The sequence below is a fragment of the Nuphar pumila genome, chromosome 12 (assembly GCF_984573655.1).
Source record: "Nuphar pumila chromosome 12, dmNupPumi1.hap1.1, whole genome shotgun sequence".
In the NCBI taxonomy this organism is placed as follows: Eukaryota; Viridiplantae; Streptophyta; class Magnoliopsida; order Nymphaeales; family Nymphaeaceae; genus Nuphar; species Nuphar pumila.
In genome coordinates, this window is record NC_143260.1 from 84840583 (window position 1) to 84912671 (window position 72089).

Consider the following 72089-nt stretch of genomic DNA (forward strand, 5'->3'; position numbering starts at 1 on the left):
GCACGATTGTCTGTCTTTAATCGATTGCATTCCACAAAGAACATAGTCAGGTGAACCTTGAGATCACCTGGTCCATCACAATTGACAAATTTATGGGGTAGATCCTCTAGGCTGTCATCCCTTTCTAAATCATCGTAGAAATCCTCACTCGTGAAGACCTTCTTGCCTTTATCACGAACCTGCAGATCTTTTGTGGAAAAAATGCAGGTCCAAATTAGAGATATTTGAAGACCCAATCCATTTGCTGAAGATTTTGCCTATTCCGTTAAACTATCATTTCCTCTGAAAAAGATTAACTATAAAATTTATTTTTTTCTAAATTTTACAAATTAAAAATGTTAGGGCGTTAAGTGTTAGGCTGCAACTTTGTTGAGAAGTTTCCCTTATGTTGCCTCATGTCACATGTACCATGGTGGGAAAGTGACATAGGAAAGAATCACAAGAACCAAGATGGTTCAAGAAATGCAAAATGATAACCGATTATGAGGGATCAATTTTTATTCAAAAAGAAAACCTACATGATTGTTCTTTGTACAATATGGAATGATCTAAAGAAAACCAAAGCATCCATCAATAACCCCTTTATATGTGCATTCAATGCTACTTTCTGCCTCGGCATTTGGTTCCAAAGCATTGTAGCCTCACTCACTCCCTGTATCCTGCAAAGCCAGTTGTGTAAGTGAAGACACCAGGACTGTAGCTCCATTCAACAGGCTCATGAAGTACACGAACTCCTTCAGCAACCTTGTGCATCTTACAATGCCAATACGTTATCTGGTGGTTGATAGGTTGGGCATACAATTCTCTGCTATCATAAAACACTTCAAGCCTATATATATATATATATATATATATATATATATATATATATATATATATATATATATATATATATATATATATATATATATATATATATATGAAGAGATATGAACATTGATAAGCTGGGAAAAACTGGTAACTTTATAACCATTGATTTTGATCACCGAAAAAACCTGTATACATGTCAGATTCAGGCGATCCAAAAACCGGTTTCACTAAACAAAACCTATAGATCATATCTACAGTATTAGACGTGAGAAAAATACTTAAAACTATGATTTTTGAAGGGGCCTAAAGAGACCTAATGAAAAGGGGGCGTAAGGAACGCATTACTCTTATATGTATAGGTCGAGTATAGGCTTTCATTTTCTGGACCCGGAAAAAACCAAAATCCGACTTTTTTTTGTCATTTGGTCGGGTTAATGGGTTGAATACCCGACCCGTCACCGCTACAGGAGAGAGAGAGAGAGAGAGAGAGAGAGAGAGAGAGAGAGCAATGCTGCGCAGGGCAAGCATTTCGTTGTGGAGAGCGCTCCGGCCGTCGCCGGCTCCGCCCCTTCCGGCGGCCTCTCCGGCCGTCCTGACCGCCCGCGCCGGCGTGAGCGGCACGTCCAAGGGCAAGGCCAAGCTGAAGTCGGGGCAGCCGCTGAAGCGGTCCAAGATCACCAAGAAGAAGGCCCCCGCCGCCGCCCCCACCGAGGGCCGCGGCCGCTCCGGCGAGGCGGAGCGCCTCCGCCGCATGGCTGAGTCCTGCCTCAACGCGGCCACCCCGCTCCGCCACCTCACCGAGAAGCAGCAGCGGCGCGAGGCCGAGCGCGAGAAGCTCGGCCTCATCAGCAAGGACCGCCAGCGCGAGCTCGACATGGCCAAGGCCAAGAAGAAGGACGCCGCCGCCGGCGGATCGCCACCACATCCGCCGGGAACTCGCGTCTCCTGGATCGGCACCCCCGGTTTGGACCCCGTCTCTTTGGGGCTGATCGACGAGAAGGTCCTTATCAAGTACGAGCTCACCGTCGAGGACGGGCGGAGGCTCGCCAAGGAGTACAGCAGGGTCCTCATGAGGAAGACGAGGGCGCGGCAGGCCGCAGAGTCGACGCTGCTCAAGCTCAAGAAGGAGGCCATCGCCGCTCTTCCCGACCACCTCCGCGAGGCCGCGCTCGTCCCCGACCTCACGCCTTTCCCCGCCAACCGGTACATGGCAACTCTGACGCCTCCGATCGAAGGGTACGTAGACAAGATCAGGGAGGCCGCGCAGAAGCACGTTGTGAAGGAGAAGCTCCGGTGACATTGGTGAGAGACATTCCTTTTTCTTGGGTCTTCTCTCGCTCTTGTTTCACTTTTTTTCTTGCTCTTCTTGTACTGGATTCCCTTGTTTTTGTGGGTTTCTTTCATGTGAGGTGGTTGGTTTTAGCTGGAAATGACGTAAAGACTTGATTTTTTGGTGCTGGGGTTCGTGTGGATTGATCTCAAGATGATAATTTTCAATGTGCTACTAATTGATAATGGTGTTTGCTTGCAAGAAATGTGAAAATTTGGGCTTGGTTGAATGGTTTTTCCGTTGATTGTTTCTAGTTTTACGTGGTTATGTTTGTTTATGTTGCATCTATTGATGCTCCCTTTGTGCGGCTGAAATGTGCTTGAGAATCCATAATTTCATGCCATTTTCTGCTGTACTTTTGTATGTGGCAATACATTTTGGATCAGCTGCTCTTTCATGTATCAGTATTTAGTTTTTGCGTGAAAAGTACATCATGATTAAGCTCCTGTAAAGTAATTTCAAACGGACTTGAAATCCTGAGAAAGAAGTCTGTTGAAGGCAGTTAAAAGCATTTGATATGGCAGGGTATTGGCTGTAGATCTATTTTCAGGTGCAAACTTGATGTCCTGACACCTGTACTTGAGAAGGATTATTATTCACAGGGGATCAAAGAACCATGATTTCGAGAGGCTTAAGCTTCGGCAAGGGAACATCGTTCTTGCACTAACCGGAATAAGTTTGGATCAGCAGTTATTTACGTTGGTTGGACCAATGCTAAACCTAATTATCATTTATTGCATCATCATTGTAAAACAAATAACTAGAATGGTTGTAAGGAAGAAGGAACTGAATCTGGATGGGCATCTGTAGATTCTCAATTGGCTCATGGTTAATGCTAACTTTAGTCAAAGAATGTATTGGCACGTAGTTTATATCCTGAATATGCTGGATGTAATCAGCAGCTTATTAACTTTCAAAACTGAATGCCCATCTTGGAATTATGCTGTCTCTAATTCCAAAGACATATTTGCATTCCATGGGAAGTGGTGTACTTTCTCCCAGAGGCTCTACTTTTTGTGGCCCCATTTCATCTTATATGAAGTCGAGCAAAGCTGCATCCATTAGGAAATTTGTCTGTCTTGCTTTCCACAAAAGTTTTTTTGAGCATTTCACATCTGGTTTGCTGTTGAATTAAAGAGTGTGTCTGTCTTGCTTCCCATTGTAACCTCCATAGAAATCTTATCTATGAGCAAATATTTGGCTTGGGAAAATGCATCGGAGGAAGTATTTATGATGACCAGAATCCCCATAACAAGAACAACTTAGTCACATATGCATTGTTTTCTTTGTCATAAGTAGACCATCAATATAATTGATGGAAGGACGAAACAAACAAACCCACTTGTCCTGATCGGAACAATGAAGGCTTTCAGCGAGAAAGAGAAAGATTGCCCATTTTGTTTCGTCAAGGGGACATTGTCTGAGGGGAGAGCTAGTAAATAGCCTTTCCATGGAAGGTAGCCTATATAAAAATAGTGAATTCTGTAATGAAATAGTGGTATTCCACAAAAGCACTTGAATCTACCAAAAGAATGTCTAAAAGACACTTCAAGCAAAACCCATGAAAGGGTATAAAGGGAAGAACACAATAATAAAATATTTTTTTTTTATTAATAAACAAAATGTTTAAGAAGCATTGAATACATTATTGAGGAGGAACACCCCTATTTATACAAAATGGAAGGAGAGGAGGAGAGCTCACTTTGAGCTCTCCTTAGAGTTGTTGGACCCTTGTCCAACGACTCTAAATATAGCCGTTGGACAAAGGTCCAACGACTATACTACAGTCAAGTTCTAACTAGGAACTTGACTAAACAATATATCTAGTTTAAGTTAAACTAGATATTTAAAAAATAGAAAATAAAGAAAAGAGAATAATAAAGAGGAATATATATATATATATAATATATATATATCTCCCTCAAACTTACGGTACAAGGAACAAAAGTTTGTCTAAGAAGAAGTGAAATCTAGGATCACCGAGAGGCTTGGTGAAGAAGTCTGCTAATTGATACTCCGATGTAACATATGGCAGATTAATGATCCCATGTAAGTACTTCTCTCTGACATAGTGACAATCCATCTCAATGTGTTTGGTGCACTCATGGAACGTCCGGTTGCTTGCAATGTAGATGACACTTTTGTTGTCACAACACATTTTTGACGCTTGCATTGCTTTAGCTCCCATATCTGCTAGCAATCGTCTGAGCTAAACAACTTTCATAGTGGTAGTTGCCATGACTCGGTATTCAGCTTCGGTGGAAGAAAGTGATACCTTTTGCTGCTTCTTGCACTTCCGCGAAATCAATGATTCACTTAAGAACACACAAAAACCAGTAGTTGAGTGCCTATTATTGGGGTCACCTCTCCAGTCAGCATCGGTATATGCAATTAAATTTAAAGACGATGAAGCAGACAAGAAGAGCCCTCATGAAAGATAGGACTTTAAGTATCTAATAATACACAAAACTGCTCCCATTTGCACAAAGGTGAGAGCATGTTGAAATTGACTAGCAGTGTGAACATGTGTTATATCTGGCCTAGTAATGAAAAGATAAGAAAGCGCTCCAATAAGCTGTCTGTAAGGAGTAAGATCGTCAAGAAGTTCTCCATTATCAATTTTCATTTTAACATTGACAACTTCTGGTGTGTCCACTTTCTTATCATCTGTAATTTTAGACTTGGAAACAATATTAAAAGCAAATTTAGATTGAGATATCAAATATCTCCGAGGGGAATAAGCAACTTCAATGCCTAAAAAGTATCTCAATAACCCTAAGTCAATCGTTTCAAAGTGAGCTTTAAGAAGAGTTTTGATATTTGCAACTCCCTGTTTGTCGCCTCCGGTGATGATCATTGTTAATATATATATATATATATATATCTTCAAATACGCCATAATACTTGATAGGGGTATTATGGTCATTTCACACAGTACCCGATAGGGGTACTTGTTTTTCTTCCTTTTTTATTTTTTGTAATTATTTTATTTTATTTTTTTAATTTCTTTAAGTCACTTAAGGGGCCCCACCATAGAGTCGTTGGGGCCCTAAATGACTCCATGGGAACCCCCTTTTGTGGCTCTCCTTTTGAGGCCATGTGGCCTCCCTTCCTTTCATTTCTTTTGTATAAATAGGGGTGAACCCCTTTGTATTTTCTTAATGCTTAAGAGCTCTCTCTCTTTCAATAAAGAGACTTTTATATTTTTGCCTATCTCAAGGCTAGTGTATGTATTGTCCCTTTGTGGACTTGGCTATTGTCTCTTTTGTTTGTCCATTGTAGGACATTGCAACTTTGCAAGTGCTTATAACACTCTTTATATTTTCGCACATCTCATTACATTATATCAGAGCCACTCGGTTCTTAGAGGAAGAAGCGTGGTACATATACTTCTCATTTATTGTCTCCATTTTTCTCACTTTTTGGTGGCATTATGGAAGCAAAAATCGACTTATCCTTCAAACTTAATGGAAAGAACTACGTGATATGGGCATCGATAATGGAGAACAACCTCAAAGGCAAGAAACTTTGGGGGTATGTTATGGGTTCCATTCCGGAACTTAGATTGGAACTCACAAAGATCGAAGGTGGACAAGAAAAGGCTCTTCAGGGAGATGCTCGCCTCAAAGCCATTGAAAATCATCAAAATGAAGTTGAAGATTGGGAAAACAATCACGCAAAAATCCTTGCTTGGTTCATGAACAACGTCGAACTCAAGGTATGTGCTAATATAGCTAAATTTCGTCGGGCCAATGAGGCTTGATTTTTTATGAAGGGTATGTATACCCAAAAGGATCTTGCAAGAGCATATTTTTTGCAAGAAAAAATTAGAACCACCAAACAAGGTGATTTAAGTATTCAAGACTACTATAATGCTTTAAACCCACTATGGGATGAGTTGGCTCTTTTAGAGCCAAAATGGGTTGCTACGGAAGATGTCGAATTAAGACAAAAGCAAATTGAGCAAGATCGATTGTTCCAATTCTTATTTGGGCTACATCCCGAATTTGAGCAAGTGAGGTCATCACTTCTCCATAGATCTATCTTTCCTCCAATAGAGGATGCTATAGCCGAAATCACTTAAGAAGAAACAAGACTCAGTGCTTGCCGTTTTCAAACCCGACAATAATGTAAAAACCTATAAACCCCTCCACTTTGGTAAACAAGGAAACTATAATGGAGGAAGAAAAATGATTGTATGTCATCATTGCTATGAGCCGGGCCATAGTAAACCCGCTTGTCCAAAGCTCAATGGAACTTTCAAGCCTAAGGTGGCCTCTCTTGAAGAATCTACCGCCAAAGAAGATGAAGGTAAGAATGGTGACCTCAAAGAGGCCCTTGGTCAAATATCCATGGCTCTTCAACAAATCCTTAAAGCTACTTCCTCCACATCGGGTGCGGCCATTACGTCTATATCATCACCCGGTACGTACTCTTGGATCTTAGAATCCGGAGCATCTTTTCATATGACTCCTCATGAAAATGCTTTAGTCGATGTTTGCACCAATTCAAAAGGCTCTTGTGTTTCTACGATCGATGGAACTTCTTTGAAAATTTCTAGTATTGGAACTCTAAACTCCTAAAATTCTCAAAATCTTTTTGTTCCAAAAGTTAGAGTTGTTCTAAAATTAAATTTAAACTTTTTTTCGGTCTCCCAAATTGCCGACCATGGATGTGAAATATCTTTCTCATCTAATGGTTGCTTTATGCAGGATCTCCGGTCCGGAAAGCGGATTGGACAAGGCTATAGGAAGGGGGACCTCCTCTACTATATGGATCATCTAAACCTTCCTACAAACTTTTTTTATTCTTATGTCCAAGAGAAAAGTATTGAAACTTAGCATAAAAGGCTTCGTCATCCAAGTTATTCAAAAATGTATCCTTTTCCATTTGAAAACAAATTTTGTAAGGAAAAAGACATTAATTGCAAAGATTGTATTTTTGGAAAAATGAAGTCTATTCCTTTTCCAGCTAGAACATTTCTTTCTTCAAGACCTTTTGAATTGGTGCACTCGGATGTTTGGGCTCCATCTCCGGTCATGTCTAAAGGGGGTTACTCTTACTATGTTACTTTCATCGATGACTTTACTCGATATGTTTGGATCTATTTCCTTAGTCATAAATTAAAAGTGTTTTCCTTCAAAGAATTTCATATAAAAATTCAAAACCAATTTCAAAGTAATATATCCACTTTGAGAACCGATTCCGGTGGTGAATACTTGTCTAATGAATTCCAATATTATTTAACACAAAATGAAATTTGTCACAAAAAATCATGCCCTAGAACTCCACAACAAAACGGGCTAGCGGAAAGAAAGCATAGGCATATTATAGAAACCGCTAGAACATTGCTGGTCTCTAGAAATATTTTGATTTTTTTTGGGCCGAAGCCGTCCTGACCTCAACATACCTAATCAATAGAATGCCTTCCTCAAAATTAAAGAATGCCTCTCCCTATGAAAAACTTTTTAAATTCTCACCCGATTTCAATCGCTTTCGCATCTTTGGTTGTAAATGCTTTGTTCTCTTACATAAGAGAGATAAGTTGTCTCCAAAGGCAATTGAATGTGTTTTTCTAGGTTATGGGAAAAATAAAAAAGACTATAGGTGTTTTGATTTAAAAAATGACAAGCTTTATGTTTCAAAAGATGTAACTTTCTTAGAAGATGAGAATAGTTTTGAAAAAATGAAAAAATCGCATGAAATTGATTATATGTTTTTACATGATCTTGTTGATGACATAAACGATGATTTTATGGATCATCTTGAAAATATAGAGGATACTTGTGAAGTGTCCAATTTTGATGTGTCACCACCAAGTAATGGTACTAGTAATGAAAATATTAATGTTTACACCCGAAGAGATCAAGAAAGGCCTATTAGTGCCTTAGAGAAATTCTCTCAAATTTCCGAATCTTTAGAAGAGCCCCCCATTAGGCGCTCTTCTGGAGAATCAATACCACCCAATAGATTTGTATCCTATGAGTCTTTAGCACCCAATTATCGGGCATGTTTAATAACTTTACATTCATATTATGAACCCGCTCATTATAATCGAGCTAAGATTCTACCGCATTGGGTTGAAACAGTGAAAATAAAATTAGATGCGCTAAAAAAGACTAATACTTGGAAAATAGTCAAACTTCTTTCGCATAAAAAAACCTATTGGATGTCGCTGGGTCTTTAAAGCTAAAACTAAAAGCGATGGATCACTAGAAAGATATAAAGCCAGGTTAGTAGCGAAGGGATATTCACAAGAATATGGAATTGACTATGAGGAAACATTCGCTCCTGTAGCCCGAATGACTAGTGTCAGAACTCTAATAGTTGTCGCATCAACCAAAAAATGGCCTATATATCAACTCGACGTGAAAAATGTATTTCTAAATGGGAATTTAAATAAAGAAGTATATATGGATCCACCACTCAGAATTAATATTGGACAAGGTCAAACCCTTAAACTTTTGAAAGCCTTATATGGTCTTAAACAAGCCCCCAAGGCTTGGTATGATCGTTTTAGTGATATCATGGTTAAATTAGGATTTCATTCCTGTTATACTGACACTGCTCTCTTTGTTAAAAGTGCAGGTACTAGTATTGTTATCTTATTACTTTATTTGATGACATGATTATCACTAGGAATGATCAAAATAGTATTGTTCATGTTAAAAATATGTTAAAAAATAATTTTGACATGTCTGATTTAGGCTTTCCTAAATATTTTCTTGGCATTGAAGTCACATATTCTCCTTGATGATATATTTTGTCATAGATGAAGCTTGCTGCAGATATATGTACTAAGTCTGGCATTTCAGATGATAAAAAGGTAGAGACTCCAGAGGTCATTAATGCCAAATTAAGGTTGGAGGACGGGGTGCTTCTGGAAGATCCCACACCCTACAGACAACTCATTGGATCTCTCACTTACTTGACCATCACCAGACCAGACATCGCTCATGCGGTTCACTCTATAAGCCAATTTCAGCATGCTCCTACAACTGTGCATATGAGCGCCGTGCTCCGGATCATTCGATACATCAAAAACACCATAAATAAATGACTATTTCTATTCTCATATTCTTTCTTAAATCTTCTTGCTTATACAGATGTAGATTGTGGAGGTAACCTTAATGATAGAATCTCAACTACCGATTTTTGTGTCTTTTTAGGAGATTCTTTAATCGCCTGGAGATACACGAAGCAACAAAAAGTCTCGCTATCTTCTACTGAAGTTGAATACCGGGCTATGACAACCACAACAATGAAACTAGTTTGGCTTTGCAGTCTTCTCAAAGACATGGGCGTTGATATTGATGGATCTTCGAAGTTATGCTGTGACAACAAGAGTGCCATCTATATTGCAAGCAATCACACCTTCCATGAGCGCACCAAACATATTGAGATGAACTGTCATTATGTTTGGGATGAATTTTTACGAGAAACAATTACTCTTCTATATGTCACTTCAGAATATCAGCTGGCGGACTTCTTTACTAAAGCTCTTCTCGCTCTCCGCTTCATGTTTCTTCTTGAAAAACTTTCTGTCATCTCCCTGTAAAGTTTGAGGGGGGGTGTTAAAATATATGTATCAATACATATATATATATATATATATATTTCTTCAAATACACCATAATACCTGATAGGGGTATTATGGTCATTTCACACAGTACCTGATAGGGGTACTTGTTTTTCTTTTTCTTTTTTATTTTCTGTAATTATTTTATTTTTTATTTTTTAATTTCTTTAAGCCACTTAAGGGGCCCCACCATAGAGTCATTGGCCCCCCCAACAGTCACAATTGTGACCGTTGGGGGCTCCTAACGACTCCATGGGAACCCCCTTTTGTGGCTCTCCTTTTGAGGCCATGTGGCCTCCCTTCCTCTTATTTCTTTTGTATAAATAGGGGTGAACCCCTTTGTATTTTTTTCATGCTTGAGAGCTCTCTCTCTCTCTCTTTCAATAAAGAGACTTATATTTTTGCCTATCTCAAGGTGGTTTGTGTATGTATTGTCCCTTTGTGGACTTGGCTATTGTCTCTTTTGTTTGTTCATTGTAGGACATTGCAAGTGCTTATAACACTCTTTATATTTTCGTATATCTCATTACAATCATATCATCCACATACAGAAGGAGAATAATGATACCTGTATTAGATTTCTTAATAAACAAAGCAGTGTCAGTTAAACAAGGTTGGAAATCAATATCAAGCATAACATGACTAAATCTGTTAAGACCATAAAGAGTTTTTTCTTGACAAAGAGCTTTATTCTTAGAGATACTAATACTAGGTGGGGCTTCCATGTATACTTTTTCAGTGAGATGCCCGTTTAGAAACACATTTTTGACATCCAATTAAAAGATAAATCATTTTCTAATGGAGGCGAAGGCTATTAAGGTTCTGACAGTGGTCATACGGGCGACAGGAGCAAATGTTTCTTCATAATCGATGCCATACTCTTAGGCATATCCTTTTGCCACTAGAGAGGCCTTATACCTTTTCAAGATTCCATCACTTTTGGTTTTGACTTTGCATACCCACCTACAACCTATAGGTTTCTTACCATGAGTAATATCTTGGATAGTCTAGGTGTTGGCCTTTTCTAATGCATCCAATTTTGTTTTCATGGCTTCTATCCATTCTATATGATTTTTGGCTTAAGTGTAGGATGACGGTTCAACATATGATTGTATTAATGTAATGGCTGCCCTACATATGGGTGAAAAGGATTCGTAAGACACAAAATTTTCAGGAGGTTTAGAAATTTTAGACATCCTTCTGGGTGAAACTTCTTAGTATTTTTCTAATGCACATGGAAGATTCTGCTCTCTACGTCTTGAATATTGTAGACTAACATCTCTGTGGATTTGTTCTCCATTATCATCATGTTCAACAACAATAAGACTTTGATCATTGTCAAAGTTACATTCAAGATCACATTCATTGGATTTTGAAGTTAGATCAATTAAAAATGAATATTCGGTGACATCCTTTGATTTTTCAAATTCAAAGAAGCTTTCCTTTCTAAAAAAAGAAACATTTCTTGACACATAATTTTTCATTTTGAAAGTCGAAACACCTGTAGCCTTTTTTATTATCAGCATATCTCAAAAAGGCACATGAGATTGCACGAGGAAAGAATTTGTCATTTCTGTTTGTAAAAACAAAACATTTGCATCCAAAGATTCTTAATCTAGAATAATTAGGAGATAAATTGACAAGTTTTTCTATTGGAGTTATATTCTTTAATGAAGAAGATGACATTTTATTAATAAGATAGGTGGCAGTTAGGGCAACTTCAGCCCAAAAACCTTTTGGAACTTGATTTGAAATTAGCAAGGTCCTAGTAGTTTCCATAATGTGCTGATGTTTACGTTTGGCTAAGTCATTCTGTTATGGAGTGTGGATATGATCTTTGATGCGTAATGCCATATAAATTGAGATAGTCATTGAATTCTTTGAACATAAACTCTCTCTTTGAATCAGTGCGAAAGATAAAAATATTATTTTGGAATTTATTTTTAACCATTCTATGAAAGATTTGAAAGTTAGTAAAAACTTCAGACTTATATTTAAGAAAATAAATCCAAGTATGTCTAGAAAAGTCATCAACAAAAATGACATAATATGCATAATCGCTTTTAGAAATAACTGTTGCGGGTCCCCAAACATTCGAATGTACTAACTCAAGTGGTCTTGAAGAAACAAAAGTTCTACTATGAAACCGTAATTTTTTTATTTTGTCAAGAATACAGTCTTTATAAGAGAAATTTTCAGAATTACAATTTTTTTCCAAACTTGGAAAATGTTGAATTTTAGATATGTGAGGATGGCTTAAGTCTTTTGTGTCATAAATCTATTTCTAATTTCTGAACATTATAACAAAACACATTCTTGGGCAATTTCAAAAAGTCCATGTAATATAGTCCTCTTTTTCTATGGCCTTTCCTAATCAGCTTCCCTGACTGACGATCCTGTACCCAACAACCATGAGAAGAGAATGAGATATTACATCCATAGTCAGCTATTTGTAAAGCAGATAAGAGATTCAAATTTAGTTTAGGGATGTATCTAACTTCTGGAACAAAATGATTTTTTTTACATTTTTGAAAAGTTTCAAAACATCTTACTCTTTTAATTTCAAGAGATGTACCATCAGTTGTAAAACCCTTTGACACACTTGAGTTGTTTTTAGGACATTCGGATAAGCTATCGATATTTGAGGTCACGTGAAAAGAAGTACCAGAATCTAAAAGCCAAGGAAAGTTATCTGGATCGGAGAGAAATGCAACAACCGCTCTAGTTGAGGTGGATACCCCTTAGACAAGAGGTTGAAGAATTTTCATCAATTGAGCCATAGAAACAGGTGCATCTTGATCTTTTGACTCAGATTCAATATATGTAACTCTTTTTTCGTCTCTTCTTTTTAACTTTGGACATTGAGGCCTATAGTGCCCCAATTCATGACAGTAATGACAAATGACTTTTCTTTTTTCAAAATCACTATTTTGTTTTTCAAAATGAGGCAGCCTATAAGTGCGTGTATGATTTTCGAGTCTAGACACTGCTAGAACAAAATCATCATCAAATTTAGAAGTATTTTTTCTTAGCCTATTCTCCTCCAGGGTAGGCTCTTCGATAGTATCGACAATAGAAAGAATTTTTCCACGATTTTAAAGGGCCGATTTGGTGGATTCAAACTCCAGCCTCAAACCATTTACAAACTGATAGAAATGTTCCATATCGAGTTGCTTTTGGCGAAGCTCGATATCTTCGGCACAATGCCATTTGAGCTCAAGAAGAGTCAACTCTTCCCAAAGTTTGGACAACTCATTGTAATATTCTCGAATGATTTTGTCTTTTTGAGTCATTGTCCGAACTTTGTCTTGTAAATTACACACATGTGCAATATCTTTAAGGGAATACATATTTTTGAGATATTCTCAAGTTTTATCGGCATGCTCGAATGTAGCAAGATTAGAGCATTTTTTAATGTCTACGCTATTTATTAGCCATGACATATTTTTTGCATACCCTATCTTCCATTCTTTCCGTTTCTTTTCATAAGTGGCTAACGCCTTGATCTTCTCCTCTTCCATTAGAGGAACCTCTTTATCACTCTCTTTCTTGATTAGAGATAGTTTAGGTTCCGAATCAGAACCATCTACTATACCCCATAATCGTTTTCCCTAAATGTGGTGTTTCATAATCGAAGCCCACATTACATAATTAGTATCGTTTAGCTTCATGGGTATGATGGTGATCTTATCATTGTCATCCATCTTTTACAAGGGTAAAAGAAATAGATGATAGAAGAGGGAGAGAAAAGAGTAGATAAGAGAGCAAGCGAGAGGAACCAAACAAAATTTTGTAGCGTAAGTCCTACTTTATTCAAACAAATCTTCTTGAGCCAAAAACAAGGTGATTAAACACCTTTTATAAATTAGGCACGAAAATCGAGGCAAAAGCACTTCAAGATCTATGGTCTCCGTTGCTCTGATACCATGTAATGAAATAGTGATCTTCCACAAAAGCACTTGAATCTAACAAAAGAATGTTTAAAAGACACTTCAAGCAAAACCCATGAAAGGGTATAAAGGGAAGAACACAATAATAAAATAAAAAATCTTTATTAATAAACAAAATGTGTAAAACCCACAGTTTAAAAAAAAAAATTAAATTGTAACAGACCCGGGCCGGGTCGGGTCCGGACCCGACCCGGGCCCGTCATCGGTAGGGTTTAATAACCCGACTCAGGAAGAGGATTTTAAATCCTCTTCCCGAGCGCCCCCCCCCCCCCCCCCCCCGAGGCCTTTAAAAGCACTGCAGAAGGGCAAGGGGAGGCACACAACTCTTCGCTCCCCTTGCGTCGGCCCTCTCCTCCTTCCCTGCGCACGTTGACGACCGACGATTCTCTTCCCAGGTACGCCGTCTCCTCTCTTTGCCCCTCTCTCTGTCGCCTCGCCGGAAGGCACGACGGGGGGGGGGGGGATGGCCCCTGCCGTACCCTCCCTCTTCACCCTCTTCTTGAGGGTTCACCGGGAGGCCGACAGGCGGTGCACGACCCCTGCCGCGCCTCCCACCTCTCCTGTGTTCATCGGAGGCCCGACAGGTGGCCTACGGGGCTCCTGTCGTCCCCTTTTTTCTTTGGGGGTTCGCCGGAGTGTCGGCAGGGGACCAATGGCCCCTGCGACACCCCCCTCTCCCCTGCGGGCGATCGGGCGACCGACAGGAGGTCGGTCGTCCCCCTGTCACCCCCCCGTCCCGATCTCTCCCTCCCTCTTGGGGCTGTCAAAGAGCCGGCAGGGGTCCAGTCACCCCTGTGGCACCCTTTTTCCCCCTTTTCGGTGTCATCGTGACTCTGTTAGGTAGGGGCTGAGACCCCTGCCATTCGTCGATTCTTCAGGCAAGGGGCCGAGGCCCTGCCATTTTCCTGTTCTGTCAGACTGGGGCAAGGGCCCCTACCATTATTCGTTCTTTTGGCAGGGGCAGACCCCTGCCAGTTCCTTGTTGGGTCAGGCAGGGGCCGCAATTCCTTCCGATTGCCGCTTTGACTGGCAGGGACTGAGCCCCCTGCCATTCATTGGGTTACAGGGGCCGAGGCCCCTGTCATCCAGCTTTGTCAAGCAGGGACCGAGGTCCCTGCCATTTTGTTACTCTTGTGAGGCAGGGGCCGAGGCCCCTGCCGTTGCCTGTTGTGTCTGACAAGGACCGAGGCCCCTGCCATTCACTGCTTGTCAGGCAGGGCCGAAGCCCCTGCCATTCGCTGCTCTGTCTGGCAGGGGCTGATGCTCCTGCCATCCGCTGTCTTGTCATTCGTGGCAAGGGCTGATGCCCCTGTGTTCGCCATTTGGTCAAGATCGTCGGCCTCTACCGTTCTATTTCTTTTTCTGTTATGCAGGAACCTTAACCCTGCCACTCATCAGTTTCCGCCGACAGGGCGGGTCTTACCATTGTCCTTTTGTTCTTTTGACAGCTATGTCATAATAATACTCACTTTTACAGACTTTGCATCGAACCCCGCTCTGGCTCCGCGGCCTGAGCCTCGTGTCATCTACACTCGTAGACGCACGCAGCTGCACGACATCTCGAGGTAGGGGAAAGTCGCACGAGGATTTTGGATGAATGAAATAAATAAGACTTTTGAGATAGAATAGTTATTTTACATATCGGTTTATCTGAAGAAGTATTTAACTTATGATTGTCTGGGCAGTGTTCTTCTCGTTCTTATCCTTTTGAAATTGCATGCTTAATGTAAACTCTATGGGTACACTCATTCTAGCGAGAATCAAATAGTTTAATTGGCATACATGCTTACCTGTTGGATTACTTAACTTGTGATTGTCTATTCTGCGTTTCTGCATGCTTATTCTTTTTAAACTGCATACTTAATGTAAACTTGTAAATAAACTCATTTCTAGGGAGAAACCCACCGCAATTGCTATTGTAACCAGACCCTAAGACAGGTACGGTATAAGTTTTACAAGAGGTAATGAAATACCTTGAAGTGGGAAATCAACACCTTATAGATATCAATGAGATAATGTCGACCTTCACAGGCCAATTGCTCAAAGAGCAATGCATGTCATGTACGAACCAAAAGAACCATAAAACATTAATTGTTACCCTCTCATCGTAGTCGTACCTCTAGGAAGGTACGATCCTACTTATTGGATAAGTACGTACCATGTGTGTTGCGATGGTTGGATGATGAGGTTGTAGTAACCTCGATGCGTGCATTTAACACAATGCTGAGATCACATAAATGGTGACAACTCGCCTTCACAGGCAAGATGCTCGAGTGGGTCTAATAGACCAGAGCATGTAGGATGGGGCGGCGGTTAAGAAACCCCCATCGTACCCATCAGGTTGTTAACAACCACCCACGGGCAAAAGACTCGGCTTCCCCAGTCATCGGAGTTAGGAGAATTGAGACTACCATAAATTATCCTATGTGGTAACTCTCAGGTACTTCTGCAGAAGTTGGATGCATCCATGGGCCACAAATGCATTTGGGGATTTACTCTCTTGGTTACTGACCATCTCCTTAGGAGTGGACTCAGTCAACCATCCGGGTTAATGAAAACACTTGACATAATATACCCCCGGATCGGTCTCGACTGTTTCTACGTTTCACGTCTGTGCGTACCCACAGGCCAGTTAATATCAGAACTTAAAGAATATCTTTTTGAATAGTTGTAGATGATTGAGTCTTACACTGCTTGAAATGCTTCAACAATAGCTCTTTACACATATTACACTTGTTAGAATAGATTACAATTGTATTGGTTGTTTTAATATAATGACTGCTTATCTCATGAATGTCTTACTTTATTTTATTCTACTTATTTATTCACGAACCTACTGGTTTGTTATGAAACTGACCCATTTCATGGGCAGGTGATGAGTAGGACTTCACAGGCGGCCGATGGCGTGGTGCAATATGGCTCAAGATTTTCCTTCTTTCTGCTGGCGTCTTGGCTCTGAGTTTTCTTTAGATTATGGAACTTTGGGAAATTGTTTATTTTGTAATAAACTGCAGATTTTATTAATAATCTATTGCATTATTTCCTCAATTCCTTTTTAGTAGTTGTTCATGTGAATGGTGATCTTTCAACTAACGTACCCAGGATTGTTGAATTGTGCTCCTTTCTAAATGTCTTTCGCTGTCGTTTTTAAAAGTGAAAACTTTAAATTTTTGAAAGGTTTTTCGATAATGTTTTCGAAATCACAAGTTGAAATTTTGGGGCGTTATAACTTGGTATCAAAGCCAGATCAGAAAGAGGTGAATCTTGACTATTGAGCATCCCATCGCGCTTTAAGTAAGTCTTTGATATTTTATAACATGTTTAAACTAAATTATATTCTTGTTTTTATTCGTAGTACTGTCGGATAGATGAATTCGTTTGCTGGTTCTAGTGGTAGTCGCGATAGGGGCACGCGTAGGGTGCGTGGCCGTTCCGTAAGGGTGAGGGGTGGACATGGGATGTTCGGGGCTGGTTACTGGGCTAACCGCCCTCCTCTACCCATTTTTACGGATGATCAGGATTTCCCACTACCGATCGCCTACCAAAATACCCTTGGCAGCAACGTGGGCTGAGGTGTATGCTCGAGAAGGTGGGTTCGCGCATTCACACGTTCGGGTGCACCATCAGACACCACAAGAGTCATCGGGAGATTTTTATCCCCCTGAGTTCGCAGAGGAGTGTGTATTCTGTGGAGAATCAGGGCACACCATTGATGCCTGCCTCTGCAAGGCCGAGCACGATGGCAAGATCGCAATTTCGACTATAGGCGAGCAACCACCACCTTGAGCAGACCCAGTGGGTGGTGTATCACCCACATACATGCCTGCGACGGATTCTTAAGTTATAGCCTTGGCTCACCGGAATATACTCCGGTGACGCCCCTCTACGGGCAGGAGACCTCCTATGGGGAGCCACTTCTCTTCACCCCTAAACGCAGATTCCGACGCACAGGTAATAGAAGGGAATATCTTAGGAAGTACTCTAGCCGTCCCTAAGGGGAGGTAGCACCTACCCAGTTTTGTTGGAGTCTGTAAACTCATTTATAATTACATAATAGAACTTTTGCTTGTGTACCAGCACTGCTGGATTCAAAATAAATGACTTTCGTAATAAAGATCTATATTTTTGCCTTTGCTCCTATACTTATGTCTTCTTGTGCTTCTTCAGTATTTTTTTTTTACTCTTAAACCTGATTGCTTTTTAAGGATGACGGGGAACTCAAGCAACAACATGGCTGATGAGTTGCGTGAGCAGAGGGGATTCATGATGAATACCCTCAACTCCTTGGCAGAGGTGATTCGTAGCCAGGGTCGCCCCCAGCAGGATCCGGGTTCTCTTGTTGGGAATACACCAACCGCCACGTATGAAAAATTTCTGAAGCTTGACCCTCCTACCTTCTCTGTCAAGGTTGACCCTGACTTGGCGGAGAGTTGGGTCAAAGAGGTGGAACGGGTGTTCCAAGTATTGTCCGTTCCTGACGATAAGAGGACGATGTTCGGGTCCTTTCGATTGAAGGACGACGCTCGCGAGTGGTGGGACACTACCCGGGAGGTGCAGTTCCCAGGTGCTAAGGTGATTCCTTGGGAGGCCTTCTGGAGAGCTTTTCTCGGAAACTATTTCCCTTCGCATGCGAGGGAAAAGAAGAAGGTGAAATTTTTGGAGCTGTGCCAAGGCAACTTAAGTTTGAATGAGTATATCGCCAAATTTCAGCGGTTGGAGCGCTACTGTCCTCATCTATTCGAGGATGATCACGAGCGGGCTGGAAAGTTCATTCGCGGACTGAAGGAAGGACTCAGGCATAGGGTTCTCACAAGCATGCCCGCGACTTTTTCTGCGGCGGTAGCAGCAGCGACCCTACTGAACGAGGATTGAGAGCGTTCAAAAAGTGTGCAAGCCAAAAAGTCACCCGCGTCAGGTGGTGATCAGAAGAAGACCTATCCCGGCGGCCCAGGGCAGCGACCACCATTACCAGTGAAGACTGAGGGAGGGAAGAAACAGTTCCTGTAAAGCCCGGAAAAAAAAAAAAATCGTGTCTGACTCGTGTCAGACACGTGCCCCGCACGTGTCGGACACGAGTCAGGGTCTGCCCCCTGTGTCGGACCCGGATCCGGGCTGGATCCGAGCTCGAGCAGACCCGCGCCCCGGCTTCTCGATTTCTCGAGAAGCCGTTGTCCTTAAAAGGACACAGTGTCTCGGGCGAGGGGCAAAACCCTCGCCCCTTCTCTCTCATCGGCTCCGCCCCTCCTCACGCCGCTGCCGCCGGCGATCGGAGACTCCGGCGAGCGATTCCGTCCGACCGGCCTCCCTGACGACCGACGATTCTCCCCCTTTGAGCTCCGGTGAGTCCCCGATTGCTGCCCCTTCTCTCTCCTCTGCTTCGATCTCTCTCCCCTCACGTTGCCGCCGGCGATCAGAGACGCCGGCGAGCGTTTTCGTCCGGCAGCCTCCCCGACGACTCCCCGTCAGCCACGACCACCGTCCTGGGTGCTGCAGTCGCCGGCGATCGTCGCCTCCCCCTCGCTGCTGCTGGAGATCGAAGTCCTCGACCACCTTTCGGCCTTCGTCAGTCTTCGGTTGCCGGCGATCGACGCAGGCGGCCACCTTTCCTCGGTCCGGCAGGTTTCCCGACGGCGCTGGCACCTGCGTCCCTCCCCTCAGTCGCCAGCAGCTTGCTGCCAGCTTCCTCAACCACCAGCGACCACGTTCTTCCCCCTCTTTGGGCTGTGAGGGCGGTGATCTCCGACGACCTGCCGATCAGCGCCAGCGACCTCGAGCAACCGGTGACAGCCTTCCAGCTTCGGCAACACCACCACCCTCCGTCCGATAGCCCTCGATCTTCCGGCCTGGCGACCTCCCTGATCTTGGAGGTATAACCCTCCTCTCTCTCTCTTCTGTGTGCAGGATGGATCTCCCCCTGTCATCATCGTCGGTTGGCAGGGGGCTAAACCCCCCTGCCTCCCTTTATTCTTGGTCGACAGGGGTCTGGGCCCCCTGTCGTTGGCTCTTCTTGACAGGGGGTTTCGCCCCCTGTCACTCTTTTTGCTGTTGGACGACAAGGGGGCTGAGCCCCCTGTCGCCTCTTGTTTTGGCAGGGGGTTTCCCCCCTGCCTTTTTGCTCTTGGTCGACAGGGGGAGGGGGGCTGAGCCCCTGTCACTCTCCCTGTTTGCTGTGGGTCGACAGGGGGGCTGAGCCCCCTGTCGCCTTTTGTTTTGGCAGGGGGGTTACCTCCCCTGCCTCTTCGCTGTTGGTCGACAGGGGGGCTGAGCCCCCTGTTGCTTCTTGCTGGCAGGGGGTTACCCCCCCTTTTGCCTTTTTGCCGTGGGTCGGTAGGGGGACTGAGCCCCCTGCCTTCCTTTTTGAGGATCTGTCGATAGGGGGCTCTGTCCCCCTGTCCTTGTGCTTTCCCGGCAGGGGGCTCTGTCCCCCTGTCTTTGCTTTTGTTTTTCGACAGGGGGCTTCGCCCCTTGCTCTTCTGTTGCTCCTCGGCAGGGGGCGGAGCCCCCCTGCTCTTCTGTTGCTCCTCGGCAGGGGGTTCTGTCCCCCTGTCTCTTGCATTGGGCCGGCAGGGGGCGGCTCCCCTGCCTCCTGCGTTGTGCCGGCAGGTGGCGAAGCCCCCCTGATTTCTTGTTTTCGAGCAGGGGCTTGCCCCCTGCATCTTTGCTGTTTTTCGGCAAGGGGCTTTGCCCCCTTGCCTTGTTCTTGCTGCCGGCAGGGGGCTGCGCCCCTGTCTCTTGTTCTGACAGGGGGTGTTACCCCCCTGCCTTGTTGTGGCAGGTGTGGCAGGGAGCCCCTGCTCCCTCCCCTGCCTTTCCTTGTGCTAGCGGACAGGGAGCTCCTGCTCCCTGCCTCTGCTACCGTTGCCAAGCAGGGCTGAGGCCCCTGCCTCTGGCACCCTTGTCTGCAGGATGCAGAGCTCCTGCCTCTGCCTTCTGCAGGCAGGAGACCTTGCTATGTTTGCTTTTCTTTTCTTATGTGGCATATACTAACGTTCTAAGATCTCCAGGTTGAACGGTGGATCCCGCTCGCCCTCTGTGGCTCGAGCTCTTGCTTGCCTACGCTACATGCGTACGAGGACCCGCAACCCCTTAAGGTAGGGGATTCTTGCGTGAAAGGACAATGAACTGATAAATGCTAAAATAAGAAAGATAATTAAAAGAGGACGATATATGTATACGTATAATATATATACGTATGTCTTTACCTTCAAGGACGCGGTTTCGCGATCCTTGTCCTCTTTACTTTTCTGCACTTTCCTTTCTGTCGCCGCCGCGCTATATGTGCCTAGGCTTTCTATTTCTGTCTTTACATGTCTTTTAACTCAAGGACGCGGTTTCGCGATCCTTGTCCTCTTTACTTTCTCGCGCTTTACTTTCCTGCTGCCCCGCGCTTTGCGCCTTGGCATTTACTTCCTTGTGGTTGCCTTTGTTTTCCAGGATGCCTGGTCCTTCTTTACGTTCTTGCACTTTACTTCTTGTTTTTACTTGTTGCCCTGCGCTTTATGCGCCATGGCTTTGCTTCTGCTTTACTCTTCGTATTTTACTTTCCTGTGCTATCGTGCTTGCTCTTGCACTTACCTTTTGTATGTATTCGTCTTTACCTTGATGCTGCGCTTCGTGCATATGCCTTGTTCGTGCATGTATCCTATATTTGTCGCATGCTCCTTTTCTTACTTGCGCTTATTGATCTATCGAGGTACAACCCCGTGCCTCATGAGTCGTCCTTTACACTGGCGTAGTTCGTATAGGATCTTATACCTCACGAGTTGCTTGTGTAGTCGCCTGCTTTGTGCGTTACGATGATCGAGGTATGATCTCATACCTCGTGTAGAGCTTTAGCGTTCTACCCTCGCGGTACGGTTTCGCCCACTGAGTCTTGTCCCTCGTTTTGCCTTTGTATTGGTATGTGCATGCGTTTGCCTCTTGTCAGCTTGCACTCCCTGCGTGCAACTTCGAATGTATAGTGTATATCGTTTCACTTGGCTTACAAGCCACGGCGCGCACTTATGCACTTCAGTTCTCAAAAGACATCGTCTTAGGTGCGATCCTATTTTCAGGAATGTATAGCTTGTAAAGTGATAGCGGCCAGATCTCCCAAATCGGTGCATTCGGGATAGGTGTGTTACACCCTTAGTTCACCTATTCGATATGACTCAGATAGCCTGGTTTAGAAGCCTGTGCACGAGTAGGGGCGGGAATCCTGGCGAGGTACTTGCGCCATCGCTAGATCGGCGTTACCTCACCTTTGATGCGAGACCTAGTTTCTAAGCTTTCTGGTTCAACCATGATTGTGGTGCCTTCCTTCGTGAAGGTATTGTTGGATCTTTTACGAAGGATCCATGTCCCTCCTCTTGTAGTTGTACCCTTAGTCACATACGATATGTTTGGGCTACGAGAGCAGAACGAGAGGTCTACAGTAACCTCTAAGCGTGTATTGACACATTAAGCTAATCCTGTTATGTTGCTTTCGCCTAATAGGCAGATTGCTCGCGATTGTCTAAAGGACCCGAGCACGATCAGTTGGAACTGGAATGAGTTCACTGCAGGCTTCTATAAAGTAGAGGCATGGGGATTTCCTGCGAGAGATCCATACCCCTTTTATCGTGGTTGTACTTTTGAACAGGTACGTTGCGTACTACGATGAGTAGGATGAGAGGCCTATGTCTGCCTCGAACATGCAATGGCATGTGTTTGAGATCACAAGAGTGATGTTTCTACCCTCACTGAGGATTGACCCCCTTTTCATTGTGATTGTATATGTGAATAGTTACGATGCGTACTGCTGTGAGTAAGATGTGAATTGTGTGCTTGTCTCGAACGCGCAATAGGCGCGTATAACTCACCTAAATAATAATCATGCGCCTTCACAGGCAAGATGCTCGATTGGGTTGAAAGACCAGAGCATGAGAATGGGACGGCGGTTAAGAAACCCTCCGTCGCGCTCATTCAGAACGGTTCATCAAGAGAGAGGATGGATGGTACAAAACTCCGATGGACAGTCATATATGGCAATCTCGGGCAAAGATCCGACCTTCCTCAGTCATCGGAGGTTAGGGGAAATCCTTCGGGCCACTTCTGCAGAAGTACGGATGCGCATCCATTGGGCCTTTGTTTGCCTTTGGGGATTTACTCTCTTGGTCACAGACCGTCCCCTTAGGAAGCGGACTCAGTCAGTCATTCGGGGTATAATAAAATACATAGCATAATGGACCCCCGAATCGATCTCGGCTGTTTCTACGTTTTGCCTTGTGCGTACCCACAATGGCCTGCTCAGTAATGAGACAAGATATAACTTATACACATGATCTTGAGATATGCATATTGTGACGTGCATTGCTTGCTTGCTTGCTTGTTAGCTCGGTAGTTAGGTATGCTACTCGTTGAGCTAGGTACGCCGGTCGAGGCGTTACCATTATTGGTTAAACTGCTTACGCAGTTCTGTGCTTGGTGATAACTAGTTTCTCATACTAGTTGATTGCTTATCTTGTGTAGCTTATAATTGCTTGTGCCTCACGATTAATGTAGCTGCTGGCCGATAGGCTGAACCATATAATGGTACTTGTATTTATTACGAATGTGGTTATGAATACCTGTCTTTTGCAATTGCTTTTGCTTGGCTGGTGGATAGAGTTAGTTACTCTTCACCTATTATATTTGTGAGGTTGCTATAGTGGTCTGTTCAAGCACTCTGATCCTTTCTGCTCTTTTACGTAGCTGTCTGCTTTACTAGAGCTTTGCTTACTCCACAATACATTTGGTTAGATCTGCTAGTCTTGTTTGTTTCTGCTTGAGCTAGTGTTTATCTTACTTATTGCAGCTTCTGCTCTTTCTTGTCCTTTGCACCCCTACTAGTCTGTTGTGTGACTGACCCATTTTCATGGGCAGGTGGTGAACAGGTTGAGACAGCTTGCGATGGCATGATGACGCGATGCACTCAAGGCAATGCCCTTTCCCGACGTTGCGCTCCTGGGGATACTTTTGATAGATGCGGTATAAGGTTTTTTTGAAAGCATCTCTTTTGATTATAACTCTGCATTTCTAAAACTGTATTACCAAAATGTGGTTATTCTTTAATTTCAATAAAATATCTATTTGAACTGCAAATCGGTTTGTAAGAGGGAAACTGCTTTTTGGTTGTAATGTGCCCAAGGTCTAGGGACTTGTTGTTTTGAACCTAATCTTCCGCTGAACTTCTGTTTTAAACTCTGATAAATGATTGATTTCAAAGCTTTCAACCTTTTTCATAAAAGGTTTCAAGTCTACGATTTTGGGGCGTTACAACTTTTGGTATCAGAGCAACAAGGAAAGTGGTAATCCTTGATCATCCGCCATCTGCATCGCACTGTGAGTATCTACTTCTTTTAGATTGTTCTGTAGGTATTTTAATTAAAGAATGTATTTTGCTTAAATGTCGTTCAATAAACTGATCAAATCTATAGACGCATTGACCGGAGCAGTTGAGCAGCTCCAAGCGATGGTCCAGAACCTGGATCATAAGGTTGATAGGTTGGTTTGCACGAGCACCAATCTAGAGCGAGGTGTCAGCCCTCATGTTTTGTCCGATCCTATGTGCCTTCGGAACCCTGTTGATTGTCACTTTTGCAGAAAGATGGGGCATTCTGCTAAAGAATGCCACTTTAACCAGCGTCGCGATAAAAAGTCTGCCGAGGAGAGTGCTGACAACAAGTGTCGACCTGCTAAAATACAGAAACTAAGTGAAGGAAATGAGCCACAACGACCGTTAAACCCAAAGTGTTTGAGTTGTGATCGTATTCACCGTGGACAGGCATGTCCTCGAGCCTTTGGTGGTTGCTTTTATTGTGGAAAAGTGGGTCACTTTATCCGTGATTGTCGCATAGAGAAGGTCGATGACCTTCGGCGAGTGGGCAGTACGCCCCAACCTTCTCAGTAGTAGCAACAGAACACATAGAAAGCGTCGAGTAGACACTTTTGTTAGTCTTAGTTTTTGACTTTTTGTGTGTATTGTTGCGTATTTTTGTTAAGTAAAAGCTTATCGATGAATTTTCGTGTGACTTTGGTGTCTTTGTGATCTTAATGATTGTGATGCTTATTAGGTGAATGACGTGTCACGCCTATAACTGATTAACTTTTAGGTGGTTGACTTGTACGCCTACAAATCATTAGTTTAGATCCCTTAGATATATGACACCTCACGACTACAAATGATTGGTAGTTTGATGATACATCACACCTACGTAACTGTGTTGCAGGGTTTCACCTTATGATTGGTTGTGTGAATCTATCATATCTGTTTAGCATGATTGATGAGTATCACGAGTATTGGACTAGAGAAGTCTTGTAGATATGTGCGTGTGTTTCACGCTGAAGTGGTCGAATGCGATGTGCTTCGAGGTAAGAATTGTGAATGCATATGATTGTCCAAAGATTTGAATTGTCTTATTTGCACATACAACTTGAATCCCGTGAATTTATTGGATTACGTAGGAACTACGTAAGTTGAAGTTTAGTTGATTCATAATACGTTATTTGCGTATTTCTGTGTATAAAATTTATGCTTTGATTGCGCACGCTTTGAGGTCCTATCTGAGGATATAATGTTTCTTGTGGCATTGATGAATTGCGTAGTTTAAATCTTCTATGTGATATGATCGATATGCCACGTGATAAGAATTGTTGGAAGAATGTGCGATTTTGTGATTTGTTCTGCCATGAGAAGTGATACGATGCATATTGCTGGTATTTATGCTTATGCCCATCTTGGTGGCTTCTGACCCTGTGTGCGGTCAATTATTTTGATCAGTCGATTGTTTTGATGCATGTATTACTGGGTATGGCGTTTGTTGAGGATCTGATATCCAATGGATTATCTGCGAGGGGGTGTATGACCAAGATCAGGTGACCCACTAGAGTGGTAGAATTCTGTGAGGACGTGCACTGTCCAAGACCGGGTAGCCGCGAAGACGGTGAACTATGAGGAAGTGTATGGTCCAAGACCAAGTATACCATCTAGGGCGGTAATTCCTTGTGAGGTCGTACATTTTTCCAAACCAGGTGATTCGGCATGGATCTTGTCGATTATTAGTGGCTATCGACCCAGTGAGCGGTCATTTGTGTTGATGCGGGTATCGTAGTGATTTTCTTTGATTATGGCATTTGTTGAGGATTGGGTTCTCAAAGATCTTCTGAGAAGGTTCGTATGACCAAGATCTGGTAACCCGGCTAGAGTGGTAGAATCTCTGTGAGGATATACACTGTCCAAGACCAGGTATACCATCTAGAGCGGTAATCCCTTGTGAGGTTGTACGTTTCCCGGATCAGGAGGTCCGACGAGGAACTTGTGTGACTTTGATTGCCATGAAAGGCTATGGTGAGTTATATTGATTTTCTGATATTGATGAGTATAGCTAGTTGTGAATCTATAGATTTGGCTTTCTGTTTTAGCATGATTTTATGCCCAACTCAGATGTGAGAATTAGATCTGTATTGATTTTTAGATCTTGATCATGTTTCAGACCTTCTGTGGAAAGGTGGGCTTTTATAGGAAAGTATGTCGCCTTAAGTGAGTCTTGATAGGTAGCAGTTGGCCGCATTAGGCCTTGAGAGAGTATATATTATGTTTATTCTTGACGCAGAATTTGTTAGAATTCGCGAGTGTGACACACGACGTCTTGATGACGATTTAGAGACCCTGTTCAAGGAACGTAATATAGAGCAATGTCTCGTTTTGTCTCTTCATCCCTTATCGCGTCTAGTAGAAGTTAATGTTTAACCTTTCCTTTTGGTCTTCTACTAGACCCATTTTCTTTGATGACTCGTTGTGTCTCTTCATCCTTGAGGATAGCGAATAAGCATTCTTATAGCCTTTTGCTAAACTCCTCCTTTTATAACTCGTGCGAACTCTTGCGAAAACAAGTGTTAGTGAATTCACACATACGCTTTGTTCGATCAAGTTGTTGGTTTCGAACCTTTCTTTGGGACGCATTATGTGTTGTCCTGATCCCTTCAGAAGCTTATGTGTCTGGGGGTTCGTGTGCGTGCGTGCATCCTAATCTACCTAGTTCCCTTTGGCTGCGGTCTAGGCAGATCACCTTCCTATGGAATTTCGAGGACGAAATTCTTTTAAGGGAGGTAGAATGTAAAGCCCGGAAAAAAAAATCGTGTCTGACTCGTGTCAGACACGTGCCCCGCACGTGTCGGACACGAGTCAGGGTCTGCCCCCTGTGTCGAACCCGGATCCGGGCTGGATCCGAGCTCGAGCCGACCCGCGCCCCGGCTTCTCGATTTCTCGAGAAGCCGGTGTCCTTAAAAGGACACAGTGTCTCGGGCGAGGGGATAAACCCTCGCCCCTTCTCTCTCATCGGCTCCGCCCCTCCTCACGCCGCTGCCGCCGGCGATCGGAGACGCCGGCGAGCGATTCCGTCCGGCCGACCTCCCTGACGACCAGCGATTCTCCCCCTTTGAGCTCCGGTGAGTCCCCGATCGCTGCCCCTTCTCTCTCCTCTGCTCCGATCTCTCTCCCCTCACGTTGCCGTCGGCGATCAGAGACGCCGGCGAGCGTTTTCGTCCGGCAGCCTCCACGACGACTCCCCGTCAGCCACGGCCACCGTCCTGGGTGCTGCAGCCGCCGGCGATCGTCGCCTCCCCCTCGCTGCTGCTGGAGATCGAAGTCCTCGACCACCTTTCGGCCTTCGTCAGTCTTCGGTTGCCGGCGATCGACGCAGGCGACCACCTTTCCTCGGTCCAGCAGGTTTCCTGACGGCGCTGGCACCTGCGTCCCTCCCCTCAGTCGCCAGCAGCTTGCTGCCAGCTTCCTCAACCACCAGCGACCACGTACTTCCCCCTCTTTGGGCTGTGAGGGCGGTGATCTCCGACGACCTGCCGATCAGCGCCAGCGACCTCGAGCAACCGGTGACAGCCTTCCAGCTTCGGCAACACCACCACCCTCCGTCCGATAGCCCTCGATCTTCCGGCCTGGCGACCTCCCTGATCTTGGAGGTATAACCCTCCTCTCTCTCTCTTATGTGTGCAGGATGGATCGACAGGGGAGATGAGCCCCCTGTCATCATCGTCGGTTGGCAGGGGGCTAAACCCCCCTGCCTCCCTTTATTCTTGGTCGACAGGGGTCTGGGCCCCCTGTCGTTGGCTCTTCTTGACAGGGGGTTTCGCCCCCTGTCACTCTTTTTGCTGTTGGACGACAAGGGGGCTGAGCCCCCTGTCGCCTCTTGTTTTGGCAGGGGGTTTCCCCCCTGCCTTTTTGCTCTTGGTCGACAGGGGGAGGGGGGCTGAGCCCCTGTCACTCTCCCTGTTTGCTGTGGGTCGACAGGGGGGCTGAGCCCCCTGTCGCCTTTTGTTTTGGCAGGGGGGTTACCTCCCCTGCCTCTTCGCTGTTGGTCGACAGGGGGGCTGAGCCCCCTGTTGCTTCTTGCTGGCAGGGGGTTACCCCCCCTTTTGCCTTTTTGCCGTGGGTCGGTAGGGGGACTGAGCCCCCTGCCTTCCTTTTTGAGGATCTGTCGATAGGGGGCTCTGTCCCCCTGTCCTTGTGCTTTCCCGGCAGGGGGCTCTGTCCCCCTGTCTTTGCTTTTGTTTTTCGGCAGGGGGCTTCGACCCCTGCTCTTCTGTTGCTCCTCGGCAGGGGGCGGAGCCCCCCTGCTCTTCTGTTGCTCCTCGGCAGGGGGTTCTGTCCCCCTGCCTCTTGCATTGGGCCGGCAGGGGGCGGCTCCCCTGCCTCCTGCGTTGTGCCGGCAGGTGGCGAAGCCCCCCTGATTTCTTGTTTTCGAGCAGGGGCTTGCCCCCTGCATCTTTGCTGTTTTTCGGCAAGGGGCTTTGCCCCCTTGCCTTGTTCTTGCTGCCGGCAGGGGGCTGCGCCCCTGTCTCTTGTTCTGACAGGGGGTGTTACCCCCCTGCCTTGTTGTGGCAGGTGTGGCAGGGAGCCCCTGCTCCCTCCCCTGCCTTTCCTTGTGCTAGCGGACAGGGAGCTCCTGCTCCCTGCCTCTGCTACCGTTGCCAAGCAGGGCTGAGGCCCCTGCCTCTGGCACCCTTGTCTGCAGGATGCAGAGCTCCTGCCTCTGCCTTCTGCAGGCAGGAGACCTTGCTATGTTTGCTTTTCTTTTCTTATGTGGCATATACTAACGTTCTAAGATCTCCAGGTTGAACGGTGGATCCCGCTCGCCCTCTGTGGCTCGAGCTCTTGCTTGCCTACGCTACATGCGTACGAGGACCCGCAACCCCTTAAGGTAGGGGATTCTTGCGTGAAAGGACAATGAACTGATAAATGCTAAAATAAGAAAGATAATTAAAAGAGGACGATATATGTATACGTATAATATATATACGTATGTCTTTACCTTCAAGGACGCGGTTTCGCGATCCTTGTCCTCTTTACTTTTCTGCACTTTCCTTTCTGTCGCCGCCGCGCTATATGTGCCTAGGCTTTCTATTTCTGTCTTTACATGTCTTTTAACTCAAGGACGCGGTTTCGCGATCCTTGTCCTCTTTACTTTCTCGCGCTTTACTTTCCTGCTGCCCCGCGCTTTGCGCCTTGGCATTTACTTCCTTGTGGTTGCCTTTGTTTTCCAGGATGCCTGGTCCTTCTTTACGTTCTTGCACTTTACTTCTTGTTTTTACTTGTTGCCCTGCGCTTTATGCGCCATGGCTTTGCTTCTGCTTTACTCTTCGTATTTTACTTTCCTGTGCTATCGTGCTTGCTCTTGCACTTACCTTTTGTATGTATTCGTCTTTACCTTGATGCTGCGCTTCGTGCATATGCCTTGTTCGTGCATGTATCCTATATTTGTCGCATGCTCCTTTTCTTACTTGCGCTTATTGATCTATCGAGGTACAACCCCGTGCCTCATGAGTCGTCCTTTACACTGGCGTAGTTCGTATAGGATCTTATACCTCACGAGTTGCTTGTGTAGTCGCCTGCTTTGTGCGTTACGATGATCGAGGTATGATCTCATACCTCGTGTAGAGCTTTAGCGTTCTACCCTCGCGGTACGGTTTCGCCCACTGAGTCTTGTCCCTCGTTTTGCCTTTGTATTGGTATGTGCATGCGTTTGCCTCTTGTCAGCTTGCACTCCCTGCGTGCAACTTCGAATGTATAGTGTATATCGTTTCACTTGGCTTACAAGCCACGGCGCGCACTTATGCACTTCAGTTCTCAAAAGACATCGTCTTAGGTGCGATCCTATTTTCAGGAATGTATAGCTTGTAAAGTGATAGCGGCCAGATCTCCCAAATCGGTGCATTCGGGATAGGTGTGTTACACCCTTAGTTCACCTATTCGATATGACTCAGATAGCCTGGTTTAGAAGCCTGTGCACGAGTAGGGGCGGGAATCCTGGCGAGGTACTTGCGCCATCGCTAGATCGGCGTTACCTCACCTTTGATGCGAGACCTAGTTTCTAAGCTTTCTGGTTCAACCATGATTGTGGTGCCTTCCTTCGTGAAGGTATTGTTGGATCTTTTACGAAGGATCCATGTCCCTCCTCTTGTAGTTGTACCCTTAGTCACATACGATATGTTTGGGCTACGAGAGCAGAACGAGAGGTCTACAGTAACCTCTAAGCGTGTATTGACACATTAAGCTAATCCTGTTATGTTGCTTTCGCCTAATAGGCAGATTGCTCGCGATTGTCTAAAGGACCCGAGCACGATCAGTTGGAACTGGAATGAGTTCACTGCAGGCTTCTATAAAGTAGAGGCATGGGGATTTCCTGCGAGAGATCCATACCCCTTTTATCGTGGTTGTACTTTTGAACAGGTACGTTGCGTACTACGATGAGTAGGATGAGAGGCCTATGTCTGCCTCGAACATGCAATGGCATGTGTTTGAGATCACAAGAGTGATGTTTCTACCCTCACTGAGGATTGACCCCCTTTTCATTGTGATTGTATATGTGAATAGTTACGATGCGTACTGCTGTGAGTAAGATGTGAATTGTGTGCTTGTCTCGAACGCGCAATAGGCGCGTATAACTCACCTAAATAATAATCATGCGCCTTCACAGGCAAGATGCTCGATTGGGTTGAAAGACCAGAGCATGAGAATGGGACGGCGGTTAAGAAACCCTCCGTCGCGCTCATTCAGAACGGTTCATCAAGAGAGAGGATGGATGGTACAAAACTCCGATGGACAGTCATATATGGCAATCTCGGGCAAAGATCCGACCTTCCTCAGTCATCGGAGGTTAGGGGAAATCCTTCGGGCCACTTCTGCAGAAGTACGGATGCGCATCCATTGGGCCTTTGTTTGCCTTTGGGGATTTACTCTCTTGGTCACAGACCGTCCCCTTAGGAAGCGGACTCAGTCAGTCATTCGGGGTATAATAAAATACATAGCATAATGGACCCCCGAATCGATCTCGGCTGTTTCTACGTTTTGCCTTGTGCGTACCCACAATGGCCTGCTCAGTAATGAGACAAGATATAACTTATACACATGATCTTGAGATATGCATATTGTGACGTGCATTGCTTGCTTGCTTGCTTGTTAGCTCGGTAGTTAGGTATGCTACTCGTTGAGCTAGGTACGCCGGTCGAGGCATTACCATTATTGGTTAAACTGCTTACGCAGTTCTGTGCTTGGTGATAACTAGTTTCTCATACTAGTTGATTGCTTATCTTGTGTAGCTTATAATTGCTTGTGCCTCACGATTAATGTAGCTGCTGGCCGATAGGCTGAACCATATAATGGTACTTGTATTTATTACGAATGTGGTTATGAATACCTGTCTTTTGCAATTTCTTTTGCTTGGCTGGTGGATAGAGTTAGTCACTCTTCACCTATTATATTTGTGAGGTTGCTATAGTGGTCTGTTCAAGCACTCTGATCCTTTCTGCTCTTTTACGTAGCTGTCTGCTTTACTAGAGCTTTGCTTACTCCACAACACATTTGGTTAGATCTGCTAGTCTTGTTTGTTTCTGCTTGAGCTAGCGTTTATCTTACTTATTGCAGCTTCTGCTCTTTCTTGTCCTTTGCACCCCTACTAGTCTGTTGTGTGACTGACCCATTTTCATGGGCAGGTGGTGAACAGGTTGAGACAGCTTGCGATGGCATGATGACGCGATGCACTCAAGGCAATGCCCTTTCCTGACGTTGCGCTCCTGGGGATACTTTTGATAGATGCGGTATAAGGTTTTTTTGAAAGCATCTCTTTTGATTATAACTCTGCATTTCTAAAACTGTATTACCAAAATGTGGTTATTCTTTAATTTCAATAAAATATCTATTTGAACTGCAAATCGGTTTGTAAGAGGGAAACTGCTTTTTGGTTGTAATGTGCCCAAGGTCTAGGGACTTGTTGTTTTGAACCTGATCTTCCGCTGAACTTCTGTTTTAAACTCTGATAAATGATTGATTTCAAAGCTTTCAACCTTTTTCATAAAAGGTTTCAAGTCTACGATTTTGGGGCGTTACAGTTCCCTCCGGCAAAGCGCCAACGACAGCTGGGCCATCCACCGTCTGGAGATAACTGCCCAGGTGCAAGAGGCCTCACGTGGGACAATCTTTTCCGCGGGACACTGGCGGATGCCTGTACTGTGGCAAGATGGGCCATTTCATACGCGACTGCCGGAAGAAAGCAACTGATGACCTCAAGCGAACTGACAACATATCTCAGCCTCCTCGACCACCTCATCAGCAACAACAACGAGCACAACCAAGCAGTGGCAGGGAGCCGGGTCGAGTTTATGCATCCACGGTCGATCAATTGACAAAAGGGGATCTCGTTCAAGGTACCATTCTTGTTGCTGATCAAACAACTTTTGCACTCTTTGATTGTGGTGCTACACACTCATTTGTTTCAGAAAAATTCGTAAAACAATTGCATATAACTGTAAAACCACTTGATAACGCTTTAGACGTGTATAACCCCGTTGGGAAGAACACAGTTTACACCACTTACATACCTGAATTGAACGTAGTTGTGGCAGAGCGACACTTGCCTGCTTGTGCTATCTTGCTTGAGATGACAAAATTTGACGTCATCCTAGGCATGGATTGGTTGCACAAGTATCATGTCAAGATATTTTGCCGTGATGGCAAGATCGTTTTATCACCTTCAGGCTCTCCGAGAGTAGAATTCAGAATTCCCAGACCTGTACGAGCAAGTCGGATGATCTCGACGCTTAAGGCGCAAAACTTCTTGCGGAAGGGATGTACTGCCTTTTTGGTTAGTGTTATCCAATCAGATCCAATGCCTATTCCCATCGGTGAGTTGGATGCTGTTCGTGATTATCCCGATGTTTTTCCTAAAGAGTTGTCGGGACTTCCCCCGTCTCGTGAGGTAGAATTCAATATTGAATTGCTACCAGGTACGACGCCAATCTTCAAAGCACCTTACAGGATGGCTCCAGCGGAGCTTGAGGAGCTCAAGAAGCAGTTGCAGGAGTTGTTGGATCAGGGATTCATTCGCCCCAGCGTATCTCCTTGGGGAGCTCTTGTGCTTTTCGTGAAGAAGAAGGACAAAACCTTGCGTCTGTGCATCGACTATCGAATGCTCAACCAGGCCACGATAAAAAACAAGTACCCATTGTCGCGTATCGAAGACTTGTTCGATCAGTTGCAGAAGGCTAAAGTTTTCTCGAAAATCGACCTTAGGTCTGGATACCATCAACTCAGAATCAGGAACGATGATATTCCTAAGACTGCTTTTCGGACGAGATACGGACATTTCGAGTTCACAGTCATGCCGTTCGGACTGACCAATGCCCAAACAACTTTTATGGACTTAATGAATAGGGTGCTCAAGCTATTTTTGGACACCTTCATGATCATGTTCATTGACGACATCTTGGTGTACTCAGAAAGTCGAGAGCAACATCGGGAACACCTAACCATCGTGTTGGAGACCCTGCGAAATGAACGCTTGTATGCAAAGTTCTCTAAATGTGAATTCTGGCTCAAAGAAGTTATGTTTCTGGTACACGTTATTTCTAAGGAAGGAGTGTCCGTGGACCTTGCAAAGATTGATGCTGTACTCAGTTGGCAGTAACCAAAGAACGCACGTGATATCAGGAGTTTTCTTGGACTAGCGGGTTACCAGAAGATTCATTCAGGATTTTTCAAAAATTGTGCTACCCCTGACGAAGTTGCTGAAGAAAGATGCTAGATTCGTATGGGACGAGAAGTGCGATGCGAGTTTTCAGTTATTGAAGGAGCGACTTACCAGTGCTCCTATTTTGACCTTACCTTCTGGTAAAGGCGGATTCGTGATTTATACTGATGCCTCTGGGTCATGCCTAGGGGTCGTGCTGATGCAGAATGGGAAAGTGATCGCTTACACCTCTCGACAACTTAAAATTCACGAGAAGAACTACCCAACTCACGATTTAGAGTTAGCTGCGGTGGTGTTCGCACTGAAGATATGACGACACTACTTGTATGGGGAGCGGTTTGAAGCATTCACCGATCATAAGAGCCTTAAGTATCTATTTTCGCAGACAGAATTGAACATGAGACAACGGCGTTGACTAGAATTCCTTAAGGATTACGACTTCACCCTCTCCTACCACCCAGGAAAGACGAACGTCGTGGCTGATGCCCTCAGCCGCAAAGCACCAGAAGTTTCGATTAATGCCTTATTTGCTGGATGGAGGTTGGTCGGAGACCTAGCCTCTTGGGAACCTTTCGCAATCACTCAAGGTGCAATCGGTTTATCCCACCTTGTTGCTCAATCTGAGCTACTAGCGAGGATTATCAATGGGCAGAAAACGGATGCACGCTACAAGAAGTTGAAGGCTCAAGCGATATTGGCAGATACACTTTTTCGTCTGAAGGAGGATGGAAGTATATGGTTAAAGGAGCGCCTTTGGGTTCCTGGTGACCCGGTCTTACGAGATGAAATTCTTGCGGAAGCCCACAAGTCTAGATACACCATTCACCCTGGCGGCACGAAGATGTTCAAGGACCTACAAAAGAGTTATTGGTGGAACGGTATGAAGCGAGACGTGGCTGAGTATGTTTCGAAGTTTTTGACATGTCAGCAGATCAAGATCGAGCACCAGAGACCCGGTGGGGTCATGCAGCGGATAGAGATCCCTCTATGGAAGTGAGAAGATGTTACCATGGACTTCATAGTCGGCCTATCGAGGACGCGGAGGAGGCATGACGCGATTTGGGTGATTGTCGATAGACTCACCAAGTCTGCTCACTTCCTACCTATCCGTCTCAACCAATCGTTGGATAGTCTCGCTGATATCTATGTTAGAGAGATTGTGAGATTGCACGGTGTTCCAGTCTCGATTATCTCCGATCGTGATCCTAGATTCACTTCAAGGTTTTGGGGGCAACTTCAGCTGACTTTGGGCAAAAAGTTGAAGTTCAGTACTGCGTTTCACCCTCAGACTGACGGACAGTCAGAACGTACGATTCAGACCTTGGAAGACATGCTTCGAGCTTGTATGATGGACTGGAGGGGAGAGTGGGATTCCCACATCAGTCTGACGGAATTCGCGTATAACAACAACTATCATGCGAGCATCGGGATGGACCCATACGAAGCTTTGTATGGGAGGCCATGCCGATCTCCTGTTTACTGGGACGAGGTTGGCGAACGAAGATTAGAGGCACCTATAGTTTTGCAACACTATACTCAACAAGTGCAAATGATTCGAGAACGACTCTGTACCGCTCAGAGTCGGCAGAAAAGCTATGCAGATAGACGCTGACGAGAGCTTACCTTCGAAATTGGCGAGTTGGTTTTTGTTAAGGTATCTCCGACGAAGAGCGTATTTCGGTTCGGAAAGAAGGGAAAGCTAAGTCGTAGATACGTCAGACCGTTCGAAATCCTGGAGCGAATTAGAGAAGCAGCTTATCGCGTGGCGTTACCTCCTCAGTACGCTCAGATCCATATTGTTTTTCACGTATCCATGTTGAGGAAGTATGTTCACGATCCATCGCACATCATTCATTATGATGATGTGGACATTAGAGGGGACTTGACATTCGAAGAAAGACCTGTGGAGATCGTCGATCGTCGTGACCAAGTGCTAATATCAAAGACCATTTCTTTTGTAAAGGTTCGGTGGCAACATCATGTAATTGACGAATGTACTTGGGAACCTGAGAGCGATATCAGGGAAAAATATTCTGAAATGTATTTTGATTCTTCAAGGCAATAAATGTTTCGCGGACGAAATTCTTTTAAGAGGGGTAGGATATAAAACCCACAGTTAAAAAAAAAAAGTTAAATTGTAACAGACCCGGGCCGGGTCGGGTCCGGACCTGACCCAGGCCCGTCATCGGTAGGGTTTAATAACCCGACTCAGGAAGAGGATTTTAAATCCTCTTCCCAAGTGCTGCACCCCCCCCCTCCTGCGATTTCGGGAGGATAAGGGAAACCATCGAGGTTTCCCCATTCATCGCCCTGCCCCCCCCCCGAGGCCTTTAAAAGCACTGCAGGAGGGCAAGGGGAGTCACACAACTCTTCGCTCCCCTTGCGCCGGCCCTCTCCTCCTTCCCTGCGCACGCTGCCAACTGACGACACCGACGATTCTCTTCCCAGGTACGCCGTCTCCTCTCTTCGCCCCTCTCTCTGTCACTTCGCCGGAAGGCACGACGGGGGGGGGGGGGGGGGCGATGGCCCCTGCCGTACCCTCCCTCTTCACCCTCTTCTTGAGGGTTCACCGGGAGGCCGACAGGCGGCGCACGACCCCTGCCGCGCCTCCCACCTCTCCTGTGCCCATCGGAGGCCCGACAGGTGGCCTACGGGGCCCTTGTCGTCCCCTTTTTTCTCTGGGGGTTCGTCGGAGTGCTGACAGGGGACCAATGTCCCCTGCGACACCCCCCTCTCCCCTGCGGGCGATCGGGCGACCGACAGGAGGTCGGTCGTCCCCCTGTCACCCCCCGACCCGATCTCTCCTTGCCTCTTGGGGCTGTCAAAGTGCCGCTAGGGGTCCAGTCACCCCTGCGGCACCCTTTTCCCCCCTTTTTGGTGTCGCCGTGACTCTGTCAGGCAGGGGCTGTGACCCCTGCCAATCGTCGATTCTTCAGGCAAGGGGTCGAGGCCCCTGCCATCCCTTGTTTCTTTAGGCAGGGGCTGATGCCCCTGCCATTTCCTTTTCAGACGAGCAAGGGCCAAGGCCCTGCCGTTTATATTTTCGCCAGGCAGGGGCCTCGCTCCTGCCATTTTCCTGTTCTGTCAGGCAGGGGCAAGGGCCCCTACCATTATTCGTTCTTCTGGTAGGGGCCTCGCCCCTGCCAGTTCCTTGTTGGGTCAGGCAGGGGCCGCAGTCCCTGCCGATTGCTGCTTTGACTGGCAGGGACTGAGGCCCCTGTCATCCAGCTTTGTCAGGCAGGGACCGAGGTCCCTGCCATTTTGTTACTCTTGTGAGGCAGGGGCCGAGGCCCTTGCCGTTGCCTGTTGTGTCTGACAGGGGCCGAGGCCCCTGCCATTCAATTCACTGCTTGTCAGGCAGGGGCCGAAGCCCCTGCCATTCGCTGCTTTGTCTGGCAAGGGCTGATGCCCCTGCCATCCGCTGTCTTGTCATTCGTGGCAAGGGCCGATGCCCCCGCTGTTCGCCGTTTGGTCAAGATCGTCGGCCTCTACCATTCTATTTCTTTTTCTGTTATGCAGGAACCTTGACCCTGCCACTCATCAGTTTCCGCCGACAGGGCGGGTCTTACCATTGCCCTTTTGTTCTTTTGATAGCTATGTCATAATAATACTCACACTTTTGCAGACTTCGCATCGAACTCCACTCTGGCTCCGCGGCCTGAGCCTCGTGTCATCTACACTCATAGACGCACACAACTGCACGACATCCCGAGGTAGGGGAAAGTCACACGAGGATTTCAGATAAATGAAATAAATAAGACTTCTGAGATAGCATAGTTATTTTACATACCGGCTTATCTGAAGAAGTATTTAACTTATGATTGTCTGGAAAGTGTTCTTCTCGTTCTTAGCCTTTTGAAATTGCATGCTTAATGTAAACTCTATGGGTAGATTCATTCTAGCGAGAATCGAATAGTTTAATTGGCATACATGCTTACCTGTAGAATTACTTAACTTGTGATTGTCTGTTCTGCGTTTCTGCATGCTTATTCTTTTTAAATTGCATACTTAATGTAAACTTGTAAATAGACTCATTTCTAGAGAGAAACCCACCGCAATTGCTATTGTAACCGGACCCTAAGACAGGTACGGTATAAGTTTTACAAGAGGTAATGAAATACCTTGAAGTGGGAAATCAACACCTTATAGATATCAATGAGATAATGTCGACCTTCACAGGCCAATTGCTCAAAGAGCAATGCATGTCATGTACGAACCAAAAGAACCATAAAACATTAATTGTTACCCTCTCATCGTAGTCGTACCTCTAGGAAGGTACAATCGTACTTATTGGACAAGTACGTCCCATGTGTGTTGCGATGGTTGGATGATGAGGTTGTAGTAACCTCGATGCGTGCATTTAACACAATGCTGAGATCACATAAATGGTGACAACTCGCCTTCACATGCAAGATGCTCGAGTGGGTCTAATAGACCAGAGCATGTAGGATGGGGCGGCGGTTAAGAACCCCCCATCGTACCCATTCGACCTTCACGGTTCATCAAGGGAGAGGATGGATGGTACAAAAAACTCTGATGGACAGGTTGTTAACAACCACCCCACGGGCAAAAGACTCGGCTTCTCCAGTCATCGGAGTTAGGAGAATTGAGACTACCATAAATTATCCTAGGTGGTAACTCCCAGGTACTTCTGCAGAAGTTGGATGCATCCATGGGCCACAAATGCATTTGGGGATTTACTCTCTTGGTCACTGACCATCCCCTTAGGAGTGGACTCAGTCAGCCATCCGGGTTAATGAAAACACTTGACATAATATACCCCCGGATCGGTCTCGATTGTTTCTACGTTTCACGTCTGTGCGTACCCACAGGCCAGTTAATATCAGAACTTAAAGAATATCTTTTTGAATAGTTGTATATGATTGAGTCTTACACTGCTTGAAATGCTTTAACAATAGCTCTTTACACATATTACACTTGTTAGAATAGATTACAATTGTATTTGTTGTTTTAATATAATCACGGCTTATCTCATTAATGTCCTACTTTATTTTATTCTACTTATCTATTCGTGCACCTACTGGTTTGTTATGAAACTGACCCATTTCATGGGCAGGTGAGGAGTAGGACTTTACAGGCGGCCGATGACGTGGTGCAATATGGCTCAAGATTTTCCTTCTTTCTGCTGGCGTCTTGGCTCTAAGTTTTCTTTAGATTATGGAACTTTGGGAAATTGCTTATTTTGTAATAAACTGCAGATTTTATTAATAATCTATTGCATTATTTCCTCAATTCTTTTTTAGTAGTTGTTCATGTGAATGGTGGTCTTTCAGCTAACGTACCCAGGATTGTTGACTTGTGCTCCTTTCTAAATGTCTTTCGCTGTCGTTTTTAAAAGTGAAAACTTTAAATCTTTGAAAGGTTTTTCGACAATGTTTTCGAAATCACAAGTTGAAATTTTGGGGCGTTACAAAATGCTTAAGAAGCATTTAATACATTATTGAGGGGGAACACCCCTATTTATACAAAATGGAAGGAGAGGAAGAGCTCATTTTGTGCTCTCCTTAGAGTCGTTGGACCCTTGTTCAACGACTCTAAATATAGCCGTTGGACAAGGGTCCAACAACTATATTGTAGTCAAGTTCCAACTAGGAACTTGACTAAACAGTATATCTAGTTCAAGTTGAACTAGATATTTAAAAAATAGAAAATAAAGAAAAGAGAAAATAATAAAGAGGAAAAAAATATATATAATAATATTATTATATATATATATATGTTACACTTTATTTTTAACAAATTCATAATCATTTCATTAAGATATTTATCCCAAGATTGTATATAGCGTATCGTTACTTGTATCGGTTGAGCCCAAAGATAGATACATATTGTAGTGTATCGAAAAAATTGTAATTTTTAATAGTTTTTTCAAAAATTCTAAAAAAACAAGAAAAACTATCAAAAATTCTAAAAAAATTATGATACATGAAACAATGATGATTTGCATAAAATACAACCATAGCTGCATAAGACACCATCAAACATTAACTAATATAGATAATATTGCATGCATATCTATATTAAATATCTTGCACTTAAGAACATGTGACAAGACTCCTACTTTCATATTACATAAACAACAACAAAAACAAAAACAAAAACAAAATAACCAAGTTTATGAACACTTAAGTGTTAAATAACCAAGTTTTTTGAAAATATAACCTCAATCATCATCATCATTCTTTTATTCTCCTCCTTCTACGACATTCACATTGTCTGTAATATACGTGAGCTCTTCGTCATCTACCTCCTATGCTCCTTTCACGTTGAACTACTAAATGCCTTCTTCATTCAAGATGTCTTCTTCTTCTTTAACCTATGCATCCAATACATCTAAGTATTCTAAACTTAATAAATTAAATTGCTCTTTATGCCTCCTTGATGATAACTTTTTCATTTGCCTAAAAAGATAATATGAAAAATTAAAATTAGTTGAGTTTTGTATGATATAAAAAAAACTTTAAATAAACACATGAAAATGACAAATAAACACTAATCAACACCCAAATCGCTCTCACGTCTCTTAGGGTACGTGGGTTCTCTTCTAAAGGCCTCTACATAAATGAGAGAATCGACCTTAGGGAGGTCTTTGAAACTCAAAATTAAAAAATTGAGTTTCGGGTCTTTTAAAATGTGCTAGACACGTATCGGATGATACACCCTATATTGTACGATACGGTACGATACACCCTATATCGTACAATATGGTATGATACAAGGTTGTATCGTATGATACAACCGATACAGACACGATACACACTCTTATCATGATATGAGTGTGTATCGTATCGAGTTAGGCCATAGTTACGATACGTATCGTACCATATCCTACGATATGGTACAATACTTACAACATTAATTTATCCATAGCTATTGATTTGTATATGTGGAGCTCTTGGACTAGTCCCTTCATGAAGCAAAAGTTTTAATTTACAACAAACTAGATGTGGACTGCTGGAAAATCTTGTGTTGTTACTTGTTAAACATCTTCCTAATAAGATCACCATCTATAGATGCATTTTTGTATCTTACCAGAATACTTTCTCATATTCCTGACTCTAATAAAAATACCAACTGTTTTCACTTTATTCTCTATGCTTTTAAAAACATTAACTGTAAGAATAAAAGCCAAAAAATGTCTAAAAATTTCTCAAAATTGGGACAAAATAACAAATAAAACCAAATAAATGCCAATATGTTTTACGATTTAATTAACAAACAGTTAAATTGGAATTAGGATGTTTAGCAGTGGCTACAACTCATTAAGAATTCTCTGACCACCTGTAAGAATGAGCATGTTTTTGGAACCAAAGCGAAATGCTTTATGCACAAAATGCCTTATAGCATATGCTTTGAGTTGTAGAGATGTATGCCTCTTAAGTTATTGATCCTTCTTACATTCCAGTGCTTTATGCACAACCGTTGGATGACATGACATAAGTTGGGCTGAGTCACTAAAAGCAAAAGACTTGACAAATAAAAACTTGCATTGGTTTTTTGTTCATGCTGGGTTTTTATTTTGATTTTTTCAATGGGGCTTCTTTTACTAAGGGTTTATGCATGGGGTGCTGCTTTTAAATCCCATTGTTGGTTGTTTTATGTGGCACTGGGATGGTTGCGTGCTTGCGGAGAATTTCTTCAGCCTTGACCAGGAAGATCATGTTGCTTTTGTAAGAATATGAGCTCCTTCAAGGATGTTCGCTAGATCACCAACAATGGATACTCAAAGAGTTCCAACAAAAGTACCGAAATGAACACTCACAAGAACCAAGAATGGTTCACACACAAATACCCACTAAATGGGTATTCAACAACAAGAGGAAAAAATAGTGGTATTATTGATTGTAATCCACAAAAAATACAATACAATGAGAGGGGGCAATGCCCCATATTTATACACAAAATGGGGTTTAGAGGAGAGAGTCGTTGGCCTCCCAACGTCTCTATTTAGAGCCGTTGGGAGTCCAACGACTCTTTGTATTGACTTGGTCAAATGTTGACTAGTCAAATACAAACTAAATTTGAACTTAAAAAAGGTAAAAATCCTATACAAACTAAACTAAAATAAAAAAGTAAAAAAAACCTAGTTATCCTAGTTATGATACATTATTTAACAACTTTTTTCTTTTTCTCTGTGCTTCAATGTGTATCATTAACATCAACTACTGAAGAACTGCCTTTCTGAAAAAAAAGTTATATGTTTGTATGTTGATAATGAAATTGGACTTTGTTAATCTGTTCCCATTCTTTGTCGTCAAATTGAGCTCTAGTTGGTGGTTACACACATTTCTTGTTGGCTAGAAACCTGTTCTTTCTGAGTGCTGATTTTCCTTATTTGTTTTCATCTTTTGGATACTCTTTGGTTCATTGGCAATTCAGGATTATATCTCTATATATTCTCCGATGGATGCAACTACTATTTTTTCCCCAAACGCAGTAACATGGTATGAGATCTACTGCTTTTGGTGCATCATTTCCTGATTTTGCATCCAACTGGATTGATTTTAAGTTAAGCGCCTTCTCTTCATGAATCTGTCTTGTGTGTCTATTTTTCTTTTCCTGCTGATACGTTCAAAAATACTGTTATCATAATCTTCTTGACTGTATTGTAATGCCTTGAGCTTATTTAGTCTTATGCTGGTTATTCATTTATTTCACATAGTTATTTTTTTTTCCTGTTTTTTTATCTTTCGTATTCGTTGATCCTGTTATCCTACATTTCTAGAATATATTCCTTCATTTTCTTCGTTATATCTCTTTCAACATTATGCTACTTGTGGTCTTTTTGCCTTGATATTGATTCTTAAAACCCACCCTTTTAATCATCCCTAACTGGCTCAGTAGCTCCTGTTAGGCTATGTAGGTGAGGCAAGTGAATGCCAATGATTCATCTCAACCTGTTTGTTTTTCTACTCTTAAGATGTGCTTAGGTTTGAGATACAACATAGCTCTTGCTGTTTCATGATTGAGGTACAATGCAAGTGTTTCATGTGGACTGATACTATCCACAAAACTTTGGACATCAAGTGCCATGGTCCTTCACATTTTCATAAATATCAATGGCGTTGTATCCATTATGTAAACAGAAGGGTGCCAAATTAAATGCTTACTTTAAAAATTTACTCCAGGTTTTCTTGGTGCATCAACATTTGGAGTTAAATTATATGAGATGCCCTTGTGGTATTGATGTGTTATTTCTCAGGAATTCCTGTTGACAGGATTTTCATAAACAATGTCTAATGTTAATATTCTTCTTGTCTATCCAAATGCTTGTCTCTACAGTAGATATTGTTAATGTTCATGAAAGATTGACGTCAACAATCAAGAGTCACTGTTCACAAGTGCCCATGTGGTTTTTCAGGGACTCTAGGTATGCCACAAGAACTGCAGCCTATAAAACTAAACCAGTTGTGCAGATATTAGTGTCTTCCACGAGATTGATCTATTCTTTGCCTCTGTAGTGGTATTGTTTTCAGGCCCTTCATTTATATTGGATGCATGAGCACGTTGCTATGTGACACAATTTGTGACATTATTGAGCAACTGTGACTGGCCAAGACGATCTGAGCCCAACTCTTAACAATACTAGTAGCAGGATGCGTTCACACTATGACAACAATCACACACACAAAAGAAGAAAATAAATGGAAAACATAAAAGCGAGGAGTCCGTGCAAAAGCTAAGATGCAAGGATACAGTCAGAGTAATGTTCATTTTACTACAATGGATAACTGGCAGATGTTAGAAGAAAACTGTAAAAATGTCTTCCTCGCGTAAGGATTACAAATCCGTAACTTTTCGAGGAATCCTTCATCAGTGGTTGTGAATGACCGACTTTCTCAATCTTTTCGACCTTGGTTCCTTAGGAGCAAGTCAGAAAGATTCCTCTTTTTCACTCCCTCCTTTCATAACCTGAGTTAGTAGAAGTAAGAGATAAGAGAGACCTTGCTCCTTATGGGCTAACCAGAAAAGTGCAACCTGTAAGTCCTTTGTGGGGCGCTGAGGGTCGGGGTCCCACACAAGCGGTGGAGTATGTGGTTTAATTCGATGCAAAGCGAAGAACCCTTACCAGGGCTTGTACAATGGAACCTGCAGGTGTATATTCTCCAACCTCCAATGGGATTGACATATAGCTAGCAAAGTTCAAGACCAAAACCATTGAAGAACTTTAGCCCCCTCTCTATTTTGTAACATTATACAATGTTGAAAGTGCCTATGTGAGCCATGTAGCACTTTGGTTATGGCTTCTGCACAAGGCTATGTTACAAGTCTGTCATGGCTCCAGCTATGTCTCTTGTTTGGTTCAATCAAAAGCTGTATCATCTACATCGATTCTTTCACTCTGCATGATTACTTGGTTCATTCAGAATTATAAGTATGTGGGATATACACTAGGCAGTGGCTATTTTGTTGTCCGGCAGACAACTAAATGGCACAATGAGATCGACGTTGCAAAGGGAAGCATTTAATTGCAAGAAGGTATGGAGAAAGATACAGATAGTTCAAGTGAAGATGAAGATGAGGTGATTGTTAATATATATATATACATGTATATATATACATGTATATATATATATATATATATATATATATATATATATATATATATATATATATATATATATATATATATATATATATGTGTGTGTGTGTGTGTGTGTGTGTGTATATTCTTCTTTATGTATTTATATCAAAATACCTGATAGGGGTATTTTGGTAATTTCACTGCACCATTTATTTTTTCTTAGGTTTTTTTCTTTTTCATTTTTTATATTTTTTTCATTTTTATTTTTTTGGGACCATTGGGGGCCCCACCAATATAGTCGTTGGGGCTCCCCAACAACTGTATTGGGAGCCCCAATGGCCCCCTCTTAGTTGCTTTTTCCTCTATAAATTGAGGGGCTCTCCCCTCTTGTAAGTGTGCTTGTATTCATCTTTTTACCTCTCAATAATATTTCATTTGCCTTTTTAGCATTCTCCCTTAGTGGGTTTGTGTATTGTGCACATTATGTGCTTGTAATTCTTGGTTCTATGTTAAACTCTTCTAAGAGTTATCTTATTATTTGTATTTTCACATTGTTCATTGCATGGTATCAAATCCAATTGGGTTACTTGTGATCTTGGAAGTATTTTTCTAAGTTCTTTCTCATCTCTACCTCTCTTTGTCATCATGGAGCACGCCACAAGAGTTGAACTTTCCTTCAAGCTCAACGGATCAAATTATTTGATGTGGGCGTCAGCCATGGAGAATCACCTTCGTGGAAAAAAGCTATGGGGCTTCATGATGGGGACTACTCTTGAACTAACATTAAAGCTCACAAAGATTGAAGGTGGTGTCAAGAAGGCTCTTGATGGTGAAGATCGCATTAAAGCAATCAATAAGCATCAAACTAAGGTAGAAGATTGAGAAAGTAACCACACCAAAATTTTGGCGTGGTTTGTGAACAATGTTACATAAAAATTTGTGCCAACATTGTTAAGTTTAGAAGAGCCAATGAAGCTTGGTTCTTTCTTAAGGGTATGTATACCAAAAAAGATTTAGCTAGACAATTTTTTTTGTCAAGTAAAAATTTGATCTACTAAACAAGGGGACATGAGTGTCCGAGATTACTTTAGTGCTTTGTCTCCCCTTTGGGATGAACTTGCTCTTCTTGAGCCCAAATGGGTGGCTCCGGAAGATGTTGAATTAAGAAGAGAACAAGTTAAGAAAACATTTTTTTCAATTTCTCCACGATTTTAGACTGAAATTTGAACAAGTGACGGCATCTTTTCTTCATAGAAGCAAGGCCTTACCTATTGAAGATGCCCTTGTCAAAGTGTGCCAAGAGGAAATTCGTCTTGGCATGACTCATAAAAGTGATGAGATTTTGGCCGTCACTAGGCCGGGATTCAATGTTAAGCCTCATAGGTCTTCCTACTTTGCCAAAAATAATGGATTTAGAAAGGGTGCCATTTGCCACTATTGTAATGAACAAGGTAATATCAAACCGGTTTGTCCTAAGCTCAAAGGAAAAATGGCCGCAGTTGGTGAAAATATCCAAAATAAAGAAGAGGTGAGCAACAATGGAGGAGACATTAAAGACACTCTAAATCAAATTTCGGAGGCACTTCAACATCTTCTTAAGTGTTCCTCTACTTCGGGTGCCGCTATAGCAACCTCTTCATTTCTTCTAGGTATGTGGATGTTGGACTCCGGTGTTTCTTTTCACATGACAGCTCATAAACACACCCTTTCTAATGTTCATTCTATTCCCATAACATCGTATGTTTCAACGGCCGATAGGACTTCTTTGAAAATTGAAAACATTGGAACACTTGATTTAAAACATTCTCAAAATTTATTTGTTCCAAAAGTAAGGGTGGTTCTAAAAATCAATTTAAACTTATTTTCTGTTTTCAAATTACTGATCAAGGATGCCAAGTCTCTTTCTCACCTAAGGATTGCATCGTGCAGAGTCTTCAGTCAGGGAAGCTGATTGGGCAAGGTCATAGGAGGGGTGATATGTATTTCATGGATTTTTTGACACTACCATCCAAGTCATTTTGTAAATATCAAAAGTATAAATCTTTGGCACAAGAGACTTGGCCATCCAAATTTTTCAAAGATGTTTCTCTTCTCCTTTTTGGGAAACTTATAATGAAAAAGTTATGACTTGTAAAGATTGCATCTTTGGTAAATCAAAAGCCACTCCTTTTCCTCAAAGAAGGTTTGTCTCTATACGACCGTTTGAATTAGTTCATTCTGATGTTTGGGGTCCTTCTCCTATCATGTCTAAGGGAGATTTCTCATATTATGTAATCTTTGTGGATGATTTCACTAGATACACATGGATTTTCTTTCTAAGTAGAAAATCCAAAGTGTTTTCCATCTTTAAAGATTTTTATGCAATGATTAAAAATCAATTTCTAAGTAATTTGTCTATTCTAAGATCCGATTCCGGAGGAGAATATATGTCAAATGAATTTCAAACTTATATCAAAGATCTTGTCCTAACACACCACAACAAAATGGTCTTGTGAAAAGAAAACATAGGCACATTATGGAAACAACTAGAACTCTTCTAATTTCTAAAAATATTCCAAAATCTTTTTGGGCCAAAGCCGCTTTAACTTCAACATATCTTATTAATAGAACTCTGTCATCTTTAAAAAATGTTTCTCCTTTTGAAAAACTTTATAATATGTCTCCGGATTTCAAAAGGCTAAGAATTTTTTGTTGTAAATGTTATGTACTTACTCACAAAAATGATAAGTTTTTCCCGAAGGCTATTGAATGTGTTTTCTTAGGATATGGTGAAAAACAAAAGGGATATCAATGCTTTGATATATCGAATAATAAACTTTATATCTCAAAAGATGTTACTTTCCTTGAAGAAAAAGATGGTTTTGCAAATAATGAGCCAAAAGAAAACAATGATTACTCTTATTTGATTTACTACCCTGCCAAGTTGAATCAAATTCAATTGAGAATATTGAACCTCTCAATGAAGTTAAAAATCAAAATGATCAAATTTTTAACAATGAAAGAAATGAATCTCATGAAAATATAGATGAGCATATAACAAATAATACTCAAGTTTATACTAGAAGAAGTTAAAATACTCATCCATGTGCTTTTGATAATTTTTCTCAAAATATGTCTTTAGAAGAATCATCTCAAAGAAGGTCAAACCGTATTTCTTGAGCACCAAATAGATTTGTATCTTATGAGTCCTTTTCACCACATTTTCGAACTTATCTATTAGCTATTCACTCTATTTATGAACCATCTCATTATAATGATGCTAAACAATATGCACATTGGAATGAAGTCATGAAACATGAACTCAATGCTCTTAAGAAGGCCCAAACTTGGGAAATTGTGGATCCTCTTCAAGGAAAGAAACCCATAGGACGTAGATGGGTTTTTAAGGTAAAAATAAACAGTGATGGATATTTAAAAAGATATAAAGCTAGATTGATAGTTAAAGGATATGCACAAGAGTATGAGATAGATTATGATGAGACGTTTGCTTCGGTTGCTCGAATGACAAGTGTTCGAGCTCTTATTGCAATTGCTTCTGTTAAAAATACTTTTTTAAATGGAGATCTTAGTGAAGAGGTTTATATGGATTCTCTTCCTGGTATGAGTTTAAATGGAAAAGTTTTGAAACTTAAGAAAGCATTGTATGGTCTTAAACAAGCTCCCAAGGCTTGGTATGACAAGTTTAGTAATGTACTAATTAACTTGGGTTTTGTTTCTTGTTATAGTGACACTGCTCTCTTTGTTAAGAAAACATGTGATTCTATTGTAATTCTGCTCTTTTATGTTGATGATATGATCATCACAGGAAGTGACAAAGAGGGAGTAAATGACATTAAATCTATGTTAATTTTTTTTTATATGTTTGACTTGGGTTTTTTGAGATACTTTCTAGGTATTAAGGTGGCCTATTCAAAGCGAGGATATATTCTATCCCAAATGAAGCTGGCAGCAGGCATTTGCGCTAAGTCGAGGATTTTTTATGATAAGAAAGTAGAAACTCCTAAAGTTATAAATGCCAAATTAAGACTTGAAGATGATATTCTACTTGATGATCTACTCCTTATCGACAATTAATTGGATCACTTACCTATTTGTCTATTACTCGGCCGGATATTGCTCATGTTGTTCATTCTGTAACCCAATTTCATCATGCCTCTACGATAGTTCATATGGCCGCTGTCATGAAAATTGTGCGATATATCAAGAATACTATCTTAAAAGAACTTTTTTTATCCTCCTCTTCCTCTTTTGATTTGACTGCTTATACTGATGCAGATTGGCGTGGTAATCCCAATGATCGAATCTCAACTACTGTTATTGTATTTTCTTAAGAGACTCGCTTATTTCTTGGAGGTGCAAGAAACAACAAAAAGTATTCTTGTCATCAACTGAAGCTGAATATCATGCCATTACGACTACAACCATAAAAACTATATGGCTTAAAAGTCTTCTTGGTGATATGGAGGTCATCATCTGAACTTCTTCCAAGATGTGCTCTGATAACAAGAGTGCGATCTACATTGCAAGCAATCATACTTTCCATGAGCGCACCAAGCATATTGAAATGAACTGTCACTATGTTCGAGATGAATACCTCAGGAGAACTATTACATTACTTTTTGTTACATCAGAACATTAGTTGGCTGACTTCTTCACCAAGGCGCTTCCGACCATAGTGACAAACATTTTTATCGGCAATTTTTTATTTTTCAAAAACTCGTGAGAAATTGAAAAAAATCCATAAATCTCATATTTTTTTCGGCAAAATCTCGACAATAAAAAAATTAATTAAAAAATATAAATTTTTTTATAAGAAAATATTAATAAAAATTATTTAAAAATAAAAATACACGATTTTTTTTGCGATAAATAACCGTTTAAAATGTAAATATCGCGTTTAAATCACGATATTTATGTTTTTTAATTGTCGTTTTAAACTTTCAGGCAATTTCTCGCGATATTATCGCGAGATTTTCATAAATCTTGCGCTATTTGTCACACTGCTTCCGACTCCTCGCTTCTTGTTTCTCCTTAGCAAACTTTCGGTTTTCTCCTCGTAAAGTTTGAGGGATGTTAATATATATATATATATATTCTTCTTTATGTATTTATATCAAAATACCTGATAGGGATATTTTGGTAATTTTACTGCACCATTTATTTTTTCTTAGTTTTTTTTTCTTTTTTGTATTCTTTTTTTATTTTATTTTATATTTTTTTGGGACCATTGGGAGCCCCACCAATATAGTCGTTGGGGCTCCCCAACGACTATATTGGGAGCCCCAATGGCTCCCTCTTAGTTGCGTTTTCCTTTACAAATTGAGGGGCTCTCCCCTCTTGTAAGTGTGCTTGTACTCATCTTTTTACCTCTCAATAATATTTCATTTGCCTTTTTGGCATTCCCCCTTAGTGGGTTTGTGTATTGTGCACATTATGTGCTTGTAATTCTTGGTTCTTTGTTAAACTCTTCTAAGAGTTATCTTGTTATTTGTATGTCCGCATTGTTCATTACAGTGATGACTAAAATGGAAATGGTATGTAAATGTTAGCCTGTCCGGAAATTTAGAAGATATTTTCTGAAAGGCATCAGCAAATCTCTTTCAACATCAAAGATGGCTGAATTTTTCCTCCAAGAGTATTGATATTTTTCTTATCATCTTGAAAGGGACGAGCATTTTAGTTTGTGTACAAACTTCAAGGAGAAATATTCTGAAGATATTTCGTGGACTGAGGATTTGGGTTACACCCTGGCTAACGGATTTTGTGTGACCTTGATGTGCAGATTTCCGAAAACAATATTGGTTCCTTAGAGTTCTCTGATCGGTTGCTTTGGAAGGTGGCAGCTGAGAGAGAGAGAGAGAGAGAGAGAGAGAGAGAGAGAGAGAGAGAGAGAGAGAGAGGTCATGTTAAGGTGGGTCTCTTGCATTGAAATTTAATAGCGTATCACCAATGAGGTATTTTTGAATTGTTTTCTGAAGTTAATGAAAGCTTTCTATAGTGCGGGTGAACTCGGTCTTGGAAGCATAACATTGATTTCCCAAAGAAACTGTGGAAGAATGTTACTTAGCTTCTCTAGATTTTGGACAGCTTGAGGGTGGTTATATTGAAAATGACTGTACTGTACAACTAATTTGACACTTTTCTCGAAATGCTATATAATTTTTGATATTCTTCTCATGTCCAAAATTGCAAATATCTGGATTTAGAAATGCCTTTTTATCCTTTGGCACATGCGAACTTCTTACTATAAACTTTTCAAATATGTGATTTTTATGTATAAGAGTCTTTATTAAATTTGTATCTCTTTGATCTGACATTGAAAACTTGTGTTTTTACCGTCGTTGAAAAACTGAGACACGAGTATAACTTTTATGTTTTGAGTTAGAATCGAAAACCCTTTTAGGGTTCTTGTTTTTTAGTTTCAAAACCAAAATAGAAACATACTCTATCGATTAGAACAACCGAACAATCTATCTTCAAAAGATGTTTCGACCTATAAAATAAGGGATTTTGAAAAAAAAATTAGACAAAAATACCTTTTCAATGACATGTTTTGTTGTAAAACGCGGAATGGATGCTGAAATACAACTCTGATAGCGTTTTTAAAACAAGAGATGAAGGGGTAGCTGTCATTTTTTAGTTTATTCTATGATATTTTTTTATTACTGAAAATCTGAAGAAACAATAAAAAGAAAGAAGACATATTGAGATGTTAGCTTTTCAATACCATCAAGATCATCTTGATCTGATGAGCGGTTTGAGGGAAACCTTCTGTAAGATATAGATTGTACAATATAGGCAAGGATGAGAAAGTCTATATAAAATGAAAAAATATGCATAAAAATATGTAAAGATAAGAAAATTCAAATAAAATGAGAAAGTTTGCATAAAATGTATGTGAGGATGATGAAGCTAAAATGAGGAAGCCTACATAAAAATAAGTTTGAACATTTTGTTAAACTCAAACCTTGAAACTTCGCAAATATTTGACTAAGTTTGCATATACTTCAGAACTTTATATAGAAATAGGTGTGAACATCCTGTTAAACTTAGAACATGCATTTAAGAAAAAATCACATATTTAAGAGAAAAATCGCATATATAGGACTCCACATATATTTAAGAGAAAATCACATGTATAGAAGAAACTCAATGAGAAAATTATATTTAAGAAAAAATCACATGTTTAGAAGGAAATATATATATAAAAGAGAAAAATTGCATATATAAGAGGAAAATCACATATATAGGAAAAACATCGCATATATATATATATATATATATATATATATATATATATATATATTGCTGAATAGCTTTTGTTATCCGATCATTATCTCTCTGATCCAACGTCAAAAACTTGTGTTTTTATGATCATTGAAAAACTTAGAGCTGAAAATCTCTTTAGGGTTCTTGTTTTTGAGTTTCAAAAATAAAATAAAAATATGCTTTTGTAGACTTAACAACCTAATAATCTATCTTTTAGAGAACATTTTTTCTCAACCGTTTATCATATCTAGGTGATCTTGATGGCATTGAAAAGCTCACGTCTCAATATGTCTTCTTTTTTTCATTTTTCTTGATTTCAGCATAGATGATCAGAAAATAACATAAAACAAACTGAAAGGCGCAGCCACACTTGTTAACTTGTTCTAGTCTGCATGTTTCTCTTTCAGTTTTGAAACTAAAAAATGAGAACCTGATTTTCGGTTTTGAATCAAAACAGAAAATTTATAAGCCGATGTCTCAGCTTTTCAACGACAATAAAAACATAAATTTTTGACGTCGGATTAGAGAGATACAGATATGAGAACAAAGACCGTTCTTTAGGAAACAATCATATTTGGTAAAAAATGTGCATATATTTAAGTATTTTAAAATTAAATATTTTTTAATTTGAATATAAAAAGAATAACAAAAATTACCAAGCTTTTTGAAAAATATGTCAACTTAGTCGTACAGTAGTCATTTTCAATTGGTTATATCTAATAAGAAGTCCTCTTTCTATTGCAAAACCACCACCCCACGAGGGCTCTGCCCCTCATCATGTAGGGGCTGAGCAGGGGAAACTCGTGAACTTCAGCAACTTGACAGGATATAAGTTGGGAACCCACGAGTGTGCATCCCTGGTGGGCAAGTGGGGATGTCTCTGTTTCATCTCTGGGGTACAGCCTGTCAGCACCTGATCTGCTGTCCCGAAACCTTTTATGAAGCCAAGTTTCGAAAGACTGGCACGAGACATCTCCATTTCATGGCAACGTTGCTTGACCTACAAGTTAGATCAGGTCAATGAGGAAATGTGTTTTGACCGAATGAAACTTGAACTGCAAGCTTATTATTAGGTCTGTAAACGGATTGGATATATTCAGATATCCAATCCCAGTCCAACATGTTTTTTTGGATATAGATGCTTTAAGTAAAATCCAAATGTGGATTCAGATTAGATTCGGATCTATTCAAATTGGATAACTTACAAAATCGGATCAGATCCGAATTAGCATTTTAATGTGGATCTGAAGGTGATCCTAACCAAAATCCAACCCAACCCAAATGCAGTTTTTACACGTAAATAGCATTGTTTTATTCTATCTTTCCGGATCCAATACTACCACACATATTTTGGATTCAGATTCAATCGAACTTCTTTGGATTTTATTCAGATCCAGATGGGAATTCAGATCTACTGTTAGCATCTCGGATTCAGATTTGAATCTGTCAAAATCCAGCCCACCCGAATCTAACCCATTTGAACCCCTTATCGTGGAAAAAATGCGAGTGAGGTCTGACGACCACCTGCCTTATGTGACCACCTTTGAAAGCAACACACACCCATGCGCCAGAGAGATTTGATCCAGTGCCTTAACCTCGGCACCTTCACAACCACCCTGCTGACCACGCGGACCAACATGCAAACATATTCAAACGCATGCCAGGAGAGTCTGTGTTTAATCACAATGTATTCAGAACACCACTGCTATGTACACGGGGCCAAAGAAAAAAAATAAATAAAAGAATGAACGTATTTACAGCATAAGAGAGTCTGAACCTCTATCTCATACCATACAGAACAGGAAAAGAAAACAAATTGTGTTGGATAAGAAACCACCAACGCTTATCTATAGTGTACAGAGCCTCCACCTATAAAGAATCAATCCACTTCCTCAAGCAGCTAATCACCTTCATTCTCCTGCTGAACCACCGGTAGAAAGCAAAGCGGGCCATAAAATATCTTCCAACCTCACCACTGACCACCCCTCTGGAACAGCATCCAACCACTCCCCTACAGCATCTTTGAGTCACCCCACCTGGCATACATCGAGGCTACTGATCCTTGGTGCCATTTTGCTTGGCATACAGCTCCCTGTTTTCCCATTGGAACAAGGGAGATAGGTAGGGTGGTGTTTGAAACCCTCCATTCATGAATCCTTCATTACAGTAGTCCTGTCCCAGGCTTTCCACTTGGCCTACCCCATGGTCAAGTGCCTCCATATACAAGGGTCTGACGAGTAGAACGTCTTCTTCCAGCTTGACGAAATCAAAGTCCCCATAGTCCAGGCCAACAGGAGTCTGATCCATATGTTCCAGGCTGCCGAGCAACTTAGCGTCTGGATTGTGCAGCTGGAACGATAAAGCAGCTGGACTTGAGAACTCCAGCTGCTTGCTTTCAAGGTTACCCCCCAAGCGAGCATCATTCATCAACAGTGCATTATCAGCGAGCCCACGCTGGGCCTCACCATGACTCTGTTCTTCATCCAACATATCCAACAGCTCCTGCACATCAAACATAGCATCATGTACAGGTAAATCCTGCAAGCTATTCTGCGTCAATGCAGGTTCATGATCCTGCTCTTTTTTCACCTCAGCCAAGTCAGTTTTCTCTTGATCATGCACATGATCTGCCGGTGTGATCCTGCTCTCTTCTTTGATTCCAGCTTTCTCTTCATTGGCTGTGCCGCTGCAGCTGACAATACCCGCTGACTGAGGAAGATCAGCACGACTAACTGTCATTGACGAACAGAGCAACGAGCCAGACTCTTGCGATGTTGTGTCCTGTCCGGAATAGCTGCTCACCTCTCCTTGTGTCTGTGATGTAAAGGACAAACTCTTTGAACCAGTTGAGCCTGGAAGGTTGAGACGAGCAGAGGGGCCATACATTGCTTGCGCAGCTTCATCGTATGCTCGAGCAGCAGCCACAGCAGTGCAGAATGTACCAAGCCAGAGCCGACTCCCTCTGTCTGGCTCCCTGATCTCTGCAACCCATTTTCCCCAAGTCCGCTGCCTCACTCCTCTATAAATGCAGTTAGGGTTCTCTGGGCCTCCTTTGCCAGTCATACAACCTTTCTTGGAGCCCTTGGCAGGAGCCTTCCGTATCCGTTTGCCATCTTTCGAGGCCTCTGCTAGTCTGTTTCTCTCCCTCCACCTTGCAAGAATCTCTGCCACAGAATCGCCCGAATGGCGCCTGCTGCGTACTCTTCGTTTCCTGGTCAAAAGAAGAAAATGTTTCAGCAGATGCAACAAGAAGCAACCAACAAATCATTGAAGCCAAAGTGAGTGTAACACCACAGTAAGAGACTGCAGTGAAGGTACCAATTCCATATCACTAGAATTTAGAAGAGAGCCACAGTTACATGCACACCTCGATTGACAACAGGGTAGTTAGAATTATAAACTTATCAAATGTACAATACCATAAAACAAAGATGAAATGGCTCAGACAATCTTATCAAACAGGACACAGTTCAAAGGCATATCATATCCTTGTAGGTAAGAGCCATGGTCTGAAGCATAAGCCCTGGAATGAATAATACTCATGAGGAATAGTTTCCACAACAAGGTGCATAAAAAAACAAAAATTTTGGAATCCAATTCTTTTCACACAATGCCTACAATAACAGAATATACTTCTTTTCACAATTTTTCTTTTCTTCTTGTTTTCTAAATCTTCTCCGTGCCTAAATATACATCTCATGCATGCACGACTTCACACTGTCAGGTAGTCATTTTGGCCTATATGTGACGTTCATCAGATTTTCTTTTAGGCCAAGACAAAAGATGCTGCCACAGAATGTTGACACCAAAACTAACATTATTCCATATAATAGTGCAATTCTCTTCCAAAAGCCAACGTCATGGTACCAATTCAATTTCCTGCCTTCGTCTATTGTTACAAAAACTTTATTAACAAGAACAGAATATGAGGACCGTTATCTCAAACGGACAAAACTATACAAGAGCCAAGTACTGCAAAAAGACCATCTTCAAGAAGAGCACTGCATTGGCATACTATCTAAGAATCAGGGGACTTAAAAACGCTAATGTTGGGGAACTCAGCAATGATATTCAGTCATATGAGTCTCCCAACAATTACTAGCAGATATTGGATCCTAGTTGATATCAGTCACCAAAGATTATCAATGATCATCTTCACTTGGCCTGAACAAAAGGATGCAATGCAATGAAGACGTGAAAAAGGAAAGTCACAACACTAAGCACCACCAAACTACAAAAATCAACACGAGATTATAAGTACCCAACACAGAGAAATGAACCAGATTCCAAACCAAAACAAGCCGGAGGAGGAGAGGGAGAGGGTAGAGAGAAGAGAGAAGAGAGAAGAGAGAGCCTCTCTCCAACTTCGGACCTACACAAATGACCCAAACAAACTAACATACATACCCCCCCCCCCCCCCCCCCCCCCCCCCCTCTCTCCAACTTCGGGAAAGACACAAAAATCATCGCCAATGACAAAGACAAACATCACAAAGTAGGAAAACTAATCCCCCTAAACTCCCATTCCGAATTCCAAACCGAACATTGACATGAAACCATGAACTCCTGACTAAGAAATGCTGATTGGCTGCCAAACAAATAGAACATAGTAACGGAACTTAGCACCCTAAACCCCCAGTCCCACTTCAGGGTTGAACGCTATACCCCATTTAGAAATCAGAACCAAGACTTGAATCGGTGCCTGTGCAGAACAACTCGAATCTGATTAACCAAGATTGGAATTGGAGACAATAACCGGCCTCTGTTTTTTTTTTTTGAGAGAGAGCAATTACGAATAAAGGTGGAATGACGAAAGAAGTCTTCCAACTCCTTGCACCAACAAAACCTAAACCAGGCCAAGAGAATTGCAGGAAAGAAGGAAAAAAATGGTCACTTGGTAGCACCACAACAGGAATAAAAATTCTCTACCCTCAGACTGTGACACACAAAAGCCAACCTCCAGAATCGCCATTCTCATGCCCTAAATAAAACAAAAGTACACCAACACAAGCCGGCCCGCCGTTAATTCCCCAAGCGACGCAGAGCATGCTCCTTCATTGCCCTGTCCCATCGCCTCACCAGCATGAACACAAAAGCAACAAAACAGAACAAACAAAACAAATCAGAAAACCAACCACCAATTCACCAAAATCCTAAAAAAACCACATCAGAAGAAAAGCACAAGCATTTCTAGTTCATCAAATAAACAACACCCCAACAAATAAACACACAACATAAACGTGTAAACCCCCCACCCCCAACTAAGAAGCAACAAAACCCAGAGAGAGAGAGAGAGAGAGAGAGAGAGAGAGAGAGAGAGAGAGAGTACCTATGAGGAGGCTCCGTTACAGGCTTGATCAGCCCGTTTGAAAACGAAGGCATGACCGAAGATGCTGACTCGGAAGTTGGAACAAATACCTCTCTCTCTTCTCTTAATCTTGTTTTCTTTTCCTTGAGCAGTTGGATTTTCCCAGGAGGTGAAGACGTCGCCGATTCCTCCTTGAGGAGGAGAAGCAAACGAGAGAAAAGAAGATAAAGACGAGGACGCAAAACAAGCAAACCCTCTACGGGTTATCCTTCGCCCGTTATTTATATCGTATGGTCTAGACGGAGATATTCTCTGCAAAGCTTCCTTTCTCTGGTAACGTGGCAAAGGTTTAACGGCGCCGCATCATCAGTGCTTTCCAGATTATGCTACGTGGTAGAGGAAGGTTCTGGGTGTCGAGACGGCCCTCCCGGTTGCTTCGGGCCAAAGTATGCCCCGTCTCAGCGAGCTGTCCCCCTCCGGCCCCGTTTCCCACTTTCCTAATCTTTTATTTTTTTGGGTAGGCAAGCTGTAAACTAAAGAAATAGTACTTATCAGAATTAGTATATGGATTGTGGTCCAGCCTTGACCCGACACTGGATTCAATTTCTGAAGAGTGGGTTCTGGTTCTAGATCTGGATTGACTCTGACTCAGACCTCACCACAAAATTCTAGATCCTGTTAGACAATGAGACCCTGATGACACAACGAAGCAGATGTGCAGCAGATCGAACGGCTTGCTTTAGAAGAGCTTGGATAGTGTTTCACCAATTCTTAATGAATTTTGCTTGAAGTTTTGGGCTAAATAATTTTCACCTCCTATTGTTACCGTCATGCCCAGTGTAACTGACTCACACAAAATTGCAAACGTTTCAAGTATGGGAAAATTTCAATAAACTTTGGACTGAGCTTGTCCTTTTTATCAAACTGAAACATACTCTTAATGGGAGATACCTTTGCAAAAACCCGATCTTCCACCTTGAATATAAGTTTCATATGGTGTTAGTCCGTATCTGTCGACTCTATGTTATCCGTAGTTTATTACGCATCATTTGAACCTACTCCGAGTAATGCTGCAATACTACTGGTGACTTTACTGTCATCTCACCAACCTCATTCGAGTACATTGGTGATGTGCAGAACTGTTCATACAAAACCTCAAAAGGTGCCATCTCGATCTCGAGTGATAGCTATTGTTGTATACCAACTCTGTCAAAACCACATGTAAGTCCCAATCACCCTTCCCATGAAAAATTGTGTTAAACTTTAATTTTGTATCCAAAGCTTTCTATAATTGTTTTCAAAACCGTGATGTAAAACGTGAGTCATGATCGGATATGATTGAGACAGATACTTCATGTAGTCGTATAATATCTCAGATGTACAAGTCGACTAGGCTCTCTAGGGGCTGACCGATCCAAATGTGTAGAAAGTGAGTAGATTTAGTGAGTCTATCTACTATCACCCATATAGCATCATATTGCCTACGAGTTATAGGTAAGCTCACTATAAAATCCATAATAATTTCCTCCTATTTTCACTGTAGAATCTTCATGTGTTGTAACATTTTTCCAGTCTCTGATACTCGATCTTTATCTGCTGACAAGTCAAGCACTTCGAGACATAATCTGTGATATCCTGCTTCATACCATTACACCAATACATGCACTTTAGGTCTTTAAACATCTGTGTACTGCTCGGGTGAATGATATACCTGCTCTTGTGGGACTCATCTAATATTTCAGCCCTCATTGATGTCATTAGACACCTATAATCGCTCCTTCATCCATACAATGCCATCCTTTTTAAGTAAAAAAGAGAAGTCCTCTTGCTGAGCAAGCACTTTAAATCTGTTATACTAAGGGTCTTCATGTTATGCTATAATAATCTGTGCAAGAATCTCGGGTTGGGCGGACAAGATGGACACCCTGATAGTCCTATGCTCATTTGCGAAAGGCTTTCATGTGACAAAATCCTCTAGTAATTTCCATCCTCTCCCAATTAGACTGACCAAAACACCACCAGCCTTGCAGATAAGAGAGTTTGCTATCATGTTTGCCTTCCTTGGGTGGTAAGATATATTGAACTCATAGTTTTTGATGAACTCTAACTATTGTCTTTGTCGCATGTTCAACTCTTTTTGGGAGAACAAATATTTCAAACTCTTGTAATCCGAATTTTTAGAACCAATACTAGTTAAAATATTTGACTTTTTTTTAATATAACAAAAAGTCAATGATTGGTCATCAGTTTAGAAAATGTCAGGTGGGTCACAGTTATGTATCCAACAACATACTCAAACTTTAAGCAAAACAAAACATTTTATTTATAAGTCTTTATTACAAAACCGTACTGCTTGGTAAAACAGTATTATAAAAACAAAGCCTATGTAAGTCGCGGTCTGGTGAAACCCTAGATCTTGATATCGCTCTGCTCCGTACCTCGCACAATAGGCCAACTACTTAGATTCTCCAAAAACATGGTCAATACTATACCAGACTGGTAGGAAGGCATTCCAGTTTCAACAAGCATAATATGCTTAAACACAATTGGCTATTCAAGAGTTGCAGTTGAAAACATCCATTTCGGATTGTAGCTCAAGTCTTCTGGACTTAGCGTAGTATCGTTCACATGTACTTCTGTACCGAAGCATGAGCTCCTCGAGCTCATCTTAACCATGTGAACACAACTTTAGTCTTTCACCCATTCAGTCCAACAATGTATCAAGATAAGTGCCTTACATAAGGTGATGCATGATTAACACCAACGTATATTAATTCATTAATTCATTCGTTAGTGAACCTACAACTAATGCATTGTTTCGATATTTAACTAGATCACCCTTGGAATGCAGGATAAATTAACTTCTGTATCAAACGAAACATTTGAGTATCTTTTATGATATGTATTTTTGTGCCCAAATACCTGAATGAACCTATCCGTAGCGGGGTGACAGATTTTGCTAGAAGGCCCCACACTAGGCCATTTCAGATGCTTCCTGCTATTGCAGTAGTTGGGGTCTATTGCCTATGATAAATGGACAACCCGACCTCCTAACCTCTGAGTGATGGGAGACTGCTGAACACTTTGGTGTATAATTATATAATCGAGTGGTACCACCATTGTCTCTATGATAAGCGTAAGTACTAAAGGAGTTTGATGACATAATCTTGATTATAAGAATGTCAAATACCTCATAGGCAACCAATGCATCACGCATAAAGGGTAATATGAATCCAACCCCACTCAGTCAATTTCGAAGTACAAGCCTTATCTTGTATGAGCAGCGACCCTCGTTACGTTTATTTATATGCATGTAGACATCACTTTCCGCACCTTTAGCCTTCATAAGTGCTTCACCTATTCGGGTGGATAATCAACTTTGGCACAATGTCACTTACGAGCACTATTCTTAAAATGGTAGATCACAAAAGCATGCATATGATGCGATCATCTTTGATTGATTGCTCAAACGTTATTAGCTTTTACGAGCACCATCCTGAAGAGGTGCAATAACCACTCTAACACAACGACGCTCATGAGTACTTCTCCTAATCTAGGTAAAGCCTACTCTAGCACAACGGTACTTATGAGTACTTCACCTACTCAAGGTGGATCACCTACTCTGGCACTGTGACGCTTAAGAGTATCATGCCTATTTGAGGCGGATTAGATCGAGTCATCCTGGTCGGGGTCCCAAACAACATATGTTCGTACGATGACATAGTTATGCCATCTTTGCTCAAGTATCCTTAGCTCATGTGAGCACTTCACTGATTGAGGAAAAAAATTTGGCATCGTAATACCTTAACGCAATGAGAATCCTTTTGTTGGAGAGATGCTCACCGTTGTGCTTATGTTGCATCTTCCATGGTTTATTAGAAACCTTAGCCTTAATTAGGCTTCAAACTAGTGACTTAGTGATTATGTGAAAAACCTTAAGCACTTCAATGTTTTGCACAAATCCAAAACCTTCACTTAGGAGTTTTTTTGTCAAACATCATTTTGCACAGAATAAAGTATTTGAAATGCTTGAGCAACAAGAATCGGTCACCATACATATATCCTATACATATATACTACTATTGTGCAATTATATTTATAAATTGAGCAAGTATGTTAAACACGTATATGTCAAATAAATGTGTATAATAATATATACTATTTATACACATATAATGCTCAAGTATTACATAAAAGCATGACAATGCATAGAAATACATACATGTCCAAATAGATGCTCACATAATCATAAAATAAGCATGACACTTTATGAGAAATACGTAGACGACTAAATAAATGGATAACACATGGCCTAGGCGTGAAACAACACGCCAGACTAAATAAATTGCATAAGTACATGGCCTAGGTGGAACAACGCGTTAGACTAAATAAATCACAGAAAAAAAATATACAGTATATGTATTATATATGTAGAAACATAGTCGCAAGGATACATGAATGAACACCTCGTGCAAATGCATATGGCGGCCTAGATAACATAAACCAATGACTATGACCCTATATCATACACATGGAAACATAGTCGCAAGAATACACGAGTGGACCCTTGGTGCAATGCACATAGTGACCTAGATGACGTAAACTGATGACTACGACCCTATAACATGAATTTCAACATATTAATACCGATGTCATCAGCGTACAAACTTACCTTATACTTATAGATGAGACAAGTCACTCCTGGGTTGTGGCCGACATGTACTTTCATTTGGTACGGTCACGACAAGGCCAATTTGTGCAAGAACAAGGATAGATAAGAAAAAGAGAGTGATAGAGGTGGCACCGACTCACAACGTGCACCTTTACGCACTTGGCTCACGAAAAGAGTGAGAAAGAAGGGATATTGGCCAAGAGCGGGTCAGACCTAGCTTAGGTCAAAGTAAGTTCAACCCACTAGGCTGAGCCTAGTACTGGTTAGGGAGACTTGGACCTAGGTTCAGTCCGATCCAACTAGGTTAGAAAAAGAGAGATAACCAACCTTCCAAGGCCAAGTGGTTTTGACCTGAGTAGGCTCGGTTTAGGTCAAGTGGGTTGAAGCTCACCCCAAGTGGACTCGGTCTAGGTCAAGTGGGTTTGATCTAAGTAGGTCTTACATCCTTCTTCAAAAGAATTGTGTACTCAAAATTTTGTCGTGGGGTACTATGTGAACAATTTAAGATATTTCTCTTTTATACTGGATTCAGGCTCCTAGGTGCAATCTTCAATTCTATGATGTTGCCATATCACTTTGACAAGTGAGATGACCTTTGATCTAAGCACCTGATCCCAACAGTCCATGATTTCGATAGGTCTTTCTTCCAAAGTCATGTTTTTCTAGATGTCGATGTCCTCATATTGAATGATGTGAAAATGGTCATGGATATATTTTTTAAGCATTGACACGTAAAAAACATCATGTATTTAAGCATATTTGGATGGCAATGCTATCTGGTAAGCCATCACTTCAATTCTCTTTAAGATCACAAAGGGACTGATGAATCTGAAACTTAATTTTCTCTTCTTTCCAAAATAGAAAACACTCTTGGTTGGAGAGACTTTAACGAAAACCTTGTATCCAACCACAAAAGTGGGTTTCCTACGCCTTTAATCTGCATAACACTTCTATTGGCTCTGCGCGATAAGCAATTTTTCTTAAATTATATGCACTTGTTGGGTGTATTGCTGTAATACGATGGGTGAGTCTAGAGTTCACTCACCAACTTCACCCCAGTAGTCTAGTGCTCGACAAAGCCTTCTATATAGAGTTTCGTATGGAGCCATCTCGATGCTAGCGTGATAAGTCTGGGAAACCTAAATATTTAAATTTGAAAATGTGGTTATTTGTTATCATATCCATGCATTTGAAATGAGTGGTCCCTACTCATTTCAAATGCATGGGCTCCACTGAGAGACACCATGGCCATGACCCATGTGTGTGAGCCAACATCTCTCACTTGGCCATGAGAATCAAACAAAATAATACAGTTATTTACTTTTCACTATTCAGAAGTTTTCACTTGAATTCATTTATAGTAAATGTTTTTGCACTTTAATATGACTGACCCATCATAACTAGATTACTAGGCATATCTTAAACTCATGTATGAAACATGTCTAGAAAATAATTCATGAGATATGTCTTTTGTCAAGAGATCATCAATCATATCAAAAGTTGACAAATAATCGACTATAATATCATTCTTTTAATCATGTCATGAATGTAATGATATTTTACCATTATATGTTTGCTTATGGAGCTATTTGCTCTACTTTTGATTAGACTATTAGCAGATTGATTATTACAATATATATATACTGGCCCATAGACTATCTCTACCTTCAAGTTTTTCATGAAGTGACATATCTAGACGACAAATATAGCAACTATGTTGCATGGTACATATTCTACTTATTATGTATGTTGAGCTACACAACCTTGTTTTTTACAAGACTAAGAAACAATACTACCTCCTGAAGTAGATTTGATGTCATCCATGCTACTGACAAAATTAACAACAGAATATCTAATTAGTTCTAAATTATTTGCTTGATAACACAACTTTAAGTTTTAGTCATTTTCAAATATCTAAATATTCTCTTTACAACTTGCTAATGAGACTAACCAGGATTACTTTGATATCAACTTATAAGACCTATGACAAAGCTAATAGCCAATTTAATACATAACATAACATACATCAATCTTATAACAACTTGAGCATCAGAGAAGTTCAATTTCCTCTGTCCTTCACTAGAACAATCATTCTTGCTCAACTTGACCCCTTTAGCCACATGAATTCTAATTGATTTACAATCATGCATTCTTAACTTTTTAAATACATGATCAATATCTCTATCTTGACTTAGACATAGAAGTCTAGATCTCTTGTCCCATGTAATTTTTATTCTACGAATATAGGATACTGCTTCCACGTCTTTAATTTTAAATTATAAACTTAACCATGTATTAGTTCTAACAATCATGTCGTTATCATTTCTAATAATAAGTATATAATCAACATAAAGCGATACAGTAATAAATTTGCATTAGCTTTTCCATATATATACACAATGGTCAAGAGCATTAACCCCATACCCAATATCATATATGGCTTTATGAATTTTGAAATACCATTAACGTGGTGATTACTTAAGTTTGGATTTTTTTAACCTATACATCTCATTTTTTTGACTCTTAACAACATAGCCTTCTAGTTGTACCATAAAAATAATTGTCTTCATATCATCATTCAAGAATGCAATTTTGACATTCATATGATATAGATCTAGATCACAATATGCCATAATAGCTAAATTTATCTTTATGGATGCAAACTTTGCAACTAGAGAATACATATCACCATAATTCACTCATTCTCGAATGACCTTTTACAACTAAATGAGCTTTGAATTTATAAATGTTCCCATCCGATTTATATTTCTTTCTTAAAACACATTTACACCCAAAGAGATTTCTTCCCTCAGGTAGATCTAATAATTCCCAGACATGGTTTGTCTCAATGAACTCAATTTCTTTGTACGTGTTTTTTATCTAGTCTGATGATTCATGTGAATCAATCACTTCACTATATGTTAAATTATCAGTAATCTCATCCAGATCTACTGAGCAACATAGCTCGTCAACTAAGTACACATATTAGTAATCTAAGTACGATAGTGGAACTCTAGGCCATTTACGACAACTTATCTGATGCGAAGATGAATGAGTTTTATCTAAAGGTGTATCATCACCTACTTGGTCAAAAGGGTCCTTCACACTTGGTTAATTACCTAATTGTTCAATAGGATCATCAATATCAATAAGATCATGACGATTATTGCCGACATCCATGGAAGCATCACCATTAGCATTTTGTTTTTCCAAAAAATCAACATCTTTGCTTTCAATTAAACAAATACTAAGATGATAGAACCTATAGCCTTTGGATCTAGTAGGATATCCAATAAATGTAAATCTAATAGACCTGGTACCCAATTTGTCTCTTGATTGATACATGTGCTACAAAATCTCATCTTCGAAGGTGGATTAAATATGGTTTCCTACCATATCAAAGTTTAAAGAGAGCCGAGATTACAACCTTACATGAAATTTGATTCAGGATATACATTGTTGTGTACACTGATTCTCCCCAGAACACTTTAGTCATAGATGCATCAAACAATATAGACTGCCCAATGTTCATGAGAGTTCTATTATATCTCTCAGATACACCATTATGTTATATTATTCGAGGCATTATTGTATGTCAAATAATTTTATGTCCTTGACAATATTCTTTAAAATTATTTGACGTATATTTGCCTCCTCTATCAGACCTTAAAATTTTAATATTACATTCAAGTTTTATTTCAACTTCTTTATGATATTCTTTAAATTTATTTAATGCCTCATACTTATGGGACATCAGGTGTGTGTGTGTGTGTATATATATATATATTCAAATCACTAGAAGTCATCAATAAATGTAGAGAAGTATGACATTCATCTGTAAGTCGGGACTCTAAAGGATCCACAAATATCCAAATAAACTATTTTCAATAATTTTGATGTTCTAATGACTACTTTAGGAAAAGGTTTTCCTTGAAATTCTAGTGAAATTTTCAGCACATAAAAGCTAAAGATAACAACAAGAAATTGATTGCAATATAACTTATCCTTAAGGACAAAACAATAAATGTTGATACAATACAAAAAGTGCTATTTAGCAAGGGAAAAATCATCAATATTTGTAAAAAAAAAAAGGTTTTGTATGTTCCCTTGAATGTGTTGATAAATATCATTTTTTTTAAGACAAACAAGTAAATAAATAAAATGGCAAGTTTGTAATACCAACAAACAATAAAGGACTTTCTCCTTTAGAGCAAAAATGAAGGCTAAAAGAGTAATTCAAATGAAATGCACACAAGTCCTGTATTTCCCTTCTCTTTTTGTTATAGTCAAATATAAATGCAGGAATACAAATATAAAAATGACACTATATTAAAACTTTCCTTAATAGCCCTTTCCAACAAAAATAGGACAAAAGGGAATAGTTGCTCTAAAAGAATGACAGTCAAAACCATAACTCAATATCCACCTTAAGAAGTAAATTGACATACTTGCGCTTACAAAAAATAACAATAATAAATTTACAGTGCTTACTATTATCCAAAATAAGTCAAAAGTCAAGGGTAAAAAAGTAAATTACAATACCAAACTATTAAATTATAATTTAAACAAAAAAAACCACATACAAAACATGTATCAAACAACAATATTTAATAATGTTATACTTTGAACTGAAAAGAATAAGTTAGAGCCACTTTTTAATAAATTATAAGTGTTGAATGTCAAAGACTTTTAAATATGGTCAATTGATAAAAAATATATCAATCCAAAATCACTAAAATTAAAATGATTAGAATTAAAGTGGCTTCCATGTAAATATCAATATAAATATCATACAATAATCACAATGGATCCTATCACCTTTTATAATACAAAAAAGAAGAAAATAAATTTTAACTAAGAAACATGAGACCTCTCTCGTCTCCCTCTTTCTCTGTATGTTGTATGCAATAAAAGATGATCCCTACAATTGGATTCAACCAACAATAATCTTTATGTGGGCCTCGAGTAGAGTCTGAGTTCAAATTATTGAGGTTTCATCCCAATTCATCACTATTGCAATTAAGGTGCGCGAAGAACAAACCATGGCTACTAGAGTTTAAATTGCCAATTCTCAGATCATGCAACGTGCACTTTGGCACTTCCTTACCAACCACCCACAAAATATTCTTTGGGTTGTTTTGGGATATTGGAATAGTACAAGATATCCGATAGAACAATGGGGCACCAATGAAACTACTTCAGCCATGAATGAGTTTAAAGATATGTTTACAAATTGTTATCTAGTTGAGATCTCAAATGGAGCTATTCAATATACTTGGTATAACAATTAGTACTGACATAAATTTTAAGCTAGTAAAATTGATAGAGCCTTCATAAATGCTGAGTGGTTTTCTTTTTTTCCAAACACGAGGTTGGACTTCATCCCTAAACTCATCTGAAACAATCACAGTGTAATAACCATGAAATTTGTATCAATTTATTAAAGAAATAGAGATGAATTTTGTATAAAATTGTAGCTTGATGTCAAATTTAATGTTGGAATTCTGTCTAAGTTGAAATCAAAGTAAAAGTGAAATTCAAATATGTAATTTAATTGATATATGAATTTTAATTTGAACTTTGAGTTGAATTTAATTTGAGTTTAGTTTAGAATTTAATTAGGGCTGAATTTATATTTATATTTTGATTTAAATTAGACATTCAAATGGATTTAATTGGAATTTGGATCCATGGGGTGAGATGCCACTCTATATGGGGACCCACTTAGAACCAAATGCCTATGTGGCATATGTATGATTTTAATTTTTGGAAAATTCAATGAGGGTGGGACGTCCCCCACTCTCTCATTATCTACTAAATAGTAACTAAGGTTAATTAGGTAAGTAAATTACTTGGTCAACAAGGAACCAAGTAGTTACCTTAGGCTAGTTAAAGGTGACTAGGAAACCTCTTACATTAGATTTGAAAATCCTAATTATTAGAAAACTACCTAATAGAGATAGAAAAAATGAATTAGGTAACTTGTTGGTGGAAGTTAAAATTGATTTAACCTCCCACACAATTTTAGGAAGGAATCCAATTCAACTTGGACTCCTTGTGGACGAAGCCAAGTGGTGCCCCTCCCTTGTAACACCCCGAAATCTTAACCCAAAATTTTGAGGATTTTTTTTTATAACAACGGAAACAAGTTATGCTATAAGGTTAAGCATTCCAGAACATTACAGTGGGGAGAAAACCAAAATCATTTATTTCATTTCAATATCAATGACAATTAACATTAGAGTTTCTCGAACCATCCCTGGAACAATAAATCCAAAATCTTGATCGAAACCTCATCCCGCAGCCGCTCATAAACTCTACCATTCACCTGAAAAATGATAAATTTATAGAAATTAGACTACAACTGTCTAAGTAGGAATTACTGTAATTTTTCTTGCAAGTATATCATGTGTCAAGTATGTGGTGCGGGTGCCAAGTGTGAATTTCATCATATACAATAATAAGCAAAGGTCTATTCTGCGACAGTCAACAATTTATTAGAAGCTAACTAGCATGTAACATCATTATCAACATTTAAATGTCCCATGACTACAACAACAAATTCATGCAATGATTCAGAGGACTACAATTATGACAATTACATAATTCAGGTAAACATTCATACAACATGATACATCTATTAGGCATAAAAGAACATTAATCAATACCACGAATTACAATTCAAGTAGAATTGGGCATTTAACATGCATTAGAAGTTAAACATCATGCATCCACCAAACATATAACAATTAAGGGAATAGATAGCATATACATGTTCTAATGCATATCATGAATATGCATGATTTAGTGCATAATAGGAAAATGCATGATTTGCATGAATCCTTTTATTATCTTACCTTTAAGTTTCCTTTTTCCTTTCCATATGCATGCTATATTAAATGCATACAACTTTAAGTTCCTTTTTTTAATTACCATTGCCTGCGGATACACCCAACGGGTATAATCTCCGAGGTCAAGTTAGGTTCTCAGGGTAGCTTAGCACATAATTTGTATTTTATTACTGGGTTTCAAACTTAACCCTCAACCGAATAACCTTCAGAACATTAGACATCCACATTTATTATCGGGGACACAAGGGACACCCCACGTTCACAAGTGCCACTTCATTGGTACCAAAACAGCAGCTGTGTCAAACACACTACCCCCAGATAAAGTAACAGACTCTCCCTAAAACCGTGGCCAAGACAAGAAACCTCAATATCGGGTTCATGGGACAAAATAAAGCACACAAAGTTTTTGTCTCCTCACAGTCTCCCCAAGACCGAAACTCTAAGATCCCCATTCTCTAGATGAGAGATCCCATAAAGTATATTACAATGTTCTTAATTATTATACCTTATTAAAAGTCAATTCTTTAAGTTTTGCAACACTATATGCAAAAGTAAAGGTAAAGGCTTGCATCCACCCCTGCGAGAACCCTCATGGGACTCCCGCCTGTGGAAACACATAGAATAGTGCAATATAGTGCAATAAAATTATATTTGCAAATCAACATACAAAATTAATAACATGAGCTTGCAAATCCACATGCAACTATAAGCTCGCAAATCAGCATGCGTAGCTCTTCATGGTCTACCACCCATGACAACAATAGAACATCACAATTAAAACCATAATATAAATGTGATTTTTGTGATGCATTTAAGCAATTAAAGAAAGAGCAACAAAAGCTCAAGGCTCTTCAGGCCTGTGATGATCATTTAGACTATCGCTACATCGTATGCAAGAATCATAACAAATACAATTTATGCAATGATACCAACATGATTTCAAATGCACATTCATTCATACCAATTTAACAATGTGCATGAGCTACCACAATCATATGCATGTGTTCACCATCCATGTGCAAGTGTTTTTATGTAATCACTTAACACACATGCATTCATCTAAAATTCATAAGTACATGAGAACATTTATGCATGATTGTACATGCCAACTACACATCGATTTCATATATGCACATGTACTGTAAACCAAATTCATAAATGCACGATAATCAAACATGTCCCATAAATGTAGGCACATAAAACTTTTCATTCATAACATCTGGTAACATCCACACACATGAACATCACCCGGATCTAGAAATTTAAATTTCAGGGCTGCATACATTCATATCATGTATGCACCTGTACCAAACAAACTTTGTAATAACATATTAACCGAAATCAAATATCTCACATGTTACAAACTATAAAGCATGCTAACACGTGCCATTAAATATTCAAAAACTTAACTTTATGTATATGATAACAGATAGAGTTATTAACATAAATTTGTTAACATTGAATTGACTTATGTATGTCTTGTACATGCTTAGACACCAACCTATGCCAAAAACCCAAAGTCTCTTCACAACTTTATTTCCATTGCACCCAAGTTAACAATCCAAGTACCCGCATTAGGTATTCAATTAATATTGCCCATTAGGCAAGATTTTACAAACACCCACTCAGCAGGAGGGGATAACAATAACTAACTTGCTCATTTAGCCATTTAGGTTACCATCATATTATTCCTTTTCAATTCATAGTGAACCAAAGAAAAGCAATTCACATAATCTACATAATTTGAGTATATGCAACAAATAGTGTCAATACACAACATCTCTTTGATATGTCTCACTCTTATTCTACATAAGAAGGTCAAGGATTTATCATAGGGATTGAAAACTATCATTGAGCCTAAACCAGCAACCACACAACCCTTGAAATTAACCCCAATTAATCTCTGTCAGTAAGACGTTTCAACCACTAACTTAAATGCCAAATTTCCAATTGTCATTGCTTTTAACAAAACAACATGCTGAAACAAAAGTACACGAAATCCAATAATAGCTAAAAAATGAGCAAATTCTGAGATCGTTTGATTATTGTACTTAACCGGCAACTACATATATGTTTTTGTGCAATATCATGTACAATCAAATAGGGCATAATCTGAAAGCGTAAGTGCGGCAATATACAACCAGAAACATATATATGTGCTGTTTATGAAATATAATATAACCAGAAACATCTACTCTATGCTGGGCATGAAGCAACATATAATCATAAACGATTATGTACATGATGGTCATGGTATAAAATATCATCAAAGTAACCCTATTTAACCGATATTATGCTGTGTATGCACTGTAATGGTTGAAATAATGGGTGCAACAACTATTTTACGTATCCTATTACACGAAAGGGATTTTATGTCCATGCTGACGGTCGGTGCTTGCACATGAACCCAACTAATACTCAGCGTAATACATGCTGCTGAAACAATTGGAAATTCAATACAACATAATACAAGGAAGTAAGTGACCAGAAGCTTCATTGTTCATATACATATCAAATTTCAAACGTCAGACTTTACCTGTTGCAGGAATGTTAATATTAGCTAAGACTTATCATTACTTTTCACTTAAATAATTGCAACTAGTGTAAGACACAGGTCTGTGGCACATTATATATATATATATATATATATATATATATATATATATATATATATACGCAGGGTTGTATGCAACAAGTATTAATGCATGACTGTGAATGGGTTAATTAAATCTTTGACAACACCAACAATTACAAAACTTTTTCAGCAGACATAACTTCTAAGTGGTTTCTATCCATACCCCTGCTGTCATAGAAACAAATTCAGCCATTAATACTAATTAGAAAGTAACTCTAATGAATTTGTTGTAGAACATTTTAAGTCCAAAAATCTCCAAAACTTAAGTATATCTTTACTGTCCCAAGTACATACACATGGCAGAACTAAGGCATTACCATAACCTAATGTCCAAGCCTAGTATGCATATTAGTAGAATACATTTTTGTATTCAACACTAGAGCATGCAGAATCAGAACCCACTGTTTCAAAAATTTAAGACACGCAAATATATGAGTAATGTCATTCAGGAGATATACTAAGTACACCCAGCATTTACTCATGGTAATAAACAAAACCTAAACATATCCTACTTCAATTACTTAGTTCATTACCATCTCATGTTAAACATGAAATTTGATAGTTTGGTTTAATATTTTCATTTCTCCAACCAAACTCAGATTTTTTTCTAAATTCTGAGTGAGTTCAGCATATGATTAAGACATCCCACATAAAATATAGTTCTCATTATGAGTTCCTTTAAGCAATATACCATGAACTTTAATTTCACCTCCCACCGAACCCATTATACTGCAAAAAAAAAAAAAATCCGAACAGAAGTCACCCTTCCCTTGTTTTATTCATCGATCAAAAATCTCCAAATCTGTCAATTTGGGGTTTTCGGCACACCATTTCCCCAGGTCTGTCTCCCCTTTTAAACGAGTATTTTTGGTAACCACACAGACGGAATTATAACCCTTAGCAGGGTTCGAGAACTTGAGAACCCACATAGCATGCTTGACTCATGACTAACGCAACAAGGAAAAGCACAGTAAAACCCTACACATCTGAAACCCCCAAATCGTAGATTTGTTATTTTCAGTTTAGGGTTAACATCCCACACGCACACACCCTGCACAATTAATACCCCCTAAAAAAATCTACAAAATCCTATCTGTCTTGGC

General features: G+C 40.7%; 2 protein-coding genes across 7 annotated transcripts; one reads left to right on the top strand and one right to left on the bottom strand.

Moving 5' to 3' along the window:
* The first annotated feature begins 1281 nt into the window (after positions 1-1281).
* Positions 1282-50420, top strand: LOC149821109 (uncharacterized). Of its 2 annotated transcripts, XR_016426459.1 has the most exons (3): positions 1310-2112; positions 42106-42170; positions 50034-50111. XR_016426459.1 is itself a non-coding variant. In XM_089982527.1 (2 exons), exon 1 carries the CDS (start codon positions 1319-1321, stop codon positions 2105-2107), a length of 789 nt encoding a protein of 262 aa, XP_089838653.1. In that variant the 5' UTR covers positions 1282-1318; the 3' UTR covers positions 2108-2112; positions 50034-50420. The 2 variants fall into 2 exon arrangements, 1 of the variants encoding a protein (XP_089838653.1); XM_089982527.1 differs by lacking the exon at positions 42106-42170 and having other exon boundaries at positions 1282-2112; positions 50034-50420.
* Positions 50421-53236: 2816 nt separating this feature from the next.
* On the bottom strand, positions 53237-57117 carry LOC149821110 (dehydration-responsive element-binding protein 2C-like). 5 transcript variants are annotated; one of them, XM_089983243.1, is made up of 3 exons: positions 56850-57066; positions 54110-54731; positions 53237-54022 (listed from the first exon to the last, which is right to left on the bottom strand). In XM_089983243.1, exons 1-3 carry the CDS (start codon positions 56900-56902, stop codon positions 53573-53575), a joined length of 1125 nt encoding a protein of 374 aa, XP_089839369.1. In that variant the 5' UTR covers positions 56903-57066; the 3' UTR covers positions 53237-53572. The 5 variants fall into 5 exon arrangements, with proteins under 5 accessions (XP_089839369.1, XP_089839371.1, XP_089839367.1 ...); XM_089983245.1 differs by adding an exon at positions 56478-56594 and having other exon boundaries at positions 53237-54731; positions 56850-56907; XM_089983241.1 differs by having other exon boundaries at positions 53237-54731; positions 56850-57117.
* Positions 57118-72089: the final 14972 nt, after the last annotated feature.

What these genes read in the sequence shown, in the direction of transcription:
- LOC149821109 (XM_089982527.1), top strand. Translation starts at nt 1,319, where the DNA reads ATGCTGCGCAGGGCAAGCATTTCGTTGTGGAGAGCGCTCCGGCCGTCG.
- LOC149821110 (XM_089983241.1), bottom strand. Translation starts at nt 56,902, where the DNA reads ATGCCTTCGTTTTCAAACGGGCTGATCAAGCCTGTAACGGAGCCTCCT. An exon ending in GTAACGGAGCCTCCTCATAG is followed by an intron (nt 54,732 to 56,849) that starts GTACTCTCTCTC and finishes TCTTTTGACCAG; the next exon opens with GAAACGAAGAGTACGCAGCA.